This window comes from Bidens hawaiensis, unplaced genomic scaffold, assembly GCF_021521415.1.
Source record: "Bidens hawaiensis isolate Kalapana, Puna unplaced genomic scaffold, B.hawaiensis_p1.1 tig00025187_1, whole genome shotgun sequence".
Classification (NCBI taxonomy): domain Eukaryota; kingdom Viridiplantae; phylum Streptophyta; class Magnoliopsida; order Asterales; family Asteraceae; genus Bidens; species Bidens hawaiensis.
This window is the reverse complement of record NW_027494009.1, coordinates 108,801-180,889: the sequence shown is the minus strand read 5'-3', so window position 1 is coordinate 180,889 and position 72,089 is coordinate 108,801. Positions and strand designations below refer to the sequence as shown.

Genomic DNA, 72,089 nt, shown 5'->3' with positions numbered 1-72,089 from the left:
TTTTAAATGGTCGAGGGTAATTCATGAATTAAAAAAAGTGTCCTTTTACCTGCACCAACCTTATCTCTTACTCTGCTCTCATATCCTAAATCAAACAATAAACTGGGGTTTTCAAAATTCGAGCAATTGGATGGCAAAATCAACCACAAAACAGAAGATCACTTGCAGGTAAACAATCGCAATACTTGATTTCATATATTTCAACCTCTGATTAGTTTTATGTCGTGTGTATCCTAAACGATTTGTGCTTATAGAGTCGATTAGGCTCATTGTAAGCGAGGATTAGACACATATCACGTCAATTCTGAACGATTTGTGAATAAATTGCAGATTAAGTGTATTATAAGTGTTGATTATGAGTTATTTGCATATGTAGTGTAATATATTGATGATAGCATATTAATTTACATTATTATCGAAATATTATACAGATGCGATACATTAATGGTGTATATTAGTGATATAGTGCACAATTCACAGTTATAATACACATATGTATTGCCGATCATTGTAATGGTATTGTATATTGGTACATTTCTTTGTATTGCATACATGTAACACATCTAAAAAGCATATTGATAACATTACGGCATTTGTGTAGTTAAAATACATATATCCAATACATATTAGTGATATTGATGATCAACTATGATGGTTATACGAAGGTTTTTTAGTTTTTATGTGTTTTTTAGATCGAATAACAACATGTTGATGCCAGTGCATATTTGTCCGGTTGCAAATGTGTAGTACACAATTCACGTGATATCGTTCGTATTACATGGAATCAGCGCAATATACTTTGTTTTTGTGTGTGTGTTTTGTGTAAATCGATGTACAATATGATGATACTAGTTCATATTTTTTGATTGTGCATACGTATTACACCCCCAGTGAACGGTTTGGCTCTTATAAGTAACACCAATTATTGATTTGGCATATACATTAATAATATATTACATATATATATATGTATTAAATATGTGCTGCATCTATAATACATATATGCATTATAGATTCATTACACATATTCATCGTTGGTGCATTACACGTCTACGCAGACACGGTGTGTTATATGGAATACAAAATTTCAGTCATATTGCATACATATTTTGCATTAGAAATGCATATATGTAATAAAGTAGTAGTACTAAATGTATCATTTCAATAGTATTACATACGTGTACTATATTAAATAATGCATATACGTAATAAAGTAGTAACTCTAAATATAAAGTTTCAGTAGAATTACATACGTGTATTATATTAAATAATGCATATATGTAATACATTTATTGTTACAACAATTGTTATTTATTTGTTATTACAGAAACAGATATTTTGCGATTACTTGGAATCGATGAGTGACACGAAGATGGCAGACATGAGACAAGCACCGCCTAAGAAGTTGAAACTAGGTTGGGCAACAAAAGATAATGCGACGGATTGCGGTGTATTTACAATATAGCACATGGAATGTTATAAAAGAGTTGATGAAGTGGTTGACTATGATTTTACCACCGCAAATCTTATGAAGGTTGAGCAAATATACCTTCTCATAATGAAATACACCGCGTACACTATTCTTTCGGATACTAATACTTTAAAGGAGGAGGTGTTAAATGACATGAGAGATTGAGCAAGTAAATCGAAAAAAGACATTATTAAAAAGGTGTTGTTTGATACATGTTGATTGGTCACTTGGGACACTGTAGAAACATGATGTTTAACAAAGTTTATGTTTTGTGTTAATGTTGATCATCTTACATTTTGTGGTAGTATGACGTTTGAAAAAAAGCATGTACGTTTGCAGAAGTGTTATTTGAGACATATTGGATGGGCATTTGATACATTGTAGAGACATGATGTTTAATACAATTTAAGTTTTGTGGTAACATTTGATCATGTTATGATTTATGGTAGCATATGATGGTTGAAAAAAAGCATGTACATGAATGTAAGTATGACATCATGTACACTGCACATTAAAAATTTAATTCATACTGTTTGTAAAGCATGATGTCAGGATACAATCTGTGGCAATGCATAATGCTTGAAAACATGCATACAAATACTAGTTTAAGTATAGTTTAATGCTCTATGTGTACATTAAATATTGGATGCATTATACAACATGTATGTATCATGTTTGATGAAGTTGAATGTTAAGAAATTCACATACACAGTGTTTAAAACCTAAAAACACACACATAACACAATCAGAGCAATGATAATCAGTTTTGTGATGGTTAGTTAGTTTTTTTCTAACCATCGTCTTTTAATATTATATTGTTCGTTCGACAAAAACATGGAATGAGTAATAACAACACTTTAATGCATAATATGTAATACCCATGTTATGCGTGGCTATTGAATATATGTAATAATGTATTGCTCATACGAAAAATAATACGTTGCACAAACGCAATGTTTAAACACGAGTAAAAAATGTGAAAAATACGCATACGTGACATAATCAAAGTAATTCTTAATGCCTATTACGTAACACACATGTGTAATACAAACTTATTGATATCATAAATCTTCAACCAATGATGGTCACTCAAATGTAGATTAACTGATTAACCATAATCAACTTCCATTGTTCTTCAAAAGGTGGAGAATGTGATGAATAAGTTCCACTCCAAAAATCTGTTAACAGGGTAAAAGCGTTGCATAAGTGAAATATTCCAAATGATAGACGTAATAAAAAAAATAACTATATCATGGACGATATCTTTGTGTTAACGGTTAATATGCAGTACAATTGGGTTGCCTTGCATATGTGCGGTACACATGACAGAGTATTGCATAATAGTATACATATCTAACAGACTGATAACACATTTAGCATGGGTAGCCTCATAGCATATACATATAACATAGTGTTAATAGTCAGTTAGATTGCGTGATTGTAATACATATGACTATGTGTTAACAGTTATGGCACACTACAAAGTGCAAGCACAACACCAAACGTTACAGTGCATATGTGTATTACATGATTTAAAAGATATGTGTTGCACATTATGAAATATTACATAACATATATGCAATACATGTATCATCTATTACCTCGATGTTCAACAACAGCATATTATATTCCCGTTACCAACCCCCGAGCTTGAAGCAACAACTATAGATGACGTCGGATGTGAGTTAATGGATCGATTGGCCTCTGTTTTCGGAATAGAGCAAGATATTTCAACCTCTTCAACATCGTTCATTGCAGTAATACATGTATTTGACATAGAATCAGCCAATTGAACACACATAGCATCAATCGTTGCAATATTGTTGGAGGAGCCTTCAGATGAATCGATTGCTAATAAAAATCAACGAAAACGATCAAAATCAAGGCCAAATTATTGGGCGATTTTAACCTAATATTATCAATATATTAGTACCTTCAATCACCATAATTAGGTCGGATTCAAGATGTATGATCATGTAGTATAGAAATCGATCCCAAATTAAAGACAGTGTTCGATTATAGAAATGATTGAGATAAACATGGATGTGATTTGAATAAATAGTAAGCTAGTAGAACTGTTAGATCGTGAATGGATAAGGAATTGGGGAAAATTGATCTTTTGGGTAACTTTTCCACATTTACCCCCTTAGTATATCAGTTATCTAGTTCTCTCTCTAAAAATGAGTGTTCTCTCTTGATCATTCCCATATATATATATATATATATATATATATATATATATTTCTACTATTAATAAGATTTCTGTTTAAAAAAATATTGTAATTATAGATAGTAAATAATAAATAATAATATTTATATGACATATTATCTTTTATAAAATACTTAAACTATATTTTTAATACGTTAATTAACCCGATTATATATATATATTTGATTAAAACTCTTTTTAAATATTAAAACCATTACAAATTTGCTTAAAAATCTATTACATATACATGTATGCATATATCTATAATAATATATATATTTATATATGGTTTAACCAAGGCTCGGAAAATATACCAGTTAGGATGTCGATTTTTAAGAAAAATATAGATTACTTACACATTTTATAATGTTTATAATATTAGTATTATAGCTTAAATAATCAAAAGTTGGTTAGCATGGATTATTATCAAGAAACACTAAAAATTCGGGCTGGGGGAGGCTCAAACCTGCGCCCCCAGCCACACACAAAGTTAACACAAACCACAGAGCCAACTGAACTAGCTGGTCTGATGATAACAACCCAGAAATGAACTTACATATGCAGACAGAAAGAATAATTAGTTTGAACAAACCCCTAAAATTCTTAATCGTTTAATCCAGTTTACGATTGCTTAAATCATGTTAGGGCTTTTGATCTAGCATCTCCGACGACCAGAAAGAGTATAAAAATAACCTTAAATGAAATTCCGATAAGGTTTAATTGTTATCAACAGGGCCGGATCAAACCAACTCACGAACACAACTCAGACAACGATGTTAACGTAATTAAGTATAGGGGTTTAGTTTGCGCTGGTATAAGGGTTAATGTAACATTCGTTACTTTTCAAACCCAAAATCCGACCCGTTTCAAATTTTCGGTTGTATTTATGAATATATGTATAAATATAAATGTATATTTCAAGTTTCATTTTATGTGTGTTCGTCAACCGACTCATTTTGATGTTTCGATGTATTCGTATAATTATTTTATTATATATATAATTATTGTTTATTTATGTAATAATATTTACTACGCATTATAGTTGTTATTCGTTGTTTATCTATTTCGTATTGTTCAATAAGTGAACTCCAAGTTTTAACATGCTTACTTAAACGAGTCACAACCTAGTCGGGTATAATACGAAAACACATCCAAGTTTATAAACATTTATCTCATTTCTATACATTTCAAAGTATAAGGGTTCCTTTGTAAATATACTTTACTTTATGTTTTAAATCAATATGAAAATACAAGGGCTGAAAGTGTAAATTGATATAATAATAATAATAATGAAAAAAACGCAGCAGCCCAGCCGCCACCCCCTTTCCCCCTCGGTTTTCCGGCGACGCACCTCCGGCTCCTGCAGCTAATTCCGGCAACCTTTAAAACATCTCAAAACGCCATATTAATCAATTATTAATGATTTAAACCCGTTGCACCACCACCTTAATGCTTAATCAAGACATATTACGCGTAATAACACCTCCAACGTTCAGATTCAAACCTCAAACCGACGGAAAATAATTAAATCTCAATAACGTGAATTAAACACCCAACGGAACAATTGAGGATATAAATAGTATCCTAACCTTCTCCTAAACATGTTACAGACACAAAATTTCACTAACAAACTCGTTAATATCATCAACTTGTTCTTATATTTCCGTTCTGGCCAACTCGTCGTTCAACCTCATTCCGGCATCATTAGAGGTAATTGATAGGTGGGTTTTCATTGTTTTGATCCGTCTAACAAAACCCCCAACCTAAATCAATCACACCTAGAACGAATCTGGAGAATTGAAAACCCTAGGGTTAGGATGAAGAAGATGAAGTTGGGTATTTTGCTTATAATTATCAGTTTCCATTTTTGAACAACAATACTGAAATGGTCCAGTGGTTGTGTATGTGTTGTGTGGTCATGGAGACCCGGGTTCGAACCCGGGTCACAGCAAACCCATTTTATATATTTTGAAAACCATTTTTATTAATTATAATAAATCACATATGTATTTATAAATCATTTCATAATCAATAAATTATTTTTATGGTTAAATAAAAGTTGTTTTAAATTCCGTTAGCAATTTTGTTCAAGAATCAACTTTTACAAGCCCGCCAATACTCGGAGAATAATTATTTAAATAAAATATATAATAACAATGTAGGTTTATAAATCCTAAAATAAACCAACATACATTCATAGTAAAATAAAACAATACCGACAACGCTAAAATTTCGTTAAAACCCCATAATTCGTAAATATTATAAATCTCATACCCGTCAAGTTCGTTTAAAAACTAGTTTAACTTATATACATAGATATATGCTTGTATATATATTTTCGTTTGTTAAACCTTAAATTCGTTAACATATTCGGTTGTCAAAATAAAATATATCGTAGACACCAATATTTCTGTAACCCTTAAAATATTCGAACATAATATTAATCTTATAATTTTAACTAATATCAAATTAAGAATTTGTTAATAATTCGTTAAAATTCGTTAATGTACAAAATAATATTATAATATCCAACTCTATAATAAATATACATTCAACACTTCTAAAACCCGACAGCCCGAGTTATCTACTTTTTATAAGTCGTTAGTTAATATTGATTTTGTACTTTTAATTCTAGTTTGTGAAGTTCAATTGCTTCGGTTTCATTTACGCACTTTCGGTTTTATTGCAAGTTTGTCTTCAACTTCAAGGTGAGTTTCTCACACCCTCATTTTACCTTTTTTACTATTTTGGGGGTAGCATATATATCCTATCAAAATTCAATTTTGTTTATTTATTATTTACAAACTACAATTCGCATCATGGACTTGTGTGTTTACTTGTTACTTACTCAATTATTACGTGCATGGATTTCTTCGATAAGTATGATTATACGCCCCCCCCCCTTTACACTCACTCATGGACCATTGTTTCTAGTGGAAAAAGGACTCAGATATGAGTACGTTGGTGCACAATCCCAACTGGAAAAGACCTTCATTTATTCTTTACACTCATGGACCATTGATTCTAGTGTAAAGAACCCTTATGTGTTTTTCACAAGTTTTCATGGAATTGTATGGTTTTTATATATTATTTAAATTGTGTGAACTCACAAACTATTAAGTTAGTTGACATTATTTTATATATATGTTACAGGTACATTTATTAGAGGATGAAACAGATGAAGTCACTAGAAGTTAGGTTATTTAAATAATAAACAAGAAGACGTTTGTTTTATTCCTTTCTCTTTGTATTTGTTCATTTGATAAACTTGTGTACTTGGGATTTGAATGAATTAATGTTAATATTGTCACTTAATAGTGTCACATGTATTTTGAGCAATCTGTACGTCACACTCAGGCGTATTCCGCTTTAGCCGGGTGTTACAGATTGGTATCAGATCCGTGACTATAAGATAGGACATTAGACGTAGTGTTCTAGTTGGTTATAGTTTATTTGCTTAATTGTTTATGTTGCATTATTTGAAATTATGTGAACCTAATTTGATTGTTCAATGCACATTATTTGGTTATTATTGATTTGTTTATGCCTCATGTACACAAATACTATTATACTGATGATTCAAGTACTTCAATTAATAAGCACATACAAGTCCAAGGCTTATGCCTAAAAACAAAGAGTTTTCCAACATTTTCAATTATTGATTTTTATTGTGGTGTTCCGATATTTATTCTTCTTAAAGATGATTCTGTATGGTGGGTATGTAGTAAACTGTAAGGGGGACGTGCCTGTTTTCCAAAACTCTTGACACCAAGGTTATTGAAACCTAAGGATGAGCAATGCGTATAAATCCCAATCAGACGCGGGACCCGGTTGCTTACCTGGAGAGTTAGGAAAGAGAATGAACTCTACTAAGCTAAAGCATACCACTTTCAACGCCATATGAATCACAATTATAAGTTTTCAAACGCGACCATATTCTCTTTGTGAAAAGAATATGGTTGCACTCATCTATGTTTTACAATGTGTTTTAACTGGAAGTCTGTACACGAATACCGAGCTTTCGGTTCGATTTAATTACGCATTTTTATACGAGAATAGTTAAGTTTTAAAAAATATTTTGTGACACGTTTTCTTTATTTATACGCTCATTTACGACTTAAACTTTTAAAAGTTTGCAAAGTAATAACTGAATTTCAAACGATTCCTTTGCTATTTTACTATTATATTTTAGAATAGAAAATTCAAAAAGTTATGGTGATACATAAATGGTTGAATTTCGATTTGATTACTGTATTATTTTATTTATTTACTACAACGTTTTAGAATTGAAAATTCGAAAGGTCATGGTGATACATGAATGGTCGAATTTCAATTCGATTACCTTATTTCCATATTCATTTACCCTTATGTTTTAGAAGTGAAAACTTAAAAAGTCATGGTGGTACATAAACCCTCGATTTTTAAATCGATTTCGCTATTGATTGTTAAGTTTAACACGTTTTCCATATGATTTATGAGATTTTTCGTTTCTTGAAATATGAAAACCTATGACTGCTCATAGGAATTTCAATTTTGATTTTGAATTTTGTTTCATGCAATTTCATTTATTTACTTATTCTTATGATTGATCTCGATAAATCTGTTGGTCGTGTCATACTTATGTCCCAAGTCACGCGAATTCTTCACGTTTCGTATCGTGCCTTCTCGTTTTCCAAGCTGACGCGCTCAACCCGCAAATGACAATCCAAGTTCTCAAGAAATTGTCCTCCGCGATTTCGATCACCCCGCGTTTGACCACACCCACCTTCATCGCTATAGTAAATTCAAATTCAAACCCAGCACCATTCTTGGAAACGCAAACCAAACCCAACCAAAGAGCCTCGCACAGAAACACGTCCTTTGTATGGTATGTGTAAAACCGCTTTACTTCCTTGAAACGTTGATGTACTTCAATTTGTGATATATTCAATTACCACTTATTGCTAAAACCTACCCAAACTCAACACCACTCACCCATCTGCAAACATGTACCTAACCATATGTCTCAATCATATGCTTGACCTCATGCTTCAAACCTACTATCATTGTGGTGACCCAAGCACACCCGCTATACTTTAGAATGCCTAACTTGTTTCCGCCATGCAATATCCTCATCCCGCATCCTTTGGCGACCTTACATAATTTTACAATTTCAATACTTAGATCTTTACAAAACTCATCAAAATCGTCTATATTTACTTTTGCATACTTTCTTACAATTCATTTCTTTTACTAACACCTCGCGCCTAATTCCAAATCCTCAGTTATTTTTAACTTTTAGTCAAATAGATTTTCTTTAAAAAGATTTTATTATCTCTATTATTATTATTAAAGATATTAATATTACCATCATTATTAATATTACTACTACTATTGTTATTAGTACCACCACCATCATTATCATTATTATTATTACGGTAATTACCTATACAATTATTATTAATATTTTATTATTATTATTGTTAATATTTTTATTATTATTATTATTATTATTAGTAATATTATTATTCCTAGTATCATCGTCACTACTATTAATATAATAATATTTAAAGCAAAAAAAACGACATTCGAGAAGACAAGTGTCGCAAGCTACATTTTCTTTTCTTTATTTTCTCCTTCACGTATGTTTCGAACTTATCTAGAGTGATTTTATTTATAACCGCTTCTTTAGAATATGGTTAACGAAGTTGATTTCGATTGATTCATTGATCCTTGATCCATATCCGTTTGTATTTTACGAAACGTAAGATCGTACAGCATTCTTATTCGCTTTATTAAATCGGTTTACGCTTGTTATTTCTAATCCTGTGGTCACCAACTTTCCATAAAAAGTAACGGTTAAGGGAAAATTGGAATTATGAACATGTATATGTTCTTAGTTACCTAATAGAAACAGTATTTTCATTTTATTTCTACATTTGAATATTTGTGACCGACTTTCTCTATAAATTTGTTTACTTTGAACTAGAACTATGTCCCATGTACATGTTGAGTTTATATTATGTTTATTTTACATGAATCGCTTTGGTAATTTTTGTTCTCTTTCCACACAAAGTTTTTATTTGAATCAATTCGTTAATTTTTATCTCAGACTAACAATTTATTTTCGAGGTTTCAACTACTTACTTTGATAACCTCAAGGTTGCTATTGGAACTTTTCTTTCGCAAACTTAATGGATTTTAATATTGTGATAATAGAATTTCGTTTATATGCTTTATTTTAAATTATTAATTTATATGTTGTAATATTCACTTTATTTCATCTCAATGTTACCGTAATTGTGCTGCAATTCATTCGGAGATTTCCATTTGTTAAACATCATGATATTTTGATACTTAAAAGTTTCGTTTATCAGAGTTATTCTCGAGCCCAATGCGTTATCAATTTACATGTTCATATTTCATTGGTTAAATGCTACGTTTACTTGCCTCGTTATTCTCAACCCCATTATTTCAATTACATGTTACGATGCTTATAATTCAAATGTTTTCATTCTTTAATTTCATTACCTCGTTTATTTCGTTTTTAACATCGTTACTTGGTTTAGACTCGATGATTTTATTTACTTGACTTAGTGTTTTCGCGTTTTCCTTGGTCTGAATGATCTATCAATATGTTTTGGTAATGCTTACCCTTTAAATTCATTATTTTTTTATTTATTTTTTTTTCAATGTTATATATGAGAATTTTATATATTAATCTAAGGTCTATGTCTTAAAACCACAAAATAGAGCAAGTTATATGGACCATCCGACGATAGAGGTAATTATGGGTCGACACGTAATTATCAAAATCCTCGCATGGAAAATATAATAAGCCCGGTTGTGTGAAATAACTCGAAACTTGAAATGATTTTGGGGAACGGACAAATACAATATGATAAAGGCATGGTGGATACACCGATGGTACATCCTATATATAAGTGTCATTGTCATATTTCCTATTTGTGGCGTTCTTTCGGGTCATTCAAAAATCAGTGTTATCTTATTTTATATATGTATGTATAAAATTGTTAAAACTTCTAACAAACTCCGTGTATTAGTTGTTCTCTTTTAAATTTTATTTTTATTTTAATTTCGGGACGAAATTAATTTGTAAGTCCTGTTGCATTCGTTACTTTTCAAACCCGAAAATCCGACCCGTTTGCGATGCACGAAGTACAACCAAATTTTTTTTGTTCTATTTTGTTCGGAGCTTCGGTTCCTAATCATTTTAGGAATATTCTTGGTCCTTCACATTCAATCAGTTTTCAGATTTGTATTGAAATTTTTATGGATGTTACACTTCCATCATGGAGGCTCCCTAACTAATGGCAAGTTGTGTTGGTTAATATCTAGGTAAATGTGACACTCGTCAATTTCAGGTTAACTCCGTTAATCCGAACTCCGTTAATTCAAACTTAAGATCACACGAACTGTAACGCATATCTCATTACATTTAAACTAGGGTTTAGATTAGCATGACAATCACTACATAAGTAGTCTTTCGGAATATCACCGAAACACACACGAGTCGAATCAAACCGTTGGTGAACAAACGATAAGTATCATAAAGAAGTTGATAATTATGTGTTACGTTTATGTGCTACTTGGTGTTTACTTGCATAATGTTAATTCATGTGGAAAATAAACTAACTTGTGCTAGATATTGATTTAACTAGAAGATTAGAGGGGCTAAGTGTAATATAATTAATATTAATCAGATTATTACACAAACCCTAATCCCCTACCCCCTGTACGATCGTTTCCCCCCTCCCTCTCTTCCTCTTGGCAGCCGTGAGCTACACACACACACATACAATCTTTTTTCAAGCTTGTTTTGAAGGATTCAGGGTGCTAGATAGGTAATTAACATCTCCTTTAATCATTCCATGTGTTTAATTAGGCCATTGAAGGTGTTAATCAAAACCCTAAATCTTGAAAGTGATGATTTAAGATGAGTTAGGGTTTAATTATGTGTTTGTTGATGATTACTAATGAATTGATAACTAGTTGTGTTGTTATTGATTGTTAATTGCATGTTTCTTGAAATTGAACTTCGAAGTAAAACCCTAATTGTGTATGTAAAGTGATATTGAGATGCATGGTTAGTAGATTATGCATCTAGAGGGTTGTATGTATGAGTTATAATGCATAGGTTATTTGTATGTTGAGTTTTGATGAAAACTGATGCTAGACAGATTATTGAATTCGGGTTTAAATGATTGTAACTCGATGTTAATTACATCTTCTGATGTGATTGTTGATTCTATAATACACTAGGTCGAGTCTAGTTTCTGAAAAGTCTGAGTTTGTAATTTTTGGACGTATAAAAGTTATTTTTTATTATTTTACAAAACTGTTGCGCAAGACTGATTCGGGAGACCTGCTGTTAGGCTGTTTTGCGACTAAGATATCTCATAAACGACAAGACCAAATGGGTCGGTTCTACTTCTGGAAGTTAATATTTTGAGTTAGGAATCTAACCCAATTGGTCTTGCATTGATTGGATTTGTCATTTAACAGGATTAACAAATAACATTCTGTTGCGCATGATAATGATTGCTGTGTGTTTACTGTGTGTTTTGATCATTGTGATAAAACCATATATGATAAAAATATAATAAAAATATTTTTAGAAACCTAACTCACGTGTGCTTCGGTGATGATTTTTGGTGATTTATTTGACATGTTATGATTAATTGAATAGAGTAATCTTGTTGAGTGAAAATCTGCCTGGACAATTTAGCTGCTGAATTACTTGAATTATCATGAAAAGGGCATAACTAATCTATGTTTACTATGTTTTGACTAAATTGCCCTTGTGGGGGATATTTTCTAGTAATGAACAATGTTAATACTTGACACTTAAGTACTTTTTCACACGTGTAACTTATCACCAATGTGTTTGTCGTCGCACTTATTTTACAAACGAAACACGAAACGCATCTCATGCATAAGTTGTATGTGTCGAGTCTATGGACTCACTCGTAGTTAAAATACTTAGAAAATCTAGTTTTTGTTTTTAGAACACTATTGAGGTTTTTCTGTGTCGCACACCTTTCTCGGATCTTTTTTGGTTATCTTTGCAAACAGTGAATTTCACGTCCCCTTTTTTACTCTTTTTAAATGCTTTTATTTGGGGGAGATAACATACTCCAACGCTTTAGATTTTGTTTAGTTTTTATATATCACTTGTAAGGCTAAGTGGCAAACAAACCGACTAAAGTCCTTCATAACATCGAACCGGTTAATATTTGGATAATAGCGAGTCACTGTTGAGTAGTACTACTGGGTTTGACAAACCCCACCCAACTCTAAACTCGACTGTAGGTCGAGTGGGTGTAATCTTGGCTAAAACATTACCATGGTCGTGGTTGACATGGTGGCAAGGCAATTGATAAACAGACAGCTTCGGTGTCGAACACTTAGTAATACATGCTTGATAGGTTAGCTACCTATTGATATATAATTGACTTAACACTATCTGGTAACGCAAAACGCAAAACGTAAACGCAAACGCAAACACTTTATTTATATAAACCTGTGAACTCACCAACCCTGTGTTGACACTTTTAGTATGTTATTCTCAGGTAGCCGAGGTGGGCGTGCGGTGTAGGAATATGCATTTGCTAAACACCATTGCTTTAGAAACTTCTTTTAATTATTATCTTGATAACTTGGGTTTTTAAGTCGTCCTGTGTGGCGCAAACTTTTTGGTTTACAATTTACGCTTCCGCATTTTATTTAAGACTTAATGTCTTGTTGGTTTGAAAACTTTAAACATGGTGTTTGATTATAACTAATGATTCCGATCCTGTTAGTTCACACCCTCTGCCAGTAAAACTCCGTTAGTGGGGAGGGTGTGACAGATTAGTATCAGAGAAATTGGTTATAGCGAACTAGAATTGCATGCATACTAAACTATAACCGCAACGACCCATTAATTATAATTATACGCACTGCATATATAAATATATATTATATTTAGTCCTTCATTTTCTTTCTCTTTACCTCATTCACTCACACGCGCGCATACACGACTTATCCTGTAACGGTGTCAACGCCATCATCATCATCCGACCCGGTGTCCCACGCCCCAGGAAAGGAACCGCAGCTTCCCAACCCATCACCACCTAGAGTAGTCCCAGCACTAGCAGCCCCAGCATCGAAGAGGCACCGCCCATCTGGAGAGGTGTAAGAGGAAAACGGTAACTAGAGTTGGTACCCAAGTTTGATCGTGCGGTTTGTTTATCGAAAGAAAGTTCCCCCACTACTTCTCTCGGGCTGTCCCATATCCTTCCAAACCCTACCACCCATAACTGAACCAATGGAGTGTGCTTTCGCAGCTATTGCCTCCTGTTTAGAGCGTGAAGTGGGATATATGCGCTCGACGAGAGCGGATGTTACTGGTTAGATAGGGGATGGAGCAGAGGCTAGGAAGAGGATTTCCTTCCTGACTGAAGCCATGAAAGAAGTTCAAGATGCTCATGTTCAGCTAATGAAGCTAGTGATCAAGATGCAGTCAGAGATGATAGACTTGCATAACGAAGTTTGGATAGCAAGAAGCCTTGCAGCAGTAGCTCTAGCTCGTTGCGAGACACTGGAAGCGCAAATTGCTCTGAACGCAGCAGAGCCGGAGGTCTAGCCGGAGTCTGTAATTTCAAGGACTACCTAGACTGCAAGCCTAATTCATTTGACGGAACTGAGGGAGCCATAAGTTTCCTGCGTTGGGCCGAGAAGGCAGAGTCAGCTTTTGAGATGTGTAACTGTCCACCAGCCAGCAGAATCAAGTTTGCTGCTGGAACACTACAAGATTCTGCCCTCACCTGGTGGAACTCTAATGTGCAAATTCTTGGGTTGGAATTGGCAAATGCTATGAACTGGGAGGAATTCAAGAACATGATGCGGGAAGAGTATTGTCCTAGAGAGGAAATCGCGAAGTTGGAGTCGGAATTTTGGGCGCTGAAGATGGTGGGTTCTGAGATTGAAGCCTACACCACCCGTTCACACGAGCTAGCAGTGATGTGCCCGCGGATGGTAGATCCGCCAAGTAAGAGAATCGAGATGTATATCGATAGTTTGGTACCCCATATTCAGGGTATGGTGACGTCTTCTAAACCAACCACTATTCAGCAAGCGATCCGAATAGCCCACAAGCTGACGGATCAAGCAGTGGCACAAGGTGCGTTACCACCGAGAGGTTCACCTCTAAAACTCGCGACAACTCAAGCACTGACAACAACAACAACAACTTTGGGAATGGAAAGAGGAAATTTGACAACACCAGGTCCTCATCATCGAACCCCCCACAGCAACAACACCACCGTAAACCCGAACTCTCTTGGAACTTCAATAATCAGGGTTCCAACAATAACACCATCAGTGGCGGACAGGGTTCGAGTGGCTATGCTGGAAAGTACTCGAAGTGCAAGAAGTGCAACTATCACCATGCTGGCCCATGCGACCGTATTAAGTGTTTGCAATGCGGTAAATTGGGTCATCAGGCCAAGGACTGTAGGGGAGACCTAGCGGCTAAGGGTGCTCCTAAACAGCCTACAGCGACGAAATGGTGCTTTGAGTGTGGTCAAGAGGGTCACTACAGGAAGGATTGTCCCAAACTGAAGCAGAATGAGAACAATGGAGGCAATAACAGTGGCGGGAGCAGTGGTAAAGGTACAGCTTCCGTCATTGGGTCGGGCCAGGCCCGCAGCGATCCGAATGTGGTTACCGGTAAGTTCCCTGTGAACGACTGTTTTGCTTCTGTTTTGTTTGACACTGGAGCTGATAAGAGTTTTGTATCGAAAGCCTTTAGTAGATTCTTAAACTTAACTCCAACCCCGTTAGATGCTAAGTTTCCTGTTGAATTAGCTGATGGTAAGTCTATAGAAACAACTCATGTACTAGCGGGATGTAAGTTGAAACTGTCAGGTCATACCTTCGATATCGACCTCATACCCTTTACGCTTGGTAGTTTCGACGTCGTTTTCGGCATGGACTGGCTATCCGAGAATAGAGCTGATATCATATGTCACGACAAGATAGTCCATATCACTACCTCTTCCGGCGAAATCATCTCGATACAGGGCGAGAAGAGCGGCATGACTACAAGCGTCATCACCCTCATGAAGGCGCAGAAATATTTACGAAAGGGTCATCCGGCGATTTTAGCTCATATTGTCGAGAAACCCGCGGAGGAGAAGCGAGTCGAAGACATAACGATTGTGCGAGATTTTCCGGAAGTCTTCCCGGAGGATTTGCCTGGACTCCCACCTATTCGACAAGTCGAGTTCCAAATCGATTTAGCCCCCAGTGCTGCACCCATAGCACGAGCCCCGTATCGGCTCGCACCGGCGGAGCTTCAGGAGTTGTCCACTCAACTACAAGACTTGTTGGATAAAGGTTTCATCCGACCTAGCTCATCACATGGGAGGGCCCTGTCCTATTTGTTCGAAAGAAGGACGTGACTTTCCGCATGTTCATTGACTATCGGGAGCTGAACAAGGTGACGATCAAGAACCGTTATCCCCTGCCCCGAATTGATGATCTTTTCGACCAGCTTCAAGGATCGAGTTACTACTCGAAGATCAATCTAAGATCTGGTTACCATCAATTAAGAGTGCGTGAAGAAGACATTTCAAAGACGGCATTCAGGACTCGGTATGGTCACTATGAGTTTTCGGTTATGCCTTTTGGCTTAACCAACGCACCAGCCGTATTTATGGATCTCATGAACAGAGTATGCAAGGCGTACCTCGACAAGTTTGTGATTGTTTTCATTGATGATATCCTCGTCTACTCCAAGAACAAGACCGGCCATGAAGAACACCTGAGGTTAATCCTGGAATTGCTAAAGAAGGAACAACTGTACGCTAAACTCTCGAAATGTGAATTTTGGCTTCGCGAGGTTCACTTCTTAGGGCATGTGATCAATGAGAATGGTATCCATGTCGACCCAGGAAAGGTAGAGGCTATCAAAAACTGGGAAGCACCTAAGACTCCGACTGAGGTGCGACAATTCCTAGGACTGGCTGGCTACTACCGACGTTTCATCAAGGGATTTTCAAAGATTGCCCAACCTCTCACCGCATTGACACACAAAGGTACTAAGTACAATTGGGGTGACGCGCAGGAATATGCCTTCCAACTGTTGAAAACCAAACTCTGTAGCGCCCCTATCCTAGCCCTCCCCGAGGGAACGGAAAATTTTGAGGTGCATTGTGACGCATCGATACAGGGTCTCAGTTGCGTGTTGATGCAACTCGAGAAAGTTATAGCCTATGCCTCTCGACAACTACGGATCCACGAGAAGAACTACACGACCCATGACTTGGAACTCAGAGCTGTGGTGTTTGCTCTTATAAGATATAGAGGCATTACTTATACGGTACCAAGTTTACCATTTACACCGACCACAAGAGCCTCCAACATATCTACGATCAAAAGGAGTTGAACATGCGAAAACGTCGTTGGGTCGAGCTACTTAAGGATTATGACTGTGCCATCAAGTACCACCCGGACAACGCCAATGTAGTGGCTGACGCTCTCAGCAGAAAGGAAACCGATAAGCCTAGACGAGTGCAAGCATTACAACTCACGATTCACGCCAACTTACCTGATCAGATTCGTGATACTCAACTCGAAGCCTTGAAAAACGATAATCTCCCATCAGAACTCATGCGGGGCATGGATAAGCAGCTTGAAACCAAATCGGACGGGGTTCGATATTTCAAAAACCGGATTTGGGTCCCTCGATACGGAGAGTTGGGAACTCTAGTGATGGACGAAGCACACAAGTCCCGATATTTCATTCACCCTGGCTAAGATAAATGTACCATAACCTAAAGACACTTTACTGGTGGCCAAACATGAAAGCCGACATTGCCACCTACGTGAGCAAATGCTTGACTTGTGCAAGAGTCAAAGTGGAATATCAAAAACCATCTCGTCTGCTACAGCAACCGGAACTCCCAACGTGGAAATGGGAACACATTTCCACGGATTTCATCACGGGATTACCCAAAACAACGACAGGATGCGATACCATCTGGGTGATCGTTGACCGGTTGACGAAGTCTGCGCATTTCTTAGCGATCAAGGAATCGGACAAAATGGAAAGACTGACTCGCAACTATATGAAAGAAGTAGTGTCTAGACACGGAGTGCATGTCTCTATCATATCTGATCGAGATTCCCGTTTCACTTCGCACTTCTGGAAGTCACTACAGAGCGCACTAGGCACCCACCTCGATATGAGCACAACATACCATCCTCAAACAGATGGGCAAAGTGAACGCACCATTCAGACTTTGGAAGACATGTTGCGTGCATGCGTGTTGGATTTCGGAAAAAGTTAGGAACCTCACTTGCCCTTGGTAGAGTTTTCGGATAATAACAGCTACCACGCAAGCATTAAAGCAACGCCGTTTGAAGCGTTGTACGGACGGAATTGTCGATCACCTCTTTGCTGGGGCAGAAGTGGGTGATAGCCAAATCACTGGTCCAGAACTAGTACTTGAAACCTCTGAAAAGTTTGTCCAAATCCGAAACCGCATGGCAGCAGCAAGAGATCGTCAAAAGAGTTAAGCCGACAAGCGCCGAAAACCTCTGGAATTCCATGTGGATGACCAAGTTTTACTCAAAGTCTCACATTGGAAAGGTGTACTTCGCTTTGGAAAGCGAAACAAACTCAACCCACGATACGTTGGCCCATACCGGATAACTGAACGCGTTGGTCCGGTAGCATACCGATTGGATTTACCAACAGAACTCAGTGGCGTACATAATGTTTTCCATGTATCCAACTTGAAGAAATGCCTTTCTGACGATACACAAGCAGTTCCTTTGGGCGAGTTGCAAGTTGATGAACAGCTACGCTTCATCGAAGAACCAGTCGAAGTTTTGGATTGGGAAACCAAAACACTCAAGCAGAACAAGATTCCCATCGTCAAAGTCCGTTGGAACTCGAGACGTGGACCAGAGTTCACATGGGAACGCGAGGATCAAATGATACAAAAGTATCCTCACCTTTTTGAAGGGTTGACCAAACACCGAAAACCGCGAAAGTCGACAAACCGTCAGAAATCACCGGAGGTATGAATTAAATTTCAGTACGAAATTTCTTTCTACTAGGGGATGATATGACAAACTGAAAATTTTTGCCTTTTTCAGACACCCATCGAGACTTGACTCAAATTTTCGGGACGAAAATTCTTTCAACATGGGAATGATGTGACACTCGTCAATTTCAAATTAACTCCGTTAATCCGAACTCCGTTAATTCAAACTTAAGAACACACAAACTGTAACGCATATCTGATTACATTTAAACTAGGGTTTAGAAGACGCATGACAATCACTACATAAGTAATCTTTTGGAATTTCACCAAAACACACACGAGTCGACTCAAACCGTTGGTGATCAAACGATAAGTATCATAAAGAAGTTGATAATTATGTGTTACGTTTATGTGCTACTTGGTGTTTACTTGCATAATGTTAATTCATGTGGAAAATAAACTAACTTGTGCTAGATATTGATCTAACTAGAAGATTAGAGGGGCTAAGTGTAATAGGATGTAATATTCGTTATCGTTGTGCTAGAGGTCAAAGGGTGATATGGAGGGGCGTGGAGAGCCCCTATAAGTGACACTATAATGGTGTCATTCAAAACACGATAGGGCTTAATGGGGGGGGGGGGGCATTTCCCACTATGGAAGCAATGGCTTCGTGTGGTTATTGGTGTTCAGAGTGAGGAAACCTCAAGATTGTCTTGATACTACAACCTACGCTCACCCCTACTCCTCTCTTCCTAAACGTACCTATTCATAAGTTTTTGAATGCGAGTAATTTTTTTCATGATAGCTTCCTAGGTGAGCTCGAACATTTCGGCGACTTCTATGGGTGAATCGGAAGATTGAATGCCAAGAATGTATACTGCTCCATGATGTACGTATTGGGCATTGTAACATCCATTATTTTTCATTTTCCTATACCCGACCTGTATTACAATTTGGATCTTATGATTAATAAAAAGTCGAATAGTTTTAGTTCATTTGTCACATTAAATTATGGTTATTATAATGTTGCAACTTGATCACAAACGCAATTTCACGAAGTTAGATTCATCATTTTCTTTTAATGAAAGTCCAGGGGTTAAAGTTGTCAAATTTTAATTTTTGCGGTTGTTCACGCTACTCGACGGACTAGTCCCTAGTCCTTCCCGATACGTGAAAATGTTAGGGTTTCCACCCAATTCAATTGGGTCACGCAATGCGACAGACTCACCTTAATTCCATCGTGATCCGCGGCCGACACCAAGAGCAACTATGTTGTTATTTGGTCATGCTATGCGAGGACCAAGCCTTTTGCCCGTCGCGATATGCAATGCAGGTGTCTAAACGCAAAAACTGTGTTCCAAGCCAAATTTATTTGCCAAATCTTGATTATAACTCGTTTGTCGACTCTAGAATGTCCCAATGGCATATTCTACGATATTCCCTCATCTTATTCCTCAAAAAACGTTATGATTTTTCAATTTACTAAACTTTCTCTTTAAGTTTAGGGTTTTTTACCTAATTAACAAGTTATGTTGTTATACCTCAATTGTTATAAATATCAACGACCTAGACCTCTGCTCTCTTGTTCACAATACTCAATACCCTATCTCTTTCACGAATTCAAGCTCTAAGGTGGTGATTTGCATACTTTGACTTTCAAAAGTGAAACTTTTCATTGTTCATCAATCTCTAACTGATTTCCTGGTAACTATGTTATTGTTTTCTATTCCTTTACATTTTTGAATCAAAACGCGTCAATCAAACCAATTGATTGTAGGTGCTTTAAGGTTCAATTTGTTCTAACTCGTGTTCTAGTCTTTATATTCTTTAAATCGGGTTTTATTCATTAGTTATTCATCTATATGTTCTAAATCATAAACTAAACCTAATAAAGCTCCTTTTTATTTATATGGTATGTTGGAAGAGAATCCGACCTAGTTCCGGGTTCGATTCCGATGAAATTGACCCACTCGATTAACTAACTTTAATTATATGAAATACATTTTTTTGTAAAACAAATTAAATGAAATGTTTAAAACATGACTAATAAATATTTTGACGAAACCTTATAAATAAAACCGAGCTCGCCTCGTTAAAACTTAATTTTTTCGTTTAACTCAGTTCTTTAAAACCCGATTTAAGAACCAAACTCCTAATAATTCATGTTTTTTGTATCTTATCCTCGAATTTTTTTAAGTTAGAATTGTGATTAGGTTTCATTGGTGAGTCACACTACAAAAAAGAATGTTATCCTGGACTGAAAAATTAGTCTCTTATACTACCTAATCAGTACCTAATGGTTATTAGGGATTGATTTACCAGTCCCTAGCATGCTTAGTCCTAAATAGTGGTTTTGGTAAAAAGATAATAACCTCATGTGTTAGATTTTCATCATGTTGTATATGATCCATGTGCTATTTGACTACGTGTTTATATATTTGTTGTTGGAGATGGTACACAAATGCAAACACAAACGCAACACTATAGTGGGATGGTCCTTGAGATGAACCTACGCTCTCAAGTAATTCGGTTATATTTTGAGTTGAACAAGAGTTTTCATATGATTCATTGCTTTTCATATTGTTGGATTTTAGCCATGTGTTATTGATTCTCATTAGCTTTATTCATTATTATATTGTAACAGAAACCTATGATTGCTCAGTAACCTTGTGTTGGAAGTATTTTGTACATGCTACATGTTAGGATTGCTCAAGACAACAAGATCGCATAGATGGACCGTAGGAATTATTTAATAAAACTTTAGACATGAATATTGTTGTTTTGGATGATTAGTTTTAATTTATGTGTTATGTGATGAGTGTTATCTTTTAATTTAAGTAAATAATATTGTCACTTAATATAATGTCATGAGCTACGAGCAATCGTATCGCCCCGACATATTCTGTTGTCGGTTAGGATGTTACAAATATAGTCGTTGTTACTTGAGTGCAAAATAGAAAATTTTAGAAAGTGGATCACAATTAAAAAGTGAAATTGGGCACACGATAGACGTCACTTGTTGCTACAAGTTAAACGGGAGATTGATCAGGTTACAAAGCATGGCCTTCATTCGAATAGTATGTATTTATGATCTATTAAGAAAGAAAGACCGTTAATCTCCTTGTAAGAAGGCGCCTCCTACAGTTAGCCTTAGATGTGAGAATCAGTGGGGATTCTTTGGTGATAAGTTATTTGCGGGAGAGTAAGTAAGAGTAGGGTTGTGGTTGACCTGCAATGTTATAGATTGAGATGGTTTGGACATGTGAAGAGAAGACAGCCGACGAATCCTGTTAGATCTGTAGAAAACATTACTGTAGAAGGGAGGAGAGGTAGAGGACGACCTAAATTGACGTGGGATGAGAGGATTAAGCATGATTTGATAGACTTAAACCATTCCGATGACATGGTTGAGGATAGGAATTCATGAAGAAGTAGAATTAAAGTTAATGATTTTTAGGGAGAAATGAATTCCTTAAGGCTTCTATTTACCTTTTTTTGGTCACATATATAGTATTAGTATTAGTATTATTATTAGTATTATTCTTCCTATATATATAATATTAGTATATTCTTTCCATATATTATTATTATTATTATTATTATTATTATTATTATTATTATTATTACTGTTGAACTTTGATTTCCTTTATATTGCTTCATACATATGTACTTTAGAGCTGAGAGTCTCTCTAGAAGCCACCTCTTTATCCCTTTGGATAGAGGTACGATGTGCCTACATCTCACTCTCCCTAGACCCTACCTATAGCTTTGCTGTTGGTGAGACTTCACTGGATATGATTGATTGATTGATTGATTAAGTAAGAGTAGAAGTAATTAGAGAAATGTGGGAATGAATACCTTTGGAGTTTTTGTAACGTATTTATAAACTAGAGGGTCGAAAGGTAATGGTGGCTTGGTTTGTTGTCTAGCTTCCTTTGAGGTGGTATGCTTGCCTTGAATGCAGGTATTCTCCTCAAAAGTGATGTCCGTATCTGTTTTGGTGAAATAGTTTGACTTCGCCTTCTGGATCCCCCATCTAACTTGAGTTTTTGTTACCCCACTACACTGCCTTTGTAACTAGACCCTTTGTTTATATGTCGCTTATAATCTCTTCTCGACTTAATGAGATTTTATTATACTCTTTGATCTTATCATTTCCATTAATGGGGCTCCATACATTCAAACTAGGGTTGAAAATCTTGACTCATTGGTTGAATGGGTTGTATCAAAATGTATAAGATGGGTCAAAATGGATCAAACTAAAAAAAAAATGACTGAAACGGGTCAAAACGGGTTGACATTTTTCGGGGGGGGGGGGGGGGGGGGTTATGGAACGAGAAAAACGGAGGAAACTTTTTAGTATTTTTACTTTTTAAATTTTTGATTTATATTTCGAAATATAATTTTTTAATTATTTTTTTTAAATATTTTGGTGAGTGGTTTTGAAATTGGTCAAAATGGGTTGAGATTTTAAAACCCATTTCAAAACACCTCATCAAATTCAAAAAAAATAATTAAAAAATTATAACTCGAAATATAAATCAAAAACTTAAAAAATAAAAATAGCAAAAAAGTTTCCTCCGTTTTTCTCATTCCATTAAGAAAACCGAGAAATGTCAACCCGTTTTGACCCGTTTCAATCATTTTCTTTTTTTAGTTTGACTCATTCTAACACATCTTATACATTTTAATACAACTCATTCGACCCATGGATCAAGATTGTCACTCCTAATTCAAACGAGGTTCCTTCAGGTTAGAGGTATTTGTTTCACACGGGAGGGCTATATTCGCCTATGCTCTTACTGATGCATATTGGGACTACCCGCCCATCTAAACTATTAATGTGTGTTCTCAAGATGTGTGAAATGTTTTTTTTTTGTTTTTGAAACTATAAGTGATTAACTCATAAAAAACCCATTTTCATAAGTAAAATTTCACTTTTGTCTAGTTTTTTTTCGAAAATTTTGCATAGACACACATTTTGAAGACATTCTAATAAAAAACTCATTTTGGTAAATAAAAAGTTTGGTTATTGTTTTTAATTGTTCTATTTTAAATTTTCTACTTTTTATTGATGTCTGCCCTCCCCCCCCCCCCCCCCCCCAACGAGGAGTTACGAGGGACAAAAGTAAGTTCTGCAAGTATCACAAGGGTCACAGGAATAATGAAGGCAATAAGATTCAAGTCTAAACCTTTATTGTATTGATTAATAAGTTGTTGTGATTACTTGATTACAAATAACCCCTATTTATAACCATACAATTACTTGTTAGACAAGAATATGATGAAAACTAACTCAATAACCCCCCTAGGTTTGTAAGTGCGACAACTAGGTCCCCGCACTTACGCAAGATTACAGTAACAAATAACACAAGTCAATGCTGAATTGCTGATAGTTCAAGATATGATTTTATTCACTATTTAAAAACATGCAAACTAGTTCACTTGGTCAAAGACGTAGGAGTGGGCACATATCGATCGACGTAGAAAAAGACAAGATGGGACAAAAAAAGAATTCTTGAACTCAATATGATCGGTAAAGGAAGAATGGAAGGGAGGGAAAAGGAGTAGAGCATGTTGAACCTTGGATGAAGTTACCTTTTGCTATTCCACCTTGGCGTGATGAAAGTTAAACTACCCATTAGTAATCACGGATATGTTCGGTGAATAGTGAACACGTTGAATCCTTGATGACACGGGAAGTTCAGAAGACATCATTTATGAGAAATGTTGTAGAATAATGGCTCAATAGGATCAACAATAACTAAAGCTAACAAGGACACATGTGTGTGGCTTTGTAGGGGATACCGGCAACCCGATCAGCCAAATAGACTTCCGTTGGGTGAAGGTCAATATGCCAGAACACTTCTAGTTACATTCTTTGTCATGCGTGTCACACCAACATGTCAAGATGTGTGAAGATGTCACTATGACATATCGTTAGGCCAATTACCTGTGAAGACTGATGGCATAGGCGGTGTCATCAACCTTAATTTCTCCGCAACAAATAGCAACATAGACGACGAACTTAGGGATGCTCTCATTCCAATTAACATTTATGCTCTCGTACTTGTTTATTTAAAGCCCAAATACTAACTCTCACGTCAAATGGTGTTCACAGATCCCCTACCTTGTGGTGTGGCTGACAGTGTCTGTTTTACGGGATTGCCGTTGACGAATCACAAAAAGATTTATAAGAAAGGTCTTCTAGTAGAAGAGCTTGTATATCAAATTAGGTGTATCTAGGTTTCCTCCTCTAGTTATAACATCTAAAGTCAACACTACATGTTTTAACTAACACTATAAAAAAAGACTTGCTCCAACTCACGAACTATTGATTATGTTTTGGTAGGGTAAGAGAAATTATTCAGTAAATGACCTTGTAGACTTAAAAGAGGGTGATAGCTAGCTTAGCAATGATAATATCATTATATATATATGAAATCATATAAATTAATTGCTAGCTGCTAACCAATTATATTTTCATATTTGTGGTGTGGAAGCCTACAAATTAATGAAATTGTCTTAACACATTAAATGTACATTGAACCAATTTGATGGGAAGAGACAGATTTTCAGTAAAATCACAACATTTGTTTTAGCCATTCATACATACATAAAAAAAATAAAAACAAAAACATAATAAACCAGGGTGTAAAGCTATAAATTACACACTTATTTTGACAGGGAATTTATGAATGCAATCCATCCATGGGTTACTATCCGACGGCTTCACCTCTCTAACGGCTTCCCAAACGGCGCTGTTACATTTAAAGCCGCTACCGAAAGCAATCTGCCACACGCGGTTTCCTTTCTTCATCCGCCCTTTCGCCTCCGTGTACGCCAGCTCATACCATATCGAGCTAGATGACGTGTTCCCGAACCTGTACAACGTCATCCTCGACGGCTCCACGTGCTTCTCCGACAGCTGCAAGTTCTTCTCCAGCTCGTCGATCACCGCCCGACCGCCAGCATGAATACAAAAATGATCGAATGCTAGCTTGAAATCCGGTATGTAGGGTTTCATCTTGGAGTCCATTATTCGTCTAGCGATTAAGCTTGCGAAGAACAAGACCTGCTCGCTGATCGGAAGCACGAGCGGGCCTAAAGTCGTGATGTTTGATTTTAATGCGTTGCCAGCGATCGCCATTAGGTCTTTCGAAAGTGAAACTCCGACTTTTCCCGAGTCGTCTTGCTCCTGGTACACGCAGTAGAAAGCGGTGTCGTTTGATCCGCAGTGGGTGCGGACGGTGTGAAGGAGCTTGTATTTCGCACGGCGTCTATCAGAGGATTTGTTGGATAATAATACTGCGGCTCCGCCTACTCGGAATAAACAGTTCGGGATCAGCATTGACTTCTTGTTCCCGAAGTACCAGTTTTGAGTTATGTTTTCCATGCTCACGACGACCGCGTACGTTTTACGGTGGACTTGAAGCATATCTTTTGCTAGGTCGACCGCGATCACGCCCGCGCTGCAGCCCATGCCGCCAAGGTTAAACGATTTAATATTTCCGCGGAGTTTGTATTTGTTGACTATCATGGCGGATAAGGAAGGTGTTGGATTAAAAAGGCTACAGTTTACTACCAATATTCCGATATCTTTCGGATTAACGTTGGTGGACTTGAAAAGATTGTCAAGAGCTCCGAACATAACGTCCTCGGCTTCTTTTCTCGCGGCCTCCATCGATGGAGAGGGCGGGATGTTGTGTAGCGCCTCGGGGAGGTAAGTCTCCTCTCCGAGACCGGCCCTTTCCAGAATCTTCCGTTGAAACTCGAGTGCCGACTCGTTGAAACCGCCGTGTAGTCTCGAGCGTTCCATAAACACGTCGAATTTGACTTGTAGGTGGTCTGGTGGGCGGTAGCACGAATAGTCAACTAGGTAAACGTGCCAGGGTCGGGTCATGAGGTAAGTCATGGACCCTAACAAGGCGGCGCCAGATAGCGCGATGACGGTTAGGAGGTTGTGTTGGAGGAGGTTATAGAGTTCTATGGTATCATCAAAGTTTAGCTGGGATAGGTGGTCAGCGGTGACGGCCACTATTGGTAGGAAAATGAGGGTGAGAAGGTGTGACATGAGGTAATGATACCCTAGTTTTACGTATTTTAATTTAACGCTATTCAGGAAATTAGGGAGCGGGCGCGGTCGTGGCTGGATTTCGACGGTGGCAACGCCACTAGGAGAGGCGGAGTTATGGTGGGAGGAGGTGGACATTGGTGGTTGAAGCTAGGATGAGATTATTTTTTGACTAGAAGAGCAATAAAAATATATTGTGGATGGTGGATGAGAGGTGAGACTTGAGAGGGTATATATAGAGTTAAGAAATGGTAGACCGGGTAGATGCAACTTTGTGATAAAAGTCTATACAACCATCAACTGCCAAGGGCCACGTGTCACAAAATTAAATGCTTTCTTCAATAATTAGTGAAAATATTTTAATTGTTACTTGTATCATCATACAAGGTTAAATGCATTAAATAAATAAATACTATCAAATAAGGTAAATCATTTGTGAGTAATAAATTATTTGAAACTTACTTTCAACTCACCTACCAAAGCTTTTTAGATTCCTTGAAAATAAAAACTACGGCTAACTAGCGAGGGCTATTCCAATATAATCAAATGGCATTCACCTTTTGGTCCAATTAAATAAGTGATGATTAAAGTTTAGAATTTTTATAGTTTCATATTTGAAATGTAACTCAGTAAGGTTTTTCTACATTATTAAGTTTTCTTGTTAATGATATTTTTGAGTGAACCAAACTTAAAGCGTCAAAATTAAATGGAATAACTATTTGGAATAGTTCCATACGATGTTAAAAAAACAAAATCAAATATAACAAACTATCTAACCGTGGCCCACTGCCCCACTTAGTACATGGGTGGAATCGTCCAGGACTCCATATAATTAGTTGGTTCTCTTTTGTTTTGGCCTGCATCGCCAGGTAAAATTTTAAGGAAACTGAACCAGATTGTATTTCTTGTTCCATGAAGACCTAGAAGCGATTTAAGGGTTGGATGTTTTAGATTTACCAAGACTTGACTCATGTTTAAGAATTACAGACTAACCTTTTAATCAGTCTAAGTTGATGCTCATGAATCTTCACTACTCACCCTACATAACCCTAATCAATTCAAACCTTAGGGCCCTTCACGATTCATTCTAGACACATTTTATGACTTTTAACAAAGTTTTGATACTCTTTTAGTATTAAAAATCAAAATTTATCATTTAATAATAAAAATAATTTATCTCCAAAAACTATTTCAAAAACTTAGAGCGTTACATGAAACGTCGACTTGAAAGAGGAGAACAAACAAAAACTTGGAAGATATATTTTTAGTCATTATAACAATTCTTATGCTAATCAACAAATTTGGAAAGTAAAGGTGCAAATTTAGAAAATGTACTTTGTTGTTGTGCACAAATCATCATCATCATCATCATCGTACTCAGTATATCCCACCAATAGCAATGCTATGGTAGGGTCTGAGGAGGGTAAGATGTAGACAGCCTTACCTCTATCCCATAGGGATAGAGAGGCTGCTTCCGGTGAGACCCCCGGCTCGATAGTAGTTTTGCATCAAGCCTTGGACATAAGGCACATAACACTCAATCATCGGGACACCGGCTGATCGGTGCATGTGCCCTTGTCTTTCGGCTATCAACGCCACCACATGATGCCTGATTAACCTTCCGCCACTTTTAACGTTATTTTCACGAGATTAGTAAAATAACGTCAAAATTAGTGCAATTTTACTTTTGCCCACCCGAGGGTTCACACATATATACATTACATGCGCGCACCGCAAGCAGGGCGTGTTGTTGTGCACAAATATGGTTGAAAAATTAGGATGGTTCAAATTGATTCGGTTATAGGTGTTAGAACAGGTTCAGGTCAATATGAGTTTGGGTCAATACGAGTTTTGAGTAAAACGGGTTCGGGTCAAAACAATTTGTTTTAAAAATTATCAACTTGTGTTGTTTAGATAAGAACAAGCCTCACTAGTGAACAAATGACATCATACCTTTGGTACGCAACCAACCGTACCAGAACGTGTCCAAATCATATATTTAAAGAGTCCTTATTTTGTTGATTTGAAATAACCCCCCTCTCCCCACCGGTGGGAAGAATATACATCACTCAATCTCATCCACACTCAAAAGAGTCTTATGGTATTTTCTATTTCTAGATCATCATCTAGATTTCTCTTGATAACTACCTATCATGATCTATGATACTTATCTTTGTTAGTGTATATGTATAGGCTGTATAGCATCATGATCTTTTGTTCGTGAAAACTATATATTTTACACTACTAAAAAATTTACTATTAATGATCCATCATTACTAACAATAAAAGTCATTGGTAATTTTCTGATTGATTAAAAAAAGGGTAATTAAGATTAATATACGTTGGTGATTGCCGATGGATTAAGGACACGTAGTCTGAATGGGGAAAAAAAATCATTGACGGGTTACCGGAGGACCACCAACACCACACGATAAGTCCTCAAGGCTTGCTATCCGTTGTATGTGTGATTGTTTTCCAACGGACATGCTTTCGGTAATTCTACGCTAATATTAAAAGTAAATATTCAAATAAGATTCCCAAGTCTAAGCTTTTTGGCGTTCGGTGGGAATTGTTATTTGACGGGTATGCGGCGTTCGGTGGGAATTGTTATTTGACGGGTATGCGGCGTCATAATTATAAAGATAAGATTTTTGCCAAGCTTTCCTGACGCTTGTCAATGTAGATTACTTGAATCTCACTGATGAAAAAAGCCTTCGGACCTTTGTGGGCAATACCTCACCGATGATATATTTTCATGGAACTTTTGTCGTTGTTGTTGACATGTAATGGGTATATATATATATCTGATATCCTTGGGTGACATGTAACGGGCATATATATCTGATATCAGTGTCAATGTAGAAATCTCTAAGGTTATTTTATTTTAACAAACTAACAGGTAGGTATTACTCAACGGGTATTGAGCTACGTACGTAACACAAATTTATAATCGGGCATGTGACTTGGATTACCAATACTTTATCCAAACTCTTAACAATTGCAATCCCTGATGTTAGGGGTGTTCACTATTTGGTTTGAAACCGTGAAACCGCCCAAACCGGTCATCGGTTTGGTTTCATGGTTGGTTTTTTTTGTTAACTTTTGGTCGGTCGGTTTCAAAAGTTTTAAGGTGTACGGTTTGGTTTGCGGTTTATATCGCAAACGGGCCATAAAAACCGGACCAGGCCGTAATATATAACTATCTATGTTTATGTTCATACAGTGAACTAGGATGATCATATATTCATATTTGATTAACTAAATGCAAATGGGTTTAATTGAAGTGCTAAGGAGGCTACTCGTTTAAACCGATGAGTAAATATTACGTGACTATGAGTCATTCGAAGTCCATATTAAAAAAATTTTTGATACAACAAAAGCCTTTTTAGCATAATTAGTTATAACTTATAATGCTTTTCATGTTTCAAAAGAACATATTCAAATCAGATAATGTCTTTTGGTTATAATTACTGCTAGTTTTGACTAAACACGTCAACCTTTTTAAGTCTTATTCACAAGCAAATGAGAGATTAGAAAGGCCGTGAAACCAAACCGGAACCAAACCGCTAGTAACGGTTTGGTTTGGTTTGGTTTCGAATCTTAACGGTTCGGTTTTGGTTTTTGATAACCAAAAACTGTTACTAACGGTTTGGTTATGGTTTGACTTAAAATCCGTAAAAACTAGACCGTGAACACCCCTACCTGATGTCATGATAGACAATGGTAGGTAAGCTGATTCAGTCATCCTAAGCTGGTCCTATTCAAAGTGGCATGTTGATGTGCTAGCTTGTCAATCTTTGTGTGTCGATCTTTGACACTTATGCGAGAACCAATCCTTAAAACTAAGAGGTGATCACTGATTTTGCTATTTAAAATCATTCATTTAATTAAATTTAACACCTTTGAAAAAAAGTATTTCATTAAATACACACAAATTGCTTTCAAAACCATAACAACATGAAATTGCCAATAACTAATGTATTTTCATTGTCCTTTAGAATTGACGTTATTGCATAATGTATGTGTTTTGATTTGACGCTTTCCTTTTTATTTGATAACTAGTTGCTTTTAATCCTAAGCAGTCTTAGGCTATGAGGTATGGATGTCAATATACCAATGAAAATGTTGACATAGCAGATGGTGCCGGCGGTGAACACCACACCCTTCAAATCGGCACCTTTGGCGTTGGAGTTTTGGATGCTAAAATGCCGATGAAATATGAGAATTTTAAAAGAAATATTATTTATTTATTCATTCACCACCGCCATATCTGACTTCTTCCAAGAAGAAAAATAAATCTTTTTTATTTCATAATCGTTTTTTTTTTCAAATAAGATATAATTAAAAAAGTTATCAAACCATATAAATGAACCCCTTCTTTCCTCCCTTATTTCATATAAAAAACTTACAAATCTTTCTACACAAAGACGAATTTTTCATCTGATGACGAGTCGAGTTCGGTCGTTCCGCTTTTTATTCACACGATCATATCTGCTTCAGCCGCTACTGTAACCAACGAGGGCGAAAATTCAACACCGGAACATGGATGAATGTAACTTTATTTTATATAAGTTTTAGTTTTTTTTTATGTTAAATTAATTCTAGTTATATTTAATTATTGTAGTATACATATTATTATTTTATTTGAAAAATGATGGAAGTGGTGAATTGGTAACCATTTCTATAGTATTCTGAAATATAGTGGAGTGAAGTGTGGTATGATATGGCGCTGACGTGGCACTACAAAATGGGAAGCAAAATGGTATCCATACCTAATAGTCTTAGTGTGCTAAACGTACAATGGCCTTTCACGTCACAATTACGCACAATAACAAACTAATTACACAACTTATAAATGTAATTACTCAACTTTTATTTAGTTTCTCATTCGTATTGTACGTTAACAATCTGAAGAACACTAACCGGACCCCGGGCAGATTACGGATAACCTGGGGGTTAGATAGATGTTTCCCACGATGGGTTAGACCCAGAAAAGATGGTTCTTCTGATATCCTGCAAAACAGACACCGTGAGCTTGTCACTGAAAAGGGGGGGGGGGGTTCCTCCTTGTGACCACCCTCCGGCGTGAGAATCAGAGTAGATTGCTCTTTAAATATAAATGTATATTAAGAGATTGCTAGAGCAGATATCATGTATAATATGTAATACGAGATAGTATATGATGATAATGTGATAAGATGAGATGATCATACCATTTGGGGTATTTATAGCCGAAGGTAGGTTTCCAAGGAGGTGTGGCCGGCTGAATAGTATTCCTGTTCTACCAAATGTGGCCTACGCACGTGCCCTGCTGGTAGTTGGTGGGTAGGCAGCGGCTGACATTGACCAGGCCTGCTGTGTACTATTCCTTTTCCACCAACTGCCGGCTATGCACGTGGTATGACAGGAGTTGGTGAGTAGGCAACGGCTAATAGTGACATACAGTACAAGAGCATGCTGCTCGCCATACTGCTGTCAATGAGCTGTCGTATCTTTGGTCAGATCTTTTGCCCATACCTCGTCAGGTACAGTACAGAAGATCTTCCCGTATCGTACGGACTGGCTTAGTTGGGCGGAAGTATTCCCCCTCCCGCCTTTGTGCGGGATTGTTCCCCGGCTTTGCTCATTCCTTCAGGTGACAACTGAATGATTGAGAGCTAAGTGCCTTGTGCGTGTAGCCTTGCTGCGCGGGTGGCCTTCCCTGATGGCTTGTATCCGCAGCTGCGGGAACAGGCAGAGTACTTCACCATTGGGAGGCATTTCCTGCGGGAACAGCTTGCGTACTGCGCGTAAGGACGTCACGTCTCTGAGCATGGTGGGTCCTGCGTATCCAGTTGGTTTCTGCGCAGACGTCTCTTTTCAAGGTGAGTCTTGCGGGTCCAACTGGGCTCTGCTGGGACCTACCTCTTCAAGTCCCCCCAGTCCAATGTTCTTCTCATGAATGTTTAATAAAGTGAGGTGAACTTTTAGACTTAAGCAAAGGGTTTTTGAAAAGGGGTTTTAGTTTTAAGGTTTTCCATGGGGATTCTTCCCGCGGAAGTCCTTATGTCACTTGCAGAAATTCCCGACTTTCCTGCTTGATCTTTGGGTATGATGCGGGTAGGTCTGTAACCTCCTCGCAAGTCAGGAGTGTTGAGTCCCACTTGTGTGGATTCTCCATGAGGTTTTGGTAGTTTTGAACATAGTGATCAATTATGTTAAAACCACCAATTCCATCTTGAAGCTTCAAACAATGTAGTTCCCGACATTCCCGCTATGCGGGGATGTTATTTCCGTTTCCGCAAGCATTGCCCAGAAGATCCTTCTTGGTTTCAATTCCCTGCGGAGCGCTAGGTATGTGAAGGGTTTTGCCTTGACACTGTACCCGCGCTCGTCTTACGGTTACTTTACTTCCAAGGTATTCCTGGCGTCAATTCCCTGCGGGTGCTAGGTATGTGAAGGGTTTTGCCTTAACACTGTACCCGCACCCGTCTTATGGTTACTTGGTTGCCAAGGTATTCCTGGCGTCAATTCCCTGCGGGTGCTAGGTATGTGAAGGGTTTTGCCTTAACACTGTACCCGCACCTGTCTTATAGTTACTTGGTTGCCAAGGTATTCCTGGCGTCAATTCCCTGCGGGTGCTAGGTATGTGAAGGGTTTTGCCTTAACACTGTACCCGCACCCGTCTTATAGTTACTTGGTTGCCGAGGTATTCTTGGCTTCAATTCCCTGCATGTGCTAAGTATGTGAAGGGTTTTGCCTTAACACTGTACCCGCACCCGTCTTATGGTTACTTGGTTGCCAAGGTAAGGGGTATTTTCCCGCTTACTTTTGAATCTTTTTGAATTTTTGAAATTCGAAGAGTTGGTGAAAGGATAAGAACAGTCCAAACCTCTGAAACGTCGTGCGACGGTTTCTTCTGACTGTGTCAGGACGTGCAGGAAGTTATGGTGACGTGACAGTACATGGTCATTCCAGACGCTTTTTCAGGCGCGTGGGCGCGATTTTTCGGGCGCGTGGCCGCGAAATTAATGGTACGCGTCCTTTCAACAGCTGTTGCCAGCTTGCTTTTTGCCACGTGTCATAGTTTCATTGCACCTTCGATGGGTAGAGAACCGCGTGAGCATTGAATTACAACTACTCAACCATTCGTGTTTATGTTGACTAGCTCTTTCAAATCGGAGTTTTTTTCTAAATAGATGTTGGTGGAAAAACTATTTACCAATATAATGTTTATTGAGAAATATTTATTAAAATGGTGTTTTTGATAATTGTTTTTGTTTCTCACTCATACTCTTGTTGGTAATTGGATAAAACTAAGATTGACACATGTAAATATCTCTATTTTATTTTTATTATAAAATAATAATACTAATATAAACTTAAAATAAATAAGATTTTACATGTATACTGTATTCTCTTAAGATTTTTTTGTTTTTTTAGAGTTCATACTTTGTTTTTATTTATATACAAAACCTTGTATATTTATGTAATAAGGTTTTTTACTAAAACAACATTTTTAAAACAAATACTTTATTTTTAAATCGAAAGTACAGGTTTAAACAATAACCTTTAACTAAATATTTATTTTATTAAACTCTGACGAACTAGAAAAAAAGTTTATACAAATATGAACATGTTATAACAAAAAAAAAATATGACTTGGTTTGTAAAATCTTTAAGCACATGTTGAGTTTCATTTTTCCAACACAGTTTTTATTTTCGTAGATAAAAAAAAATTAAACACGTTTTTTTTAATATTGGTTTCATTTAAATCTAGGTTTATTAAAAGTTAAAGTGCTCAAAAGGATAAGCTTTTAATAAAACCGATGGAACTAAAAATAATATGTTACACGAATATATAATATATTACTACAATGTGTTTTTGATTTGGTTTATAAATTATTAAATAGATCGTTTATTTTTAGTTTCCAAAATAGTTATATATTTTTTTTATTTTAAAAATTTATTAATACTATTTTTTTTTCAAATACAGGTCTTAGTGAGAATTTTAGTGCTCAACGGGATAACTTTTTATATGCAGGTTTCTTTTCTTCCAAAATAGTTTTTTATCCTAAAATGTATTAAATATAGCTTTTTATTTAAATATAGATTTCATTAGTCATATATATTTATTAAAAATTCCAGTACATTTATATTTACATGTGTCAATCTTAGTTTTATTCAATTACCAGCAAGAGTAGGAGTGAGAAACAAAACAATTACCAAAAACACCATTTTAGTAAATATTTCTCAATGAACACTATATTGGTAAATAGTTTTTTCACCAACACCTCTTTGGAAAAAAAACTCATAAAATATGACTATTGTTTCATGACTTCATCATATTAGATTGCTAAAGATTTTCAAACATAAATATAAAATAATTTGAGGTAAAGGAGATATGTGCAAGTAAACTTATTTATAATTGTTTCTAAATAATACTATAAAATTGAAAACAAAATGCTATATATAATTGAAACCATGAGTTGGTGTTACGATGAATTTGATTGGTCCACGTGTCATTCATCCCATTATGATACTTCAAGTTCTTTTTTTTTGTTAAAGTATTTTTAATCTACAATTTAGTGTCGGTATTGTTGATGCTATATATAATTAAAATTCATGGGTTGGTGTCGTGGTGGATTTGATCGGTCCACATGGCACCAATCCCATATTAACACTTCAAGGTATTTATTTATTTATTATGTTAAATTATTTTGAGCATACGATTTAGTGTCGGTATCATCGATAACGAGTGAGTTGTATGTTTACGACCTAGTGCCGATACAGACCAAATTCATTCTAGTTCGCCACCACAAAGCGCAAGTTTTTGTTATTGTGAATACCGTCCAATGATTCCGACTGAATTCACGTAATTTCTTGGGCTCAACATATGTGTGTTTTTTTTGGTTGGCCGTGTTTTTTTATTCAAATTTGTTAATTTATTGTATTTTGGCGTGGACAATTTTTTTCCGCTTCTTAAACTCGATGCCGACCGAATTTGTGTCGGGTTCGCCACCGGAATTGTTCCAGTTTTTTTTATACGCTCTAATGCAGACTCTGTCGATGCCGGATGATTTCACGCCAATTCTTAATATTTACAATATGAACATCAGCTTGGTGCAATGCACCGTGTAAGACACCTGGTTGATATACAAACTACAAACCGTTGATTCTAAAATTTTCCAGCTTTTATATTCTTATTTTGTTGGTTGAATAGCAGCATATATTTTTGGTCATTTTAGCGGTGGAAAACGTCACTTTTGAGATGAAGTCTCTTACTATATCGGGCAAAAAATGTCACGCGTTTTACTTTGAACGTTAGCATCAGTCACACGAATGTCTTTAAGAAACCAATAATACAAATTATTTTATAATCAACATGTCAATTAATATGTCAAATCATAACACCAAAGAAAAACATATAGTGTACTAGTATTCTTGTGAGATGTTATCCATTTTAAACGTCAACTGAGATTAACTTACATGATAGGTCAATATAAAAGTGTACTGATTCGTTTAAAAAATTGATATTTTTTAATAGGAAACATAATAATTGAGGTAGTTGCGGACCTAAAAATTGTTTTCATGAGCTGCAATAGAGGGGCTTAACGCTAATTAAAAGAAGGAGGTCGAGATTTTCATATACAAATAAAACTAATAAAAAAATTAGGTAACAAGTTATCAAAGAAAATAAATGCTTGTTTTATTAGTACCAATGAATAATGATATTTTAATAATTCATCTTACAATTACTAATGATTTTGAGACAATTTTTGTTCCATTAACGTTTTAATATATTTAAACACAACGTTAAAAGAGTTACTACAGCCTGCAATTTTTTATTTTTAAGTATAATTCAATAAAAAAATATATGAGTTGGAAAAGTTGTTTCTAGAAGTCAACACACAAAATCAAACATTTTAGTTTGGAAGCGTCGAGATGGCAAGTACGCTATTAAATTCGATTCAAAGGACATCGTTTTACTTGTTGGATAATAGATAACTGGCTACGTCATGAAATGTCGATAATACCCCTCACTGATCACCACATCTTCTGCTCGAATTTATTAAGGGCAGTTATTGGTTGCAAGCTAACCCCATGTTATTATTTAATATTTGATTGCTTTATCGAGTTGAGAGATAATAATGTAAAATAATCGAAAACTTATACCAAAAGAAATAAACAACCATATATAACATTTTAATATCCTTACGTAAACATAATCATCCCTCATGACCAGGGTTGTGTGAATATGGATCACTTCACAATTTATGTTAGGAGTCAAACATGAACAAATAACTTGTATTTTGATTTTTAGTTTTTCATAGTCGGTTCCAATTATAAATGGTTCGATTAAAACAGTATTGAGAAAGATACTTGGTTAATTCATTTAACCAACGGCTGGCTTTGGACTTTATTTTTATAGAAACCCAATATCATTCATGAGAAAAAAAGGGACAACTTATAAGACGTAAGAGCATTCTCATCCGATCCTCTATTTTATGTGAGAGGTGTTTTTATGATTTGGCGAGTTACTGTTCACCCACTATAAATTTTTAATATTTCTTGAAAATTGTTGTGACTGAGGAAAAGAGAAGATAATGATAAATGTATAAAAATTATTATTTAATTGAAATAGAGAGAAAAAATATAATGATTTTTAGTGTAATTTGAATTTAGAGATGGATTGGATGTGAATGCTCTAAGAGCACAAATAAATAAATAAATAACAAAAAGTAAACACGAACAACATAAACTACTACAAGCTCATAAAAGAAAATTAACGAAATTCAATCTATACTCTTTCTCCCAATCTAGATGCGGTCTTTTTCTTCTTTGATTGACCCAAAGGAATGAGAGGGCTTTAATAACATTGACCAAATTTGTGGCCATAAACGGTTTATTATTGAAAATAATGTCATTACAAGCTCTCTAAACCATCCAACAAGTGACAATCAATATATCTTGAACTGCCTCACACTTGAATTTATTATGTTTAAACTTCACCGGACATTCCAATCTCTCTTTAATCAAGTCAAAAACCCATTTGGTAACTTTACCCATAATGCACACTAGCCCAAACTGACTTTTCCGCCCGGCAATGAATCATTAGATGTAATGAGGATTCCGGTTCAAAATCACACAAACACACATTTGACATCTCCAACATTGATTCCTCTTACCAATAAGGTCATCTTTGTTGAGATCCTATCCATAAGTAATTGCCAAATGAGGTAAGGTCATCTTTGTTGAGATCCTATCCATAAGTAATTGCCAAATGAAATACTTCACCTTATCGATATGCTTTTTAACAATATGTGTCCATATGAGGTTTTTAACAAGAAAAATGTGTCACTTAGCCCATCAGCTCCTTTCCACAACCACACGTCCGCTTCCTTTTCAACTCTACACTTGAAATAATATTTAAACATATCTCCAACTAGGTTACAAACCCGTAATACACGGGTTGAATAAAATATATATTAACCATCAAGTTTCATATCACTATGTCATAACTTTATTTATTTATCTTCGCATTCAAAAGAATATTTGTTGACCATAGTAAACTCGTTTAACTTGTGAGTTTAAAAAACCACTAAACTACAAAATAATTAAAAGCAGTAATTGCGTAAGTACTGATACATGAGGTTGTGTTTAGTTATCAGAATCAATAAGTCAACAGCAAATTGATCAGAATGAGTAAGTCAACTGTAATTCATGTATGATCAAATGTACTCGATATTAAATATCAAGTAATACAAAATTGATGTCTTTTACATTTGAGATATCCAAGAAACATGTGTTTAGGCCACAAACAGACCCATCAATACATGAAGATCAAAGCATTAGATGGAGGTCAACAAACTTACAAGTAGTTTGGAAATAATACTACAAAATATTTCAAGCATTTAGTGTAAATTATCATTATTACATTGTTAGTAATAACCCTTAAAAAAGAAATAAAAAAACTTACAACGCTGAAAACCATTTATCATTGATCATGCATATAGCTTGAGATCCTTTTAACATAGGATTGCAAGATCACCAACCTGCAAGTGGCTACATCAAAGTTACTATGAGTTTGATTTTGGTTATGTTTTTATCTCTACAAGTCGAATACAAAATTTACTTAAGAAGAAAACAGGTTGTAAGGGTCAAAAGTAGCCCAAATGCTTTATCTTTTAAGCATCCTAAAATAAATAGAATGAAAAACAACACACTATAAAAATGTAAATATGTACTTAACAAACATTATAAGAATGTAGTTACCTCGAATATGTCCTTAATGCTCCAAACTCATGAAGTTTGGATCTTCGCTATGGAAACTTCATAAGTTTGAAGCAAAAATGTCCTTATAGTCTTATAATGTCCATGAGAGTGTAGTTACCTCGTATTCTTATAAAACTACATTTTTATGGAAACTTCATGCTCCTCCTATATGTCCTTAAATTATAAGACTACAAAGTGACATTGAACAACTTATGAGTAAATGTCTAGGAACAAAAATGTCCATGCTCCAAACGTTATATGTCCTAGACATGAAGTTTGGACTAAGTGTTCCTAGACATGAAGTTTGGACTAATGCATAGAAAAAAAAAGGTGCATACCACCAAAAACACTATGTGTTAAATTTAAAATTATTAGTCTTTATAGGCTTATAATTCACAAAAGAAACCTGAACATTTTTGTTCCTAGACATTTACTCATAAGTTGTTCAATGTCACTTTGTAGATCCGTGAATGTGCAATCACCGGAAACCATGACACTTTCCGTTTTCAAGAGTCGGAGAGAGAAGAAAAATCTAAGGAAAATATCAAAATCACCAAAATGGCTGACAACTTGTTCCATAAGACGGTATTTCGACTTAAAAGTTTCAAATCAACAGATGGTTTGACAAAACATTCTTTTAAGTTTTAACTAAAAAAAAGGTTCAACTTTCGTTTCCCTAAACCATAAATTAAAAAAAAAAAAAACTGAAGATTGACTTCTAAATATAGCTAAACAGATAACAACAAAGAGCATAAGGTAAATAGCAGTCTCATGCCTCATTGAGGCATTTCATCGAATACTTGATTTGCATGTCAATTTCAAAAATGACACAGAGAGAAAAAAAACATGACATGCCTGCAAATCAGAGAGATTTTACTAAAATCAGAGACATGCACACATAATTGAACAAAACAATCGGGAAACAAAAATAAAACATGTCATTACCAGAGATATAACAATCTTCAGCAACATAACGATACCTGCCAGTTAGACAAAATAAAAATTAAAGAAAGAAATTAAAAACCATTGAAGAAATCAACTTAAGCTATACCCTACGCATCCCCAGTTTGATGAATAACCTACCAAAGATCCAAAATCAGAGGCTTTTCGCCAATCCGAAAGCATAAAACACACCTGCAGATAAACGAACGAATCAATTACGAAATCGAAGATAGTAACTAAATGATTGTAAGAAGCATGGCCTAAATTCATAGAAACGAAAGAACAATTTGAGGAATATAAAGTTAGGAAGGTTTGTGATTGGAAAATTAGAATGTATAAATTAAGGAAGTTAATTATTGACATCGGTTTCAAAATTCTGGATGCTCAAATAAGACAGTAATGTTTAAATATGGTCTACAAAGGAAGCCACATGGCATAATATTGAACAAATAAGTGCCAAGTGGCACAATTACATTTTTATTTATTATAATAGTAGATTCATTCTTCAAACGGGTTGATCTAGGGATTCTTTTCCATCTCCAAACACACTTGAACACTTCCTCCAACACTTCATAGCAATCTTGAACAACAAGAATGTTTTTTTTTTTCAACTCAAAGAATAGTGAAAATTTTAATATTTAGCAGTTCGTTACTCGCCCATGTATCCAATCAAAATTGTGTCTTGTCAACCATCCGGAGTTGGACCCACAGCCTATCTTGAAAGATCATTTTACCCTGTTTATAGTCTCATCTAGTTTACTTAGCCCTTCCAAGTTCCTCACAATGACTTCTTAAGCATTTTCTTTGAGGCTTTAAAAATTGAGAAACAATAAACTCCCAAACTCTCTAACATAGATTTAACAAGTGTTAGCCTACCACCAAAAAGATAAGATTTTAGCCTTCCATTGAAAATCTTTGCATCAAATTTTTCCAGGATTGGTTGCCTATCCCTAAAACGACCCATGTTTGCATCAATAGGAAGACAACATATTAATTTAGAAAAAGAGAAATAATGATGACTAATATGTTATATTAAAAAAACACGTAACAAAACTTTCTTATATTTATAAAAAAAAGAGAAAATTATTGTTTTCGTTCTTGAAGTTTAAAAATAGTCACTATTAGTCCCTGAAAAAAAAATTGAACTGCTTTAATCCTTGGAATTTTAAAAACGAACCGAATTAGTCCCTACATCTAACTTTCATTAGTTTTCCCATCCAAAAACATGTGCAATTATTAATGCACCCCTAATTCATTATAAGAGTTAAAAACGTCGATCTATCAATTCAGCCTTAATTTACTGATGCCAAGATGATTTGAAGCCCTAATTCATCAATTGAAGCCCCAATAACCGTTTTTCCGGCCTCAGTTTGGAGTCCTCCGTCACTTCTTCAACTCATCATTCACCACTTGGTCGCCAGTGGTAGAGTTAAAAACCACAGGAGAAACCGCCTTCCCGATGATTTAAAGGTAATCCAAATGGCGTCAGAATCTGCAACTGAATGGAATGCTTTGGAGATCAAGGCAGATAGGCATCGCGAGGTGACGTCATCGATAGGATATCTGTGACGCAGCCTTCCGGCAGATCCGAGATACTCGAACACGATGGTCATTTCTCTGATCATGCGTTGCAAATTCGATCATTAGACTCTAAGAGGATTGGAGGGCTTCACCGGTTTCGAGTCCTCCACCACTTCACCGCCGTGAATAACCGTTTAACCAGCCTCAATTTCCACTTTCATCGGCGGCGGTGGAAATCGGAAGCTAGCAAGAAGCTCAGTGAACTTAGAAATGATCGACGTGAAAGGATTCAGAGGCTTTGTTGATTCGTAGTCCGCCATGGTTGAGTTGTTGCAGGTTGAAGACACACATTACGTTTATTGGATTGATAGATCAATGAATTAGGGCTTCAATTGATCGATTTTTTTAACACTTATAATGAATCAAGGGTATAACAATAATTGCACATGTTTTTGGATAGAAAAACTAACAAAACTTAGATGTAGGGACTAATCCAGTTCGTTTTTTAAACCCCAAGGATTAAATAAGTTCAATTTTTTTCAGAGACTAATAGTGACTCTGCTTTTAAACCCGAGGGACGAAAACTGTAAATTTCTCTAACGAGAAAATATAAAATACAAATGTTGTTTTTAACGTTTGTTCCCTTTTGACGCAGCGTGATGATAAAATTGGAAGTCAAACACGTTGATTCTGTAAATACCCGTGTGATTCTTCTCCGAACTTCCAGAAAAGACGTAGATCGTAAATAAGATAATAATTGAACATGTTGATTCACACGAATACCAGGATCAATTCTTTCAACTATCGTTGATTTACAAAGAATATCGATAATTAAGTACTTCACACACTAACACACAATGTGATAGAGAGGAAATGATTTTTTTTTCCATATATTCCAAACCTGATTTGTTTACACTACAAAATCTCAAGTATTTAAAAGAAATAGAATACCATTGGGCTTCTAATGATTAAACCAAAAGACATAAAATATTAATTTTAAACTCTTGTAATTCCATAACTCATGTCGTCATTATTTGGCGAACGTTTGATCTCCCCACATCACCTTTTCACCATTAGATTTAAAAAAAAACAAAACCGTAACCGTACCATAAAAGTTGGTTTTTAAAATAAAACATGATAGAACCATCAATTTTTTATTCAAGTTTTTTTAAATACTTTTATTGTAACACCCTAGGCTAATCCTACATCTGCCGTAGACATGAGAGATTCTTGTTTCATAAAGAATATTTAGTCTCTTAAATTATCGACGCATTTTGGGCTTTATGCTAGTAGACGAGTGGAGAGATCCACAGTTAAATGTGCTCAAGTGGGAGTTGAATCAAGATGGGCACCTCGACCTAGCAATCAAAAACAAAGTTGTAAACTCTTTGTGAGCAAAGTGGACAATATTGGTGGTATGAAGGGCCAAGTGTTACAAATCCTTCAGGTTGGTGAGACAAACCTCATCATGGATGTTGAGTCCCGAGGTTGCCGTGAGGTACACTCTAGGCGGATCCTACATCCTGGATTGGATGATGGGGTAAACCTAATCGAGAACCCGTTCAATTGACAAAGACCCACGTTCTCTAGTAAAATGAAAATGAGAATGAGACATCAGGATTAGTCGGGATAACTCAGTTGGTAGAGCAGAGGATTGAAAATCCTCGTGTCACCAGTTCAAATCTGGTTCCTGACACATGATTAATTTGTATGAGGATCTACTCTACTAATTCATTGATATGAATACATATTCATTAAGTATTTTCCAAATTTGAGAATCCCAATGAAACTCTAATTTTATTTTTTATTATTTTTTTATTCTATACATAATAAAAATACAAACCATAAAACAAACAAGACTTCAGTTATTTTGTTTAATCTAGAATAGAACCTTAAATCTATAGAATTGTAAGAATTGTAGAAGTTAAGATTTTTTTTATCATTCAATGAGCATCTTGTATTTCATAAAAATTGGGAGCAATATAATCCTTACGTAATGGCCATCCTATACAACTTTCAAGCATTAAGATACGTTTCAAACGTGGATAATTATCATAAGAGATTCCTAACATATCATAAGATTCCCGTTCTTGAAAATTCACACTTTTCCAAACCCAGAAAACATACGGAATTCTAGGATAACGATGAGATCAAAGAGGTCAATCCCACATCGACCACGGACGATAGATTCTTACTTTATAATGTCCAGCATCTTAAACCACCAACGCGTATTGGGCTTAATGCTAGTGGACGAAAGGAGAGTTCCAAAGTTAAACGCACACAAGTGGGAGTATTTTCAGCATGGGCGCCGTTTTGGGAAGTCTCCATCTGGGCAACCAAAATCAAATCTGAAAACTCCTCGTGAGCAAAACGAATAATATTGATGGTATGAGAGCCGGATGTTACATTTATTATCATTTGGATTACTAGGTTTTCTCACTACGTGCATGGCTACACGTAAACATAGCAACATGCAATCTTAGGAACAGCTAACTCATATTATTTTCCCATCATTTTAACGTATATGTGTTAATTTCCTGATGTTAGACTAGTTATATTAAAATTGTTATTTCATCCGTAGTTTTTAACGTATACGTGTTAATTTTCTGAGGTTAGACTAGTTATATTAAAATTGTTATTTCATCCGTATTTAATTTTGTAATCCAGAAATAGAAGAATTGAAGAAATAAACGTAACTTCACGTTATATAACCAAGTTTAAATTCATACCTAAACATCATTTTAAACAATATTATATGGCAATGAATTAACGAATGGGACAATCACTTGGCATGTTTATACGTAGACTCAAATTTATAACAAAAACTAGAAGTTAATGCCCATGCACGAGATTTTTCCGCGACGAGATTTTTCTTTATTTAAAAAATTGGATCGGACGGAAAATCTCTGATAATTACATCTTAAAAATATTGTAATATAACTTTTAATCTTTTTAAAGTCAACATTAAACACTAAAGTATAAGTCTTGAGATGTTGGTTTAGTCATAAGAAGCTTGCTCTTTTAATTGGAGACGCATATTAGATTTATATTTGGGTCAGTTTGAAGGGCACTTGTATGAAGAGAAGAATTATGGCTTTAATCATGGGTGCGAGTCTGACATGGGACAAGGGTTTACATATTCCATCTGGTTCCCACACATTAAGGGATACGATCTCACGGTGGTCGAAGAGTCGACCTTAAACAAAGCCCCAGAAGAATATGTTTACACATACGATTCTATATCATTTTATAAAAAAACAAAGATGTAATGAGGGGATAGATTATTAGATGAAAGGAATAATCATGGTTTAAATACTTTACCTCGATTAGAGGTTTGTTCATATAGAGAAGGACATTATTGGACAAAATATGTTTCTTGCCAACCCAAGCCAACCCGTTTCAAAAATAGAGTTTTGACCATCACCCGTTTGGCCCGTTTGGCCCGTTTCACATTGCCTATTTTCTATTTGGCCCATTCCAAAAGTATCTATATTAATTGGATTTTAATATTATTTGTACAAAGGGATATGCAACAACCAATATTATTCTGAATAATATTATTTGTCAAATCATGAACTCAAAAATCCTAACATCAATAAAGAAAATTTCATAAAAATTGAATCTTGATTTAATAATCTGTTGCCTTAGGAAGAACTTATAAATAGCTAGAGTTTCTGGCGTTCCTCCAATAGTTCAGTCAAGTACCTACTGCAACGAACCTAAGAATCCAATGAAAACCTATTGTTAGATAGATCAAAAGCACACAAGTATCAAGAAAAGAAGATGAAGTTGAAACATCAAAATTGACGAATCTATTAATATATATATATATATATAGAGGTAGGGTACTAAAAATACCCAAATACCTTTAAAGAACCACCCGCAGGTGAAAGAGGACTTCCTCAGGAGTCACCTACGGAGCATGAAAAACACTCGCATAACTCAAAATAGAGGAAGAATGATGACAAACCCTAGATACTATGTGCGGAAGAATCCTGGCACCCTTAGGAGTCATCCACAGGGTATTATTCCCGCCCACAAGGTTGACTAGAAGGTGATGTCAAGGGGAACAACTGTAATTAACTAACTTCCCTCTAGAAGGAGTAAAAGGATCTTTCCTTGGGAAGCACGAGACGTAACAGCAAAAAACAGAAGGACAGCTGGCAAGGTTGTTATAACCGTGCACATGGCCAAGATAGCTCGTCCTATCGTTTGTGGACACGTGTCCAGGTTGTTATAGCTGTTTGCACAGCTAGAAAGGCCCATCCTATCAGGTGCGGACACGTGTCCAGGTTGTTACGAAAGCATCTTCTAGAAAGGGACAGATGGACCAATTATATTCCCCCATCCTTCAGCTATAAATACCCATCGTCATTTCCATGAGGTATTCATTCACTCCCAATTATCTACTAAAAATACCTACGTACTTTCTCTCCACCGGAACTGTACTTATTCTCACGCTGTAGGGTGGTTACGGGAAGACCCCCCTCTTGTCCTTCCCGTAACGAGCTCATGGTGGTTATTTTGTAGGTTTATGTCATTGGACTTGGGAGATCGGACTTGTATCGTTAGTTTGGTAATTGTTGACCCGTACCCTGTGGACTCATTGATCTAACTCCAAAAGGATTAGATCCGTGTTTCTTCATTGGCGCAATCCGTGCTTGTATCAGAATTGTAAGAGTTTTTTGTTGTTCCGAACGATATGAGTCAATCTCTCCAAGGGCCGACGGAAACTCCGGCAACTGGTAGGCGTACGATTAGTGTCGAAGCGCCTGGAGGTCCAACTCCGGGTGACTTAGGACATGTTACAGTTGAGACACGTCGAGCCCATACAAAATTAGGCCTGGAAGACGAATCTGATAATTATGAACCGACGAGATCGCACCGTCGTAACCTCATATCTGAAGGGATTCAATCTCCCGAGGACTGGTTACTCATTCAACAAGAGAATGCTTTAGCTGAGTATGAGCGCATGATTTGTGAAGAGCGAACCCGCGCCCGTACTTTGGCTTATGATGAGACTCTCAGGAGATCTCCGTCTCCTCCTACGACAGTTCAAAGGAGCCAGATGCGGGATAGCCTTCAGACGGAACGACTTTCTGAGAGCGATTTTGAAAGAAGGAGGCGTGACCGTCCTCGCACAATCATACGCGAGCTTTCCTGCAGAGTTGAATACAGAAGTTATGATCCAACGTATCGTCCAAGTGAAGTCAGTTATTTCAGTGGTGATAGCAGAATCCATGATAGATAGGGAATTAGCCGCTCGCGTGCGATAGTTTGCCATACAGAGTACCATAGTGATGCGGAAGAAGACTTCACAAAACCTTATCGTCCCGTAGCATTTGCTGAAAAGTCAAAGTTCATAGCGGGCATTGCAACGACTCCATTCCCAGTTAACGCGAAAATCCCTACCTCATTAGGAAAATACAATGGGATGACAGATCCTAGCGATCACTTATTGAATTTCGTGGCAGTGGGAGGAGTCAGTGGTTGGACTCTTCTCTATTGGTGCCACATGTTCACATTGACATTGACTGGGGCGGCGCGTGAATGGTTTTAAAAGTTACCTGATGGACGAAATAAAAGTTGGGATGACCTGGTGGCAAAATTTTCTCAACACTTTAGCCAGTAGAAGAAACACACCCGTGATCCTTCTGAAATTCTAGACGTCATCAGACGTGATAACGAGTCTATTGAAGACTTTATCTCCCGGTTTAATGACGAGAGTCTTAACATTGGTGGGTTCAGTGAAGACATGTTACGAGGGGCATTCCATAAGAATGTGCGGAGCAACGCGTTGATCCGCACCTTAACTGGTAAAATGGAATACCCAAAGCATGGAATGAGACTATGTCGGCCGCAAAACTGTCTGCGAGAACAGAAAAAAATGTTAGGGTTTGAAAGTCCTAGACAGACACCCATGGTACCAAATAGACAAGCCAAGGGGACCATTTGGTCAAGACTCCAACCCTATGCGGATACATCAAAACAGTTCGATGCAAGATCGTTGATTGGTAACAAAAACAAAGCAAGCACTTCAACACAAAATTCCAATAGTTGGACCCCGCTGGCAAAAGCCCCTTGTGAAATTTTAACCACAGAGAACGTACACTTCAAGAAACCTCAGCTGATGGCTAAAAGAGCATTCCTTAAGCCTAAGAAACAGTGTGCGTATCATGATGATATTGGTCATAAAACAGATGACTGTATTACCCTGAAAAATTAGATTGAGGTAGCTGTTAAATCTGGGAAGTTGGAACATTTGGTAAAAAATGTAAGGCAAGGGAGTAACAAATCACCCGCGCAAGCTAATTCTGGTCCACCCAAAAAGCAAGTTAAATATTTGAATGTTCACATGATTCATGGCGGGCAGATTAGCGGGTATAAAAGACAACAGTTTGATGACGAAGAGTGGAAATTGAACCTGTAATTTTCCCGCGGGTAAAAAGGGGCCCATGCAATAAAAGCCCGTTGATAATCACCACTCTGATTGGTCATTACCGGTCACAATATGTTTTCTTCGATACTGGAAGCACATCTGACATAATGTATGAACAATGTTTCGAGCAGTTAGATGAAGAAGACAAGGTGAGATTAAAACCCATTCATGCACCAGTTTTTGGTTTTGGTTACGAAGTTATGCACCCGCGAGGGGTGATTTATTTCCCGGTTACACTCAGTGATGGAGTTCACTCCAGACTAAAAGATATGGAATTCTTGGTTCTGCCAGCCAAATCAAAGCAGGACATAATTCTCGGGAGAGAAGCAATTGGAGACTTCAATGCTCATCTGTCAACAGCTCATGGCGTAGTAGGAGTTCCAACTCATACATGCATCTCAATCATCCGCGTAAACAAGCATTGCTTCACGACGGGTAGTTCGAAGCCAAGAAAGATGCCAAAATAGATGGAAAGGACTGAGCCAGAGAAATGGGTGTTGAACAAAAAATTTCCAGATCAGACGGTTACGATTGGACCTGCTTTCTCTAAGATAGTGAGGACATTCTTGAAACAATTGTTAACAAGAAGCATAGACGTTTTCGCTTGGCAACCCGTAGATATGATAGGTGTTCCAAGGCAGACTGTGGAACACAAATTGCGGGTGAACCCAACCTTTACACCAATCGTCCAGAAAAAGAGAAAAATGGGTCACGAGCAAACAAAGGCCATGAATGAACAAGTCCATGATCTGTTGAAAGCTGGAATCATTCGTGAAATTAAGTATCAAAGGTGGGTTGCAAATCTGGCCATCGTTCCCAAAAGTAATGGAACATGGCGGATGTGCATCGACTTTAAGCATCTGAATAAAGCTTGTCCAAAGGATTGTTATCCACTTTCAGAGATTGATTTAAAGGTTGATTCAGTAGCTCCTTTCAAGTTTAAATGTTTACTCGATGCATACAAAGGCTATCACCAGATCCGCATTGCGGCAGCTGATGAGGACAAAACGGCATTCTGCACTGACCAGGGAACATTTTGTCACAAGATGATGCCCTTTGGATTAAAAAATGCGGGTGCCACATACCAACGTTTGATGGACGAAGACTTTAAGGATCAGATCGGGCAAAATCTGGAAGTATATATGGATGATTTAGTAATCAAGAGCATAGAAGAAGATCAGATGTTACGAGATTTAGAAGAGATGTATGATACTTTGAGGAAGATCAACATGAAGCTAAATCCAGCAAATGCTCTTTTGGCATGAAGGAAGGAAAGTTTTTAGGTTTAATAGTCACGGATGCGGGTTTCAAAGCTAACCCAGATAAAGTTCAGGCAATCTCCTGCATGCCCTCACCTTCTTCCCTCAAAAATGTGCAAACACTAAATGGGATGTTGGTAGCCTTGAACATATTCTTGGCTAATCATGCGGCTAAGTCTTTCCCCTTTGTTTCAACTTTAAGAAACTGTTTAAAGAAGGCATAGTTCAAATGGACTGCGGAAGCAGAGCAAGCGTTTGTGGAAGTTAAAAACCACTTAATGCATTTTCCTACCTTAACTGCACCACAAGCAGGAGAACCATTGACACTGTATTTTTCGGGGTCTGATATTGCAATTGGGGCTGTACTGTTGACGGACAAAAAAATGTTCAAACTCCGATTTACTATGTCAGCAAAACATTGACAGACCCAGAGACCATATATTCAATGCTTGAGAAGTTGGTGTTAGCATTAGTTTATGCGGCAAGACGCCTCCGCAGATATTTTTAGGGACATCCGATCAACGTGTTGACGGGATACAAATTGAAGAATGTGCCGAGTAATCCTGAATTATCCGGGAGATTGGAAAAATGGGCCATAGAATTGGGGGAACATTCAATTGAATACATACCTCGTCCTGCGATTAAAGGCCAAGTGCTAGCATATTTCATCACAAAGGTTCTGCAGAAAAAAAACAAGAATGCCTTGTTGAACAGCAAACCCCAACACCTCCTGAACGTGATCAAGTTTGGTCATTGTTCACGGATGGGGCTTCAAGTGGTGAAGGTTCGGGAGCATTCCTTAGATTGGTAAAACCAGAAGGCTATGAATTTACTTATGCCATAAAATTGGACTTCAAAAGTGCCAATAATGAGGCAGAGTATGAAGCTTTCTTGGCAGGTCTGTGGATAGCCAAAAAACTTGGGGTTAAACACTTGGAAGCTCGTGTAGATTTAATGCTGATAGCTGGACAGATCAATGGGACATATGAAGCAAGAAATGATGTGATGGCTTCATACTTATCACAAGCAAAAAACTTGATCCTTCAGTTTTCATCCCGTAATGTTATACACATCAAGAGAAGTGAGAACAATTAAGGGGATGCTCTTAGCAAATTAGCTTCAACGAATTTTGAACACTTAGCAAAAGACATCCGCATCGAAGTCTTGGATTGTCCTTCTATGCCGCAACATGAGGTTTTGGTCATACAGACAGGAGTTGAATCTTGGATGACACCGATTATAGCATACCTAACTTCTGGTATACTCCCGGAACAAAAGGCGGTGGCTCGAAAAATCAGGCACAAAGCTTTAAACTACCATGTACAAGATGAAGTCCTTTACCGCAGATCCTTCCTCGGTCCACTCTTGAGATGCGTAGACGCCGAGGATGCGAATAATTTAATAAGAGAAATTCATGAAGGCATATGTGGCCTCCACACTGGTCCAAGGATGGTAGTGGCAAAACTCGTGAATGCGAGGTACTACTGGCCGGGAATGTATATGGATGCAGTACAAGAAATCAGAAAGTATGATTCTTGTCAGCGCCACGATCCTAACACCCTAAGACCAAAAAATAAGTTAGTACCAGTCACATCAGAATGGCCGTTCCAGAAGTGGGCGATTGACATCATAGGTCCATTCCCATAAGCCCCTGGACGCGTGAAGTTCTTAATCGTAGCAATCGATTATTTCACAAAATGGGTAGAAGCTAAGCAGTAGCATCCATCACGGCTGCCAGCATTAAAAAGTTTTTATGGGAATTCATTATCTGCCAGTTTGGCCTCCCGCAGGAACTGGTGAGTGATAACGGAACTCAGTTCGCTGATGGAGGGCTTCACGATTGGCTGAAAGAACTCCAAATTACCCAAGTGTTAATATCTGTAGCCCATCCGCAGGCTAATGGACAGGTTGAAAGAGCCAATAGATCCATTAAGGATGGAATCAAAGCACGATTGGGAACTAGGCGAACTGGATGGGTGGATGAATTTCCCCATGTACTTTGGGCTTTTCGCACTTAGAATAAATCAAACAACTCAGGAAAAACCGTTTAGTTTAATGTATGGTACGGAAGCCATGATCCCAGCCGAGATTGGAGGTCCATCCGCAAGAATGATGTCTAACAAAGATAATGAAAGAGTGCTGCGGATGAACTTAGATCTCCTTGAAGAAAGGAGAAAACTAGCCCTGATGCGTGAGCATAACTATAAACGTCAGTTGCAAAAATATTATGACTCAAGGGTTCAAAAATGTAACTTCGATGCGGGAGACTTTGTCAGCCGCAACAATGAGGCATCCGGTCAAGAACCTCTGGGCAAATTAGCCCCCCCTTGGGAAGGGCCTTATCGGATAAAAAAAAGTATTATCAAAAGACGCCTACAAGTTAGAAAGATTGGCCGGGGCAGAAATTCCTAGAACCTGGAACATCGCTCAATTAAAAAAATGTTACATGTGAGCAATATTATTGTTACTTATATTTCCTTTTCGGCCTGCGTGCTTTGATAGTCAGTAAAAACGAAATCTTGTGTCATTTTCTTGTAATATAATTAGGCCTGTGTGCCAATTTTATTAAAGTACTCGATTTAAGCCATAATGAGACTTGTGTTCAAGGCAAAACAATTTCCTGGCCTACGTGCCAGAGAGAACCCACGTGCCCTTAAAATAAATTTCTGGCCTGCGTGCCAGAAAGGACCTGCGTGTCCTTAAAATAAATTCCTGGCCTGCGTGCCAGAGAGGCTCCGCGTAAGTCTTACAATAAGTTACTGGCCTGCATACCAGAGAGGACTTGCGAGACCATAAGATTAATCGATGATTTTGAGCAATCATTCATTAACAAATAAGAAGATCCTGAGACTAACACTTATATTATTACAAGACAAAGTGTGACGGATAAAACTTCTTATATTATATCAAAAGCGGATTACAACGGAAACAGATTACAAAAACATAACTATATCTATGCTATGGAGCTTGAGCAGCCACATCTTCAGGCCCGCGGATTTGCGAAGACGAAATGTCTGGCTTTGGAGAAGATGGTGGGGTGGATGGCGTTTCCTCTGATGTTTCTTGTAAGTATTCCTTCAAGCGGTGGACGCCATCCCCCGCTGCTGCAAATTCAGGGATCATGGCCTGAAGAGGAAACGACAAGTTGTCATATTCATTCAGGTGCATGTCATACTCCTTAGCAACATCCAGACCGTGCAACGGGTGCTCCTCCACCGAGAGATTGGCTTGCGCATACTCCAATCCCTCCTTAAAGCCAACCAAGCAGCCAGATTGGGATGAGGTGTTGAGCAAGATAGCAAGGCTATATGTCAACTTAGGTCCTTCTTTGATATGCTTGATAACCTATCAAGGCAAAGACGTTTACAAACATCAATAAAATGACTAAGACTAAGCAGAAAATAAAGAATGAAAGAGGAAAAACTTACCTGCGTGAGACCGTCATCCAAAAGCCACTGACTTTCCTCTTCGGTTCGCTTGTCTTCTCCTTTAACTCGTGGTACCCTTCGGCCATTGTCAAGTTATCCTCATAGTATTTGGCCCATGGGCCTCGCCACCTCATGAGCCTTTAAGGGGGCTTCATGGGCAGCCTTAAGCTCCACAACCCTCTTCTTCATCTCCTCCGCATGCTCCTTCTGCAATCGGGACTCCTCCTCGTGACTTTGAATCACGACACCTTGGTGGGTAACTTGGGCCTCCAAAGCGGAGTTTGTCTCAAGTTCCTTGGCCAGGTCTTCTCCCTTCCGTAGGGCCTCGACCCAGGCAGCCTGGACAACAGTGTTCTGATTTTTACGCGCCTCCTCCCATTGGCGTGCAGCAGCGGCCTGCCTATCTTTTTCGGCCTTGAGGGCAATTTCAGCATCCTTCAGCTTCCACTGAGTAGTGTTGGCTTTCAGGCGTTGCTCCTCAGCACTCTTTTTGGCTTCTTCTGTGGCCCGGGACATCTCGCCCCACTTCTCCCCCATAGACTGCCATTCTCGCAAAATTTCTTGCCCGCTAGCCATGGTGTTGGCCAGGACAGAGTTAAAGTCTTGAGCGAGATCTTGACGGGGACGCCCATGCTGGAAGGCACGTTCAGTGGACGGTATCATAGGACTGACATATTTAGCACAGACGTCGGGGTTAGTAAAGCGAGACCCATGTGCTAAGGTCCAGCGCGGGATGTGTAAGTAATCATCCTCCCCATGGTTCCTCATCCCATAATAATCAGAAGTTGAGTGTCGGGAATGAGAAACCCCGCCTTCGCTTGATAGATGCGGTGGTGAGGAGATTGAAAAACGAGGAGGAGACTTGGGAGGAGAAGGTGGAGTCTGACGCGGTGATTCTTGCGCCTTTGGTTCCTCAACGTCTGCAACGGGTTCCTTTCCTGTGGAACCAGAAGCGTCATCGGGAATGATAACAATCGGAGGAGGAGATGGAGGTTTCTGTGAAGATACGCCTTCACCAGGAGTTACACTTGGCTCTACAAAAAACAAAGGCAAAAGGTCAAATGTAAAAGAAGAAAAAAGCAAAGATTTTTCGTATAAACTTACTGGCGAATTCCTTCACGCAATCAACAAGACTGATCTTTTTTTTCTTAGGGCAGTGAGCCCGATGCTTTTTCTTGGCCGGTTCCTCTTCAGCATCCACGTGACTGGATCATACGTCACTTGCCTTAGAGGGCCACTGCTTCCTCTTCCGCTCCAACTCTGCCAATGCACGTGTGACAGATGAAGTCTCAGATGCATCGTCAGAATAATATTCCTTGAGGGATGATTATTCATCACTCAAGGACATAATTACAATCACACCGTCGAAGGTTAAAGCATTTAGCGGACGAGAGTTTGATACGTACCTATTTGGAAAATGGCTTCGGAAGCCACCAGCTCGGCGCACACTTTGGTAGTGAAGAGGAAGTGATCCCGGCTCCTGTCTAGTATTGGCAGAGCCTTCGCATCGCGAATGCGTTTCTGCGGACATCCTGCGTCGTAAAAAATGGCGTCAATCATTGACCCCTCACCTGAAATGAACGGAAAAAGCATAAGTATGAAGTTGTAAGAAAAACAAAATATGAGGAAGCTGGTAAGCACTTACTCTCGTCCACGTTCTGGAAAAAAGGTTCCAGACCCGGGTTTGGCCATAGACGGCTCATGGCTGCCCATACCAGGGCTTCCTTAGGAATGGCCCACATGGGCGAAGGCTTCTTCATAAGAGTGCGGAACCACTCTTGCCCCTCGGTATGAGCAATATTCATCTCCGGCAGCTTTTCATTGGCCGGGAGACGGACCATAGTGATGGGGATTACGTCCTCCCTCAACCAGAAAAACTTGGTTCTCAATTCATAGGCACTTCGAGGAGGTTCGGTGCCAATGACCCTTTTCTATACAGTAGCACAGTTGTACCACCCTCTCATCCATGCATCTTTTAGAAAGCTGAAAATCTTTCTACAGTAGGCACAATCTGGTTGGCTCTACACACGAATTGAAAATGGCGAATTCACATGATACCAAAGGGATGACCTGAGAAATGTATATCCCATGACCACTCAATAGATTCCCTATGAACTTGGTTATCGAAAACCTAAGATTCCCATGGGAGAAAAAATAATCATAGATGGCCATCTTGCCAGATAGAGGTTTACTGGCATCTGAACCGGCGGCAGGGAACTCCGGTTCCTATTCCGATGGAATTCCGTACGCCATAATAAGTTTTTCAAAATCAGGCCGTCTCCAACTAATTTCAATCGTATCAACATCAGGGGAAGATGAAGATTTCTTGTCATCGGCCATTATTTCAACAAGAAAGAACATCGAGCAATTGTGAACAAAGCGCAATTTTTAATCAGAGGTTTGAAGGAAAAGGCTAAGGAGAAAATAGAAATCAAAGGCGATAAAACTTCTAAAGAAGGATAACCATCCCTCTTTATACCCATCGCAGTTAATGTGATGGAAGTTTTGACAGTGGAGAGAGAAAGAGGTGATCCAACGATAATACATCTCGTCGCGCGGGAAATTTGAAAAAGCGAAAAAAGTGAACAGTTGGGTACAATGACAGCCGGCACTAACGTCACATTGTCTGTCTAGAGCTGCAAGTTGAAAATTCAAAAATATTCCCCAGAAAAAAAATCACCCCTTTTTATGGTTATCCACATCAACACACAAAAATATCTCTATCCAAGTTGAAAATTCAAAAATATTCCCCAGAAAAAAATCCTAAGTCCAAAAGTTCACCAGCATAAAAACTCCACGCGAAAGAAACAATGGACTCAGGGGACTTATAGAGGTAGGGTACCAAAAAGACCCAAATACCCTAGAGAACAACCCGCGGGTGAAAGAGGACTTCCGCAGGAGTCACCCGCGGAGCATGAAAAACACCCGCATAACTCGAAATAGAGGAAGAATGATGACAAACCCTAGAGACTATGTGCGGAAGAATCCTGGTACCCTCAGGAGTCATCCGCAGGGTATTATTCCCGCACGCAAGGTTGACCAGAAGGCGATATCAGGGGGAACAACTGTAATTAACTAACTTCCCTCTTGATGGAGTAAAAGGATCTTTCCTTGGGAAGCACGAGACGTAACAACCAATAACATAAAGACAGCTGGAAAGGTTGTTATAACAGTGCACATGGCCAATATAGCTCGTCCTATCGTTTGCGGATACATGTCCAGGTTGTTATAGCCGTTTGCACAGCCAGAAAGGCCCATCCTATTAGGTCCGGACATGTGTCCAGGTTGTTACGATTGAATCTTCTAGAAAGGGACAGCTAGACCAATTATATTCCCTATCCTTCGGCTATAGATACCCATCGTCGTCTCCATGAGGTATTCATTCATTCCCAACTATCTACTCAAAATACTTAAGTACTTTCTCTTTAACTGAACTGTACTTATTCTCACGCCGGAGGGTGGTTACGGGAAGACCCCCCTCTTGTCCTTCCCGTAACGAGCTCACGGTGGTTGTTTTTCAGGTTTCTGTCATTGGACTTGGGAGATCGGACTTGTATCATTCGTTTGGTAATTGTTAACCCGTACCCTGTAGACTCATTGATCTAACTCCGAAAGGATTAGATTCGTGTTTCTTCATTGAGGCTAAACAATATTTCTTCCTACGTGCATTGACATATAATTTCTTATAAAATGTTAAATGTGGTTCCTTTTGTTATTCGAAACAAGGTACACACGATATTTCACACAAAAGCTCTATATGTAAGTTTAGTTAGTTTCGTATAGTTAGTTTCGTTCTTTGGTTTCTTTTGTATCTAAACTAAAAGTTCTAGTGTGTGTGTGTGTCTGAGAGAGAGAGAGAGTATTATATCTATTCATTATGTTTGTTAATTTACATGAATTAGTACTTCAACCCCCCCCCCGCAACGAAACCATATATAAAACAGACGTGACACGAATGGTATTGCATAGGTGCAGATACAACGTGTCAAGAAATCTAAAAAATATTGAAGATGTGTATTTAGTCAAACAACATATGTATATACCAATCCTGACATCATTCCTAATGAAACGTCAAGTCATTTTCACATTCTCAGCATTAGAATGGAAAGAAGCCAAAACTATAACACCATAACCTACGGCAGAAATGCCGGGGCGTGAGCTGATTGTCACAGCTCTCAAGGTTACTATCATGCAACATTATTTAAATGACAACATCTATTAATTAAATTAAGTTTTCAAATAAATCAAATACAAACAAATACATAATCCATAATCATACAAAAATACGACTTATATCACAAATGATCTTGATTAATTATTCTCTAACTTAAATTCTTTACTATGTCTTCACCAACCTACATTAAATTTCTACGATAATCTGCATATGCGTATAAAATAGAATTTTATCAATAACACATGTTGAGTGAGCAACACACCAGTTTAAAGGTGCATATAGTGTATATATATAAAAATAAGTAATTGCAACAAGTCATATGAGGATAACAAATCAACCAAATGAGCAAGTATAACTGAGATGTCGAGAAGCACAAGGGCTATAACGACTGTCGTATGATCATAATAGACTGAGATTATGTTGGACCTCTCCGAATGCGGAAGCATATAAAGCAAGTAAGCACATAAACAAGTAAGGTATATGTTGTTAACACATAAGACAATAGTTGCTGTTTTGAGTATAACTATATATATAAGAAATATAATTGACACATATGTCCCCAAAACGTGGAAAAAGAAGTAAAATGAGGGAATTTGGTACACACTTGATCGGATGAACAAAATATAAGTGATGATATGAGAGAGATGAACCCTTTGGGATATACCGTCAAGGATTCCTAGTTTAATAAATTAAATTAATTATAAGAGATATAACATGATTTAATAAATTAAGATTTTGATAAAATTTGAGTTATGTTGTGATTAAAATGGTTATTGACAGATCGGTTGAACTCTACAGTTACTGTTATTGTGAAATCATTATTATTAGTTTAAATAAATAAATATGAGTTGAATAATTATATGATTATTCAATAAATATTAACTAAATAACGCAATTATAAATGTGTACATATATAAATATAACTTGTAATATATTAATTAATTAAAAGATAAACGTAAAAATATATATCATCATACAATATATATCTTAGTTTATTTAACGAGAAACATAATTAATACCTTTAAAATACAATTGTTACAATTTTTAAAGAATGATACATTTTTATATATAATATGTTTTTGTATATAAAATTAATATAAACAAATTTGTAACGATGTTCAACGACTAGAAAGCACCAATCATGGTTTCGGGTTTTAATAAAATAACGATGATTTATTAGTATATATATACTTATAATATATATATATACACACGAAAACTTGAACGAAATTAATTGACAAGAAACGAAGACTTAATGATGTCGGATTGATAAAGTTTATTTACTATTTAATATTAATTATAATATTTAAAAAAATCATTTAACCTTTTAAACAAATAGAAAAGAATAAAGATATTAATTATAATATTAAAAAAAATCATTTAACCTTTTAAACAAATAGAAAAGAATAAAGATACAAAAACCGCGTCCAGGGGGGCTCAAACCCGCACCCCTGGCCGGTTCACAGTGTTGAAAGCATACACATCTAGCCGAATGAGCTAAATGATACGTTGGTTATTGTATCAGAAAGGTATAATAAAGATAGCAGCCCAGATTATCCCCCAAATCATAAGAACCCTAATTCCAGAAATCGTTCAATCCGTTTGTGTTACTTTAATTAAAGTTAGGGCTATTGAAATACACCTTAACTCGAACAGAATACATATTATAATTACCGTAATAGAGAATGATTTGCTGGTAAACGAGATTCAACCATTTGCAGCCAATACTTGATCCTAAATACGTATATGCTGACCATGATAATGAAATTATGTTTACGGTTTGTGACGACGATGTTGTAAGGATGGATCCTGTAAGTTTAATTGTGATAACATGCCTGTTATAATGAATTCTTGATAAACGAGTTAGGTCGGTCTAATATAAGATCCATACGTATAATACTTGATTGTTGTTTCCAAATTGACGCTGTCGGTGAGTTCGTTATAACACTTAGGAACATCCCCTAATAACAATTCCAAGTTTAGGACGATAATTGTGGTACAAGCTTGATAAACAGGTTGCGAGTTAGGGTTAGGATACGGATACGAGTATTGGGTTAATGGGTTATTGGGTCTGCATAATAATATAATAAGAAAAATCAGATGTTGCATTTGGTCCCTGAAGATTAGGGATGGAAGCAAACATAGATTAAAGTTAAATTTTTGGGTGTAAATTGTATATAAATCAAAGTTAATTTATATGTTAGATAAATTATAATAACAAATAATATAAATATAATATTAACTCGAATAACGCGATGCTTCGTTAATTAAACCCGATAACGAAAACGGGTCGGGTATATATTGTATGAAAAAAATTTCCGAGTTGTTATAAAAACACCCAATTTACACCATACGTTAAGTTAAGCAATTCAAAAGGCATTCATTTTGCAATCAGAAAGATATGAAGCAAATCGACCCTACCTATTGCATGTAAAGCAATAAAGTATTACTACATAACAAATAACAACAAAGAGTTCGAACAGTAAAGCAAACGATAGTACAATGCCTTCAGATACTCTATAGTTTCAATTACCGTTTCCGTCACTTGTCACTTGTAAGTAGAGATTAATATTAACCTTACTGAAAAGCTTTTGAGTCTGTTTGTAATCCTTGAGTTTCAATTGGAAGGCTTTATTATTAATGCTGCAAGTAATCATCAATGTGTTTGCTTGTTTCTTCCCTTCTTCAGAATTAGTGTTGTGCTCGATTTACTTATAAACCTAAGATTAAAAAGATAGAAATTTAGCCAACACGCGTTAAATTAATTTAACTAAAAGGAGGATAAAGAAAATGAACATTAAATATTTACCTTCTAGTACAGCTTTATCGTTTCTTATATTTAGAGAACATGTTTCCTCCTTTCTTTCTTATTTTCCTTGTCGTTTTCATATCCCAATATTCTTTTTCTTGTAAATATAGAATGTAAACATAAACAATAAAAACCGAAAACAAAATTGATGAAATTTGGATTGTGGACATAAGCAACATGCAAATGTATGGGCTTAGCCAACTGCAAATGATATATGCTATGGGTCGAAAAACGAGTTTTAAGCTCGGATAGAGATGGAGAATATACCTTTGAAATGTATGACTTGGAGTCAGGTGTGGAGCTTCTTTTCTCGGTTTCTCTCTCCAAGAAATCATTGTTTAAGAAAATAGATCATAATACATACATTAGGCATGGGCGGTCACAAGGAGGAACCCCCCCCCCCCCCTTCTCAGTGACAAGCTCACAGTGTCTGTTTTGCAGGTTATCAGAAGAACCATCTTTGCTGGGTCTAACCCCTCGTGGGAAACATCTATCTAACCCCCAGGTTACCCGTAATTAGCCCGGGGTCCGGTTAGTGTTTCTTCATTGGCGCCATCCGTGCATAAAAGCTAGAACTTCATTTCTTTTCAGTTTTTTCAAACTTCTGGAAAGATGGTTAAAGAAATTCCGGTAACCACAACCCCAGCTACTGGGGGGAATACCGACTACACAGTTTTTACAAACACTACCCCGGTTACCCAAGCCGGGGCAAGTGAAGTAAATTTTATGAACACTACCCCAGTTACCCAAGCTGGGGCAAGTGCAGTAAATAATCACTCACTGGGATTCACCGATACCCAGTTAGAGAAACGAACAAGACTCCCCCGCCAAACACTCGATGAAGTTAAGGCATAGGCGGAGGCACGTCAGAAGGAATTCCAAGCTGAGTTGGACGAACGCTTGCGTTCCGTCCAACAGGCTGACGAATTCGAATACTTGGACGATGACTCGGAGGAATCCGACACCGACGCGAACCCTCGCCATAGGGCAAAAGGGAAGCGTAAGGAAACGGACTCCCAACCGAGAAGGCGTTTTGGAGAAACCTTCAAACCAAAAAACACAGGTGGAAATCCACGTGACTTCTCCAAAACATTCAGACCAACTGTGGCAAATGCGGGAACGTCCAAATTTGCAAGGGACATTGCGGAAGCAATCGCCCAAAAAAGTGCCAAACAGATGTCCAACATCGGCACTTATGATGGTATATCTGACCCAGACGATCATTTGAACAGATTCATAGCGGGGGCAACCGTCAGCAATTGGACGGAACCTACGTGGTGTTACATGTTCCAAATGACGCTTGTTGGGCCAGCTAGAGCGTGGTTCGATCGTCTACCGGTCAACCACATCTACGACTGGGCAGACTTCCAACAGAAGTTTAGCCAACACTTCAGCCAACAACGAAAGTATACCGAAGAGCAATGGACAATCCTCAAATGCATTCGAGAGGAAGATGAATCTTTGCCAGACTTCATCACTCGCTTCAACTCAAAGAAGTTAAGTCTGGGTAACATTAGCGAAGATCTTGTTCGCGCTGCTTTTATTCAGGGCGCGAACGACCCAGAGCTCATCCGCACCTTAACGGGTAAAGATGGCATGCCATCCACATGGGATGCCATAATGACAGGAGCTAAACGCTTTGCGGAAACTGAGAGGCAACTGGGTAGAGATCTCCCACAGAGCACAAACCTCTACACCCAGAAAACAAGAGAAGACAACGTCCTTACCGCCCGATTAAACAAAAAGCGGAAGCTAGGCATTTGGCAGTCAAGGGTAAACTTTGACACCTCATCCGGCTTGCAACATCGGTTAGCCGGAAGGGATAACGTACGGTCGAACCAGAACTCCAGATGGACGCCACTCACCAAAAGCGTCACCGAGATATTCGCCACTGAGGAGCTCCCATGGCCAAAGGCTCCAATAATCCGACATCGTCCCAATGCTGATCGGAGCAAATACTGTGACTTTCACAGGACAAAAGGCCACAACACTGAAGAATGCACAGACGTAAAAGACATGGTCGAAGCATTTGTCAGAGATGGGACGCTCGCGCACCTCGTGGCGCAATGAACGCTGAGCAGGCTGATCCGTGTAGAACCCCAGCTGGGGAAAACACGAATAAAATTTCCAGCTTCAATGTGGAGACTACATGCTGCGTAAAGAACGAGATCCCGAACCAGGTGCATATCGGCTCGATGGCACTCCCATCCCAACAACATGGAAGGGAGCTCAATTACACAGTTTGCATGTAGATCAATTCCAAATTTGTAAAGGCCCAGAGCCACTTCTAATGGAAATGATTCTCCTTAGAACATCGACGCTGATGATTTTACATTTATACTTTATAAACTTTCAACACTAATATGCCGGTTTTCACCGCATAATTACGTGGAAAGTCGTTGCGTGGGGAAGGCGGCAAAACCCGCATAAACCCAAAAAACGGCAAACCTTCACGCAGGTCAGTTGAAGGGGAAAAGTTCAGTCATCCCACTAAATGAAAGTGCCGGTCTATCCGCATGAATCATAGAGGAAACTGAACACTAACCTATTAACAACCGCGCGTCGAACGGTTAATTTATTCAACACGGATATCCCGGTTTTCACCGCATAATTACGTGGAAAGTCGTTGCGTGGGGAAGGCGGCAAAACCCGCATAAACCCAAAAAACGGCAAACCTTCACGCAGGTCAGTTATAGGTAAACTTTGGTCACCCAACTAAATGAAAGTGCCGGTCCTAACCGCACAAATCATGAGAGGAAACCAAACCTATTGACAACCGCGCGTCGAACGGTTATTCAAGAGAATTTCTAACAAAAGGATGAGGAAAACCTACACGCAGGTCAGATATAGGTAAAGTTTAGCCATCCTACTAAGTGCAAGTGACGGTCCTACCCGCACAATCATGAAAGAGGAAGCAAAACTTCAACCTATTATCTACCACGTTCAAAGGTTAACTTATCCTAAATACTTAGAAATTTCAAAAAAGATGAGGAAAACCTCCACGCAGGTCAGACGTAGGTAAAGTTTAGCCATCCTACTAAGTGCAAGTGACGGTCCTACCCGCACAATCACGAAAGAGGAAGCAAAACTTCAACCTATTATCTACCACGTTCAAAGGTTAACTTATTCTACACTTGGAAAATCGCTAATCTAAACTAAAGTATGCAAGTCATAACGTTTATAAAGCAAGGAATCCAGAGAAAGTAGCGGTCTTACCCGCACAAAGATTTATATTTCACAATGATTCATTACAAGAATGGCCGGGTAACTACCCGCCTACAAGAAAATAAATCTATACAAGCTAAACCTATCCTAACAGTGGGAAGGGATCTTCAGGATCAGGCTTCAGGGCCACTTCCACTTGGACCAGCACCATCAGTAGAGCGTGGCAGTTCAAGGAAAGCTTTAAGGATAGCTAGCCCATCATCAGCAGTAGCAACTTGGTTCACCTTCTCCACCACCGGATGCGGGAAGGCGGCATACTGATTCACTGCTTGGTCGTAAACAGCTTCAGTATCAACATTATACAAAGGGAAGTTGGAAGGCGGGACGCCTTTCTCAACGAACCCTAGACCAAGCAGGAAACCGGCCATTTCCCCATCCTCGTGAGAAGCGTTGAGGGCTGCGCTCATAGCATCGTCATAAGACGTATCAGCAAAGACCCGATGCACAACCTACAAGAGAATTACAAGTATCAGAAACTTTTCTATTTACAAAGAAAAGCGTAAAGACATGAAAAGCATACCTGAGACAACGCTTCTCGAAGAAGCCATTCCTTGGCAACCAGAGCTTCTTGGAGGGCAGCTTGAGCTTCGTTACGGGTGCGTTCGGCTTCACTCTTGTTGAGGTTGGCAAGCAACACTTCTTTAGCCGCAGCCTCTTCGACGCCCTTTAGCTTCCGCTCAGTATGGTCAAGCACCCCCCCTCTGGTCCAAGATCTCCTGGAGCTTTTTGGCGTCTTCCATCGCCAAGGCATCATGAGCCTGCTGGAGAGCCTCTAATTTGGCTTTAAGCTCTTCATTCTCCACGCGTAGAGGCTCAGCAACAGCTTCAGCCTTGGTGGCCCTCTCGGTTGCGTTCCTTGCAGTTTCCTTAGCCAGCCGAAGCTGTTCATTAACAGCTTGGGCAGCCTTGGAACGGGCCTCGAGCCGGGCCTGAACTTCAACCTCGAGGGCCTTGAAGGCCTTCTCCTTTTCAGCAGCAGCTGCGGTAAGCTTTACGTTCTCTTCCCGGACAGCCCGCGCCCGAGCAACTTCTTGAAGACGAGCTGCTTTTAACTTGTCGTTTTCACGACAAAGCAGCTCGACGCGCGGCTGCATCCGGGCCAGGAGAACCCGAAGCTCATTGGTTAGCCTACCCTCCTGGTAGCTAGCCATGGCTTCCCCCAACGCACCACTGGGAGCAGCGTGACGAGCCCACTCCACGCACTCCACAGGTGTACGAAGGGTTGTTCCTCGGCGGATGTTCCATCGTGGAACATACACTTCATTGGAATCCGACACTGCAAAAAACAAAAAGCAGTTAGGAAAAGATGATAAAAATATATAAAATAGGCCAAAAGAACCCTACGCACCTGTAGGGTCAATAACAGGCCGGTAGCCGCCAAACCCATCACCTGAACCCAACGGAAATCCGTCCAAGAGGTCAGGCAGATGGGAAGGAGGCAGAGGTTGGCGATAAGCCCCATGCATACCTGAAGGATCGGCTGTCGTTGCCGATGACGGAGGCATGGTAACAGCCGCCGCGGTCGCCGCTGCGGAATCCGCAGCAAACGTAACCGCCGGCTCAGTGAAAGATGTGGTAAAAATGGCACTGACAGCCGGCGGTGAGGTCATCACAGCTGGAACAGTCGGCCCAACGGAGTGAGCAACTGAACCAGCGGAAGCAGGCGCAGGCGCAGCCGCCTGGGTCGTCGCCTCAGGTATGCTGACCAAGCCTACCGTCATGGGCGGAGGGGTACTCCTCTGCGCTCCACCCTGGAATGCGTCAACATCCACGCCTGCACAAAGAAGATAAGTGTTAATGATATTAAGCTATGAAGTTAAAGATAAAGGAAGTTTATACTTACGGGTTTTCTTGAGCCTAAATGTACGGACAGGCGGGGATGAACCCGATGGAGCCGGCCTCTTCATGCCGCTCACCATTGTCATCCGGGGCTCTCCGGAGGTGACAGTAGCAGCCTCCGGAGCGGTGGTCTTATCACCACCGGGGTTCCCCGCCACCTCCTCGCTCTCGGCCTCTGAGTCAGACCGAGGCACTGGATCGGCAGTGGAGGCCACCTTCTCCTTCCCCTTCCCGCCGGCAGCCTTCTTCTTCCGCACCAACGGAGGACCATCTGCGGATTCCTCATCAGAACATACGATTAGAGGAATTCCAGCAGAGGTTTCAACATTGAGGGGTCGAGGGTTGAATAGCGCCTTACCTGGCCGCCTGGCGCTAAGGATCTCGTGGCCTAGTGGGTAGACCTCCACGAACCGATCCGCCGTTTGTTCTAGGATGGGCAACTCGTTCTCGTCTAGAGCGCGAGTACCCATCCGAGCGGGATCGTCAGCCTCCCGCGGGTACATGAGCGACTGCAAGTCGTTCCCCTCTGAAATAAACAGGAAAGAAGTTAGAAGAAATTCTAAATCAACAAAAAGAAACAGAGCATACCGTAAGGAACAGAGTTCGAACCGTATTCAAGGACGATTGGGATCTTTTGCGCATCCGCATCCTTCCACACCCGGCTCATCCCCAGCATCACCATCCCGGACTCCGCAAACCGGTAAACCGGAGATTGGACTCGGGATATCTTCGAAAACCATTCCGCCTCCTGGTAGTTGGAGGCGTGAAGGCTGGGAAGTGCTTGCCCATTCTTGAATTTCATGGCAAGGGGGATGGCGCGAGCGGAGATGTAGAAGAACTCCCGCTTCCACGAGCGAAGACTGCGCTCGGTTGCGCAAATCTTCAAACCCTTGATTCGGGTTATCAGCGTATACCACCCCTGGATGCACCTCCAAGAGTAGAAGGTCATCAGGCGGTCAACGAAGGGCTCAATGCCCAGTATCCGGCACACCCACTCGAAGTGGCGAATCTTGGCGATCGCCATCGGATGCACCTCGGTCAGGTGCACACCGTGCCTCTCCAGGACACGGTACACAAACTTTGTCAATGGGAACCTAAGATTCCCATAGACAAAGAATGCAGCATATACCCCGATCTTGCCTCTGGGGGCATCATACACCGTCTGATGGGGTTCAGGAAACTCAGGCTCGAGAGACTCGAGCATGAACTTCCTGACGATGTATTGATACAGATCGACAGGCAGAGCACACTGGCACTCGCCAGCAGTACTCTTGTCATCGGCTGTAGATTCGAGATCATGAGAAGACATCTTACAGATGAAAGAAGAAAACGATTTCAAGAGAATGCTTGCCTGAAAAGGTGAGTATTCGCCGGAAATCGTTTAGAAGATGAAGAGAAAAGTGAAAAGTGTGGATTACAAAGAACCCTCTCCCCCCTTTATATACTAATCGCAATTAATGCGATGAATTTAATGCGGAGGAGAGAGAAATCGAAGGTGCAATGAAACTATGACACGTGGCAAAAAGCAAGCTGGCAACAGCTGTTGAAAGGACGCGTACCATTAATTTCGCGGCCACGCGCCCGAAAAATCGCGCCCACGCGCCTGAAAAAGAGTCTGGAATGACCATGTACTGTCACATCACCATAACTTCCTGCACATCCTGACAGTCAGAAGAAACCGTCGCACGACGTTTCAGAGGTTTGGACTGTTCTTATCCTTTCACCAACTCTTCGAATTTCAAAAATTCAAAAAGATTCAAAAGTAAGCGGGAAAATACCCCTTACCTTGGCAACCAAGTAACCATAAGACGAGTGCGGGTACAGTGTAAAGGCAAAACCCTTCACATACCTAGCACCCGCAGGGAATTGAAGCCAAGAATACCTCGGCAACCAAGTAACTATAAGACGGGTGCGGGTACAGTGTTAAGGCAAAACCCTTCACATACCTAGCACCCGCAGGGAATTGACGCCAGGAATACCTTGGAAGTAAAGTAACCGTAAGACGAGCGCGGGTACAGTGTTAAGGCAAAACCCTTCACATACCTAGCGCTCCGCAGGGAATTGAAACCAAGAAGGATCTTCTGGGCAATGCTTGCGGAAACGGAAATAACATCCTCGCATAGCGGGAACGTCGAGAACTACATTGTTTGAAGCTCCATGATGGAATTGGTGGTTTTAACATAATTGATCACTATGTTCAAAACTACCAAAACCTCATGGAGAATCCACACAAGTGGGACTCAACGCTCCTGACTTGCGAGGAGGTTACAGACCTACCCGCATCATACCCAAAGATCAAGCAGGAAAGTCGGGAATTTCTGCAAGTGACAAGGACTTCCGCGGGAAGAATCCCCATGGAAAACCTTAAAACTAAACCCTTTTCAAAACCCTTTGCTTAAGTCCAAAAGTTCACCTCACTTTATTAAACATTCATGAGAAGAACATTGGACTAGGGGGACTTGAAGAGGTAGGTCCCAGCAGAGCCCAGTTGGACCCGCAAGACTCACCTTGAAGAGGGACGTCTGCGCAGAAACCAACTGGCTCCGCAGGACCAACCATGCTCAGAGACGTGACGTCCTTACGCGCAGTACGCAAGCTGTTCCCGCAGGAAATGCCTCCCAATGGTGAAGTAATCTGCCTGTTCCCGCAGCTGCGGATACAAGCCATCAGGGAAGGCCACCCGCGCAGCAAGGCTACACGCACAAGGCACTTAGCTCTCAATCACTCAGTGTCACCTGAAGGAATGAGCAAAGCCGGGAACAATCCCGCACAAAGGCGGGAGGGGGAATACTCCCGCCCAAAAGCCAGTCCGTACGATACGGGAAGATCTTCTGTACTGTACCTGACGAGGTATGAGCAAAAGATCTGACTAAAGATACGACAGCTTATTGACAACAGTATGGCGAGCAGCATGCTCCTGTACTGTATGTCACTATTAGCCGCTGCCTACTCACCAACTCCTGTCATACCACGTGCATAGCCGGCAGTTGGTGGAAAAGGAATAGTACACAGCAGGCCTGGTCACTATCAGCCGCTGCCTACCCACCAACTACCAGCAGGGCACGTGCGTAGGCCACAGTTGGTAGAACAGGAATACTATTCAGCCGGCCACACCTCCTTGGAAACCTACCTTCGGTTATAAATACCCCAAATGGTATGATCATCTCATCTCATCACATTACCATCATATTATCATCATATTATACCTGATATCTGCTCTAGCAATCTCTTAATATACATTTATATTTAAAGAGCAATCTAGTCTGATTCTCACGCCGGAGGGTGGTCACAAGGAGGAACCCCCCCCCCCCTTCTCAGTGACAAGCTCACGGTGTCTGTTTTGCAGGTTATCAGAAGAACCATCTTTGCTGGGTCTAACCCCTCGTGGGAAACATCTATCTAACCCCCAGGTTACCCGTAATTAGCCCGGGGTCCGGTTAGTGTTTCTTCAAGAATATACCGTTGAAATGTATGACTTGGAGTCAGGTGTGGAGCTTCTTTTCTCGGTTTCTCTCTCCAAGAAATCATTGTTTAAGAAAATAGATCATAATACATACATTAGGCACCTCATATTCAAGAAATATTCAAAATAAGTCTACATTCCCTTTAGATAGAAAATGAAATCAAATAGGATCTTGTAACCTTTCATTCATTTGGTTTGATGGATCGAAATCAAAAGAAGCGGGTCTTCGCCACCGCGGTCACCTCAGCTCGGCAATAGACGAAAGCCATAACAGAAGAAATCGGAGCCATGAAAGTGGCACAACATCACCATCATACTTCTGCTACCAGAATAGTGGTTTGTGGTCGCCGAAACTGGAAATCTAAACCCATGATAGCACAATCTCCTAGAAGCCCCAACCAATTCATGCTTTTATACCATGAAGCCGACTGCATCCACAATACCAAATCTATTAGACTATTACCAAATACCCAATTAACATTAAGCCTAATAACCAAATCGAATAATGTTCAGTGGTCGGATTTCATGATAAATGGACGGGTTGCATAATAATCATACCTGCTATTGATGCCGGAAGAAGAGTCGTCTAATGTAGCAGTGACCCAGCACCTTCGCGTCATCACCAACAAACACTCGATATCCAATGAATGCGAGAAGAAGAAAGGTTTGTTGGTAAACGGTAGTTGAGAAGCTAGAAACGAACCATCGCTACTGTAGAAACATGAATCGTCACTACCACTGTATCACCAACAAAAAATGAGGTTTGATTCTTGATGATGGTTGAGCGGCAGTGATTACTACAATCGCCATTGAAAGCTACCAAAACTCTTTCTCTCCCTCCTCTCTTTATCTGTTATGGGTTAAAACATAGATGAGATGAAAGTGAGCGGTGGTGGGACACGTGTTTTAAAGATAAAATACACAGAGGCTAAAACATGGGTTCAAAAGCCACACACTAACAGAGGGGAAAGTCAAAACCGAAAGCATAATTGTACAAATACTAATGCATATGATACTATACACGAAGCATAGTAAAAATAACTCGCACACCGACTTTGCAAAATATTATATATATATATATATATATATAATAAGAGAAGATACAAATATATAAAGAAAAACTATCTAAATAAATTTAGTTAGTCAACATAACTAAATAACTCCTCTAACATGCTAATAAAAAAGTCAACACAAGTCAACACTTCTAAATGCATAGCTACAATGTTGTCACACCACATTGTAGGCGAACAAGAAAATGAAATGTGAGGCTCATGTAAAACTGCTATAAACAGAAGAATCTCGATATTAGTATGAGCTAATACATGATACTTAACCTCCGTTCTAGAGAGGGCAACGTCTTTTCTTGGAACTTAAACTGATAATGCTGGAGCCAAGAAAGACACAGTAGTCGGACCATAAGAAATCATACCCCCTAATTAAGTTGCCTTACAGTATTTGGTATCAATTTGCCTTAAGAATATTTATATTTTCCAAAGGTTTCTTAATACGATACAATAGATGTTGTACGTAAAGTTTCTATTATAAATGTAGAACATTATCGGAAAACATAGTTTGAACTCCTAGAAAGTATGATAATGTCCAAAATCCTTAAGCGCAAACTGAAAGTTTAAGTGTTGAACTAAATCTTCAACAAAACTAGAGGAGCTCCTAGTAATGATAATATCCTCCACATATACAAACACATAGCACACTCTCGTATCACGACTGTTATAAACAATGAGCTATCCGCAATATACTGGCAAAATCTTGAAGCAATAGGTGTAGAAGAGAGCTTGGAAAACCAAGCTTGAGGATCCTGCTCGGTCAGAATAAACAAATCTTAGAGAATGAGATATATACATCATTTCAGACAAATCATCGTGAAGAAAAAGCATTGTTGACAACCAACTAAATAATATCCCATTCTTAAGAAAATGTAACAAGCCAGATATTAGTGGGCTTAACCACAAGGCTAAACATATCAGTGTAATCAATGCCCATGTTCTGATGAAATCCCATGCCAACAAGCCAGGTTCTACATTGTCTAGCATACTCATTATGATTGTGCCTAATAATATAAACCCACTTACAAACAACAATGTTGTCACTAGCAATAACCAATAGCCAAGTTCGGTTTAAGTGTAAGGAGATAATCTCAGTGTGCATCGCATCCCGCCATATACGTTATTGCTGAGCCTAACAAAATATAACAGACTCAGTTAAAGAAGTGGTGGAATGTTACACCCCATGATGGTTGGTTAATTTGTATATATTAAAGTTCACTTATTTACTAGTTTTAATCGCTTATTGTGTGAACTTCGATACTTCATACGTGTTTATTGAATTTCAAGTCACAGGTGTGAAAGCAGTTAATTTGGACCTATTAAGGCATGGAATGAAGACTCGGGACGTCCACCACAAAAAACTATGCAAGATACAATTGTTGCTGGTGAAGAGACCTATCGCGATACGCAATGGGAGAGCCTGAAGACCCTGTCGCGTACCCATTCAAGCTACAAGACCGGGAAACGTCTATTATACTCATTCAAATGGATGATTTTAAAATGACATGTGCACTCCTATATCTTGGAGCTAGTATTAGTATCCTCCCAGGAATTCTATACGATCAGTATGACTTCGGTCTGCTTTGGGCAGCTGCCACCACGGTTATTCTAGCTAACCAAACACCAAAATTTCCCCGAGGGATACTGACTGATGTTATTATCAAGGTGGAAGACTTTTACTTTCCAGTTTACCTTTTGGTCCTCGATTATGTTTCGGGTGAAAGGACTAAACAACCCACGGTTATCCTCGGTAGACCATTTTTGGCCACCACAAATGCCAACATTAATTGTAGAAGTGGTACTGTTGACATGTCATTTGGTAACCGTAAGTTAAGAATTAATGTTTTCGCACATCTAAATAATTCACCGGTCGATGACGAGTGTTTTATGGCCGATGTTATTGACGAGTGCATTCCGTTATACGACTCTGTCATGAACATGGTTGACACACCGGAGACGTGTTTATTGTTTGACAGGTTACATGTGGAAACTGATAAGTAATTGGAAGAAAAAGAGAGACAGTTGGAGGTTGCAGCTGTGTGAGCAGAACGTCCACCATGGTCAGTTCAGGTGGAATCACTACCTGAGAAGATTGATACCCGGTTGAAACTGTCACTGCAGGAGGCACCAAAAGTCCAGCTGAAAGAGCTCCCAAAGCATTTAAAATATGCTTTTCTTGGTTAGAATGAAACTTTACCTGTTATCACAGCTTTTAATTTGTCTTATGATCATGAAAGTGCTTTGATAGCGGTGCTGATTGCACACAAAGAAGCAATCGGGTAGACTATAGCGGATTTGAAAGAGATTAATCCTTCTATTGTTATCTACAAGATGTTAACGGATTCGGATGTCAAACCCGCACATGATGCTCATTAGATATTGAACCCGAACATGCGAGAGGTAGTGAAGAAGGAAGTGCTGAGGTGGCTAGATGCTAGGATTATTTTCGTCATCTCTGACAGCACGTGGGTGAGCCCGACTCAAATAGTACCGAAGAAAGCGGACGTCCAAGTCGACAAGGACGACTCAGGTAACGAGGTAGCCACCCAGCCGGTATCCGGGTGGCGTATTTGTATTGAATATCGAAAACTGAACACGACTACATCGAAAGATCACTTTCCGCTTCCGTTTATCGATCAAATTGTTGAAAAGCTATCTGGTCAATAATTTTATTTCTTTTACATGGTTATTCCGGGCATAACCAGATAGCTATTCATCCTGAAGATCAAGAGAAGACTACATTTACTTGCCCGTATGGCATCTTCATATTTAGGCGAAGGCCATTCGGGCTATGTAACGCCCCCGCCACCTTTCAAAGGTTCATAATGAGTATTTTTTTTTTCCAATTGTAATGCCCCGTTACCGGTGCCTCACTTTGG

The 72,089-nt window shown here is 38.5% G+C and overlaps 1 non-coding gene and 1 pseudogene across 1 annotated transcript; one reads left to right on the top strand and one right to left on the bottom strand.

Moving 5' to 3' along the window:
• Positions 1–25,290: 25,290 nt before the first annotated feature.
• Positions 25,291–26,977, bottom strand: LOC143571064 (3-ketoacyl-CoA synthase 9 pseudogene; annotated as a pseudogene).
• Positions 26,978–43,133: 16,156 nt separating this feature from the next.
• Positions 43,134–43,206, top strand: TRNAF-GAA (transfer RNA phenylalanine (anticodon GAA)). Its single transcript has one exon. It is a non-coding gene; the product is annotated as a tRNA-Phe (tRNA).
• The last annotated feature ends 28,883 nt before the right edge of the window (positions 43,207–72,089 follow it).